Source organism: Somniosus microcephalus, unplaced genomic scaffold, assembly GCF_052327205.1.
Source record: "Somniosus microcephalus isolate GS21.2 unplaced genomic scaffold, FLI_Smic_1.0 unresolved_chr8, whole genome shotgun sequence".
NCBI classification, from domain to species: Eukaryota; Metazoa; Chordata; class Chondrichthyes; order Squaliformes; family Somniosidae; genus Somniosus; species Somniosus microcephalus.
In genome coordinates this window covers 47,752,420-47,817,725 of record NW_028225186.1, presented here as the reverse complement: position 1 = coordinate 47,817,725, position 65,306 = coordinate 47,752,420, and positions in this window count along the sequence as shown.

Here is a 65,306-nt window from a genome sequence, read left to right as displayed (position 1 = left end):
CTGGAGGGTGAAGCAGAAGAAACAGAAGAAGGAGAAGGAGAAGGTGAAGACTGGAGGGTGAATCTGAAGAAGTAGAAGAAGGAGAAGGAGAAGGTGAAGTCTGGAGGGTGAAGCAGAAGAAGTAGAAGAAGGAGAAGGAGAAGGTGAAGTCAGGAGGGTGAATCAGAAGAAGTAGAAGAAGGAGAAGGAGAAGGTGAAGTCAGGAGGGTGAATCAGAAGAAGCAGAAGAAGGAGAAGGAGAAGGTGAAGTCTGGAGGCTGAATCAGAAGAAGTAGAAGAAGGAGAAGGGGAAGGTGAAGTCTGGAGGGTGAATCAGAAGAAGCAGAAGAAGGAGAAGGAGAAGGTGAAGTCTGGAGGGTGAATCAGAAGAAGCAGAAGAAGGAGAAGGAGAAGGTGAAGTCTGGAGGGTGAAACAGAAGAAGCAGAATAAGGAGAAGGAGAAGGTGAAGTCAGGAGGGTGAATCAGAAGAAGCAGAAGAAGGAGAAGGAGAAGGTGAAGTAAGGAGGGTGAATCAGAAGAAGCAGAAGAAGGAGAAGGAGAAGGTGAAGTCTGGAGTGTGAAGCAGAAGAAGCAAAAGAAGGAGAAGGAGAAGGTGAAGTCTGGAGGGTGAATCAGAAGAAGTAGAAGAAGGAGAAGGAGAAGGTGAAGTCTGGAGGGTGAAGCAGAAGAAGTAGAAGAAGGAGAAGGAGAAGGTGAAGTCAGGAGGGTGAATCAGAAGAAGTAGAAGAAGGAGAAGGAGAAGGTGAAGTCAGGAGGGTGAATCAGAAGAAGCAGAAGAAGGAGAAGGAGAAGGTGAAGTCTGGAGGCTGAATCAGAAGAATCAGAAGAAGGAGAAGGAGAAGGTGAAGTCTGGAGGGTGAATCAGAAGAAGCAGAAGAAAGAGAAGGAGAAGGTGAAGTCTGGAGGGTGAAGCAGAAGAAACAGAAGAAGGAGAAGGAGAAGGTGAAGACTGGAGGGTGAATCTGAAGAAGTAGAAGAAGGAGAAGGAGAAGGTGAAGTCTGGAGGGTGAATCAGAAGAAGTAGAAGAAGGAGAAGGAGAAGGTGTAGTCTGGAGGGTGAATCAGAAGAAGCAGAAGAAGGAGAAGGAGAAGGTGAAGTCTGGAGGGTGAATCAGAAGAAGCAGAAGAAGGAGAAGGAGAAGATGAAGTCTGGAGGGTCAATCAGAAGAAGCAGAAGAAGCAGAAGGAGAAGGTGAAGTCTGGAGGGTGAATCAGAAGAAGCAGAAGAAGGAGAAGGAGAAGGTGAAGTTTGGAGGTTGAATCAGAAGAATCAGAAGAAGGAGAAGGAGAAGTTGAAGTCTGGAGGGTGAATCAGAAGAAGCAGAAGAAAGAGAAGGAGAAGGTGAAGTCTGGAGGGTGAAGCAGAAGAAACAGAAGAAGGAGAAGGAGAAGGTGAAGACTGGAGGGTGAATCTGAAGAAGTAGAAGAAGGAGAAGGAGAAGGTGAAGTCTGGAGGGAGAATCAGAAGAAGTAGAAGAAGGAGAAGGAAAAGGTGAAGTCTGGAGTGTGAATCAGAAGAAGCAGAAGAAGGAGAAGGAGAAGGTGAAGTCTGGAGGGTGAATCAGAAGAAGCAGAAGAAGGAGAAGGAGAAGATGAAGTCTGGAGGGTGAATCAGAAGAAGCAGAAGAAGGAGAAGGAGAAGGTGAAGTCTGGAGGGTGAAACAGAAGAAGCAGAAGAAGGAGAAGGAGAAGGTGAAGTCTGGTGGGTGAATCAGAAGAAGCAGAAGAAGGAGAAGGAGAAGGTGAAGTCAGGAGGGTGAATCAGAAGAAGCAGAAGAAGGAGAAGGAGAAGGTGAAGTTCGGAGGGTGAATCAGAAGAAGCAGAAGAAGGAGAAGGAGCAGGTGAAGTCAGGGGGTGAAGCAGAAGAAGTAGAAGAAGGAGAAGGAGAAGGTGAAGTCAGGACGGTGAAGCAGAAGAAGCAGAAGAAGGATAAGGAGAAGGTGAAGTCTGGAGGGCGCAGCAGAAGAAGCAGAAGAAGGAGAAGGAGAAGCTGAAGTCTGGAGGGTGAAGCAGAAGAAGCAGAAGAAGGAGAAGGAGAAGGTGAAGTCTGGAGGGTGAATCAGAAGAAGTAGAAGAAGGAGAAGGAGAAGGTGAAGTCAGGAGAGTGAAGCAGATGAAGCAGAAGATGGAGAAGGAGAAGGTGAAGTCTGGAGGGCGAAGCAGAAGAGGCAGAAGAAGGAGAAGGAGAAGGTGAAGTCTGGAGGGTGAAGCAGAAGAAGCAGAAGAAGGAGAAGGAGAAGGTGAAGTCTGGAGGGAGAAGCAGAAGAAGTAGAAGAAGGAGAAGGAGAAGGTGAAGTCAGGAGGGTGAAGCAGAAGAAGCAGAAGAAGGAGAAGGAGAAGGTGAAGTCTGGAGGGTGAATCAGAAGAAGCAGAAGAAGGAGAAGGAGAAGATGAAGTCTGGAGGGTGAATCAGAAGAAGTAGAAGAAGGAGAAGGAGAAGGTGAGGTCTGGAGGGTCAATCAGAAGAAGCAGAAGAAGGAGAAGGAGAAGGTGAAGTCTGGAGGGTGAATCAGAAGAAGCAGAAGAAGGACAAGGAGAAGGTGAAGTCTGGAGGGTGAATTAGAAGAAGCAGAAGAAGGAGAAGGAGAAGCTAAAGTCAGGAGGGTGAATCAGAAGAAGGAGAAGGAGAAGGTAAAGTTAGGAGGGTGAATCAGAAGAAGCAGAAGAAGGAGAAGGAGCAGGTGAAGTCAGGGGGGTGAAGCAGAAGAAGTAGAAGAAGGAGAAGGAGAAGGTGAAGTCAGGAGGGTGAAGCAGAAGAAGCAGAAGAAGGAGAAGCAGAAGGTGAAGTCTGGAGGGCGCAGCAGAAGAAGCAGAAGAAGGAGAAGGAGAAGGTGAAGTCTGGAGGGTGAAGCAGAAGAAGCAGAAGAAGGAGAAGGAGAAGGTGAAGTCTGGAGGGTGAATCAGAAGAAGTAGAAGAAGGAGAAGGAGAAGGTGAGGTCTGGAGGGTCAATCAGAAGAAGCAGAAGAAGGAGAAGGAGAAGGTGAAGTCTGGAGGGTGAATCAGAAGAAGCAGAAGAAGGACAAGGAGAAGGTGAAGTCTGGAGGGTGAATTAGAAGAAGCAGAAGAAGGAGAAGGAGAAGGTGAAGTCAGGAGGGTGAATCAGAAGAAGGAGAAGGAGAAGGTAAAGTTAGGAGGGTGAATCAGAAGAAGCAGAAGAAGGAGAAGGAGCAGGTGAAGTCAGGGGGGTGAAGCAGAAGAAGTAGAAGAAGGAGAAGGAGAAGGTGAAGTCAGGAGGGTGAAGCAGAAGAAGCAGAAGAAGAAGAAGCAGAAGGTGAAGTCTGGAGGGCGCAGCAGAAGAAGCAGAAGAAGGAGAAGGAGAAGGTGAAGTCTGGAGGGTGAAGCAGAAGAAGCAGAAGAAGGAGAAGGAGAAGGTGAAGTCTGGAGGGTGAATCAGAAGAAGTAGAAGAAGGTGAAGGAGAAGGTGAAGTCAGGAGAGTGAAGCAGAAGAAGCAGAAGAAGGAGAAGGAGAAGGTGAAGTCTGGAGGGTGAAGCAGAAGAAGCAGAAGAAGGAGAAGGAGAAGGTGATGTCTGGAGGGCGAAGCAGAAGAAGCAGAAGAAGGAGAAGGAGAAGGTGAAGTCTGGAGGGTGAATCAGAAGAAGTAGAAGAAGGAGAAGGAGAAGGTGAAGTCTGGAGGGTGAAGCAGAAGAAGTAGAAGAAGGAGAAGGAGAAGGTGAAGTCAGGAGGGTGAATCAGAAGAAGTAGAAGAAGGAGAAGGAGAAGGTGAAGTCAGGAGGGTGAATCAGAAGAAGCAGAAGAAGGAGAAGGAGAAGGTGAAGTCTGGAGGCTGAATCAGAAGATGTAGAAGAAGGAGAAGGGGAAGATGAAGTCTGGAGGGTGAATCAGAAGAAGCAGAAGAAGGAGAAGGAGAAGGTGAAGTCTGGAGGGTGAATCAGAAGAAGCAGAAGAAGGAGAAGGAGAAGGTGAAGTCTGGAGGGTGAAACAGAAGAAGTAGAATAAGGAGAAGGAGAAGGTGAAGTCAGGAGGGTGAATCAGAAGAAGCAGAAGAAGGAGAAGGAGAAGGTGAAGTAAGGAGGGTGAATCAGAAGAAGCAGAAGAAGGAGAAGGAGAAGGTGAAGTCTGGAGTGTGAAGCAGAAGAAGCAAAAGAAGGAGAAGGAGAAGGTGAAGTCTGGAGGGTGAATCAGAAGAAGTAGAAGAAGGAGAAGGAGAAGGTGAAGTCTGGAGGGTGAAGCAGAAGAAGTAGAAGAAGGAGAAGGAGAAGGTGAAGTCAGGAGGGTTAATCAGAAGAAGTAGAAGAAGGAGAAGGATAAGGTGAAGTCAGGAGGGTGAATCAGAAGAAGCAGAAGAAGGAGAAGGAGAAGGTGAAGTCTGGAGGCTGAATCAGAAGAATCAGAAGAAGGAGAAGGAGAAGGTGAAGTCTGGAGGGTGAATCAGAAGAAGCAGAAGAAAGAGAAGGAGAAGGTGAAGTCTGGAGGGTGAAGCAGAAGAAACAGAAGAAGGAGAAGGAGAAGGTGAAGACTGGAGGGTGAATCTGAAGAAGTAGAAGAAGGAGAAGGAGAAGGTGAAGTCTGGAGGGTGAATCAGAAGAAGTAGAAGAAGGAGAAGGAGAAGGTGTAGTCTGGAGGGTGAATCAGAAGAAGCAGAAGAAGGAGAAGGAGAAGGTGAAGTCTGGAGGGTGAATCAGAAGAAGCAGAAGAAGGAGAAGGAGAAGATGAAGTCTGGAGGGTCAATCAGAAGAAGCAGAAGAAGCAGAAGGAGAAGGTGAAGTCTGGAGGGTGAATCAGAAGAAGCAGAAGAAGGAGAAGGAGAAGGTGAAGTTTGGAGGGTGAATCAGAAGAATCAGAAGAAGGAGAAGGAGAAGTTGAAGTCTGGAGGGTGAATCAGAAGAAGCAGAAGAAAGAGAAGGAGAAGGTGAAGTCTGGAGGGTGAAGCAGAAGAAACAGAAGAAGGAGAAGGAGAAGGTGAAGACTGGAGGGTGAATCTGAAGAAGTAGAAGAAGGAGAAGGAGAAGGTGAAGTCTGGAGGGAGAATCAGAAGAAGTAGAAGAAGGAGAAGGAAAAGGTGAAGTCTGGAGTGTGAATCAGAAGAAGCAGAAGAAGGAGAAGGAGAAGGTGAAGTCTGGAGGGTGAATCAGAAGAAGCAGAAGAAGGAGAAGGAGAAGATGAAGTCTGGAGGGTGAATCAGAAGAAGCAGAAGAAGGAGAAGGAGAAGGTGAAGTCTGGAGGGTGAAACAGAAGAAGCAGAAGAAGGAGAAGGAGAAGGTGAAGTCTGGTGGGTGAATCAGAAGAAGCAGAAGAAGGAGAAGGAGAAGGTGAAGTTCGGAGGGTGAATCAGAAGAAGCAGAAGAAGGAGAAGGAGCAGGTGAAGTCAGGGGGTGAAGCAGAAGAAGTAGAAGAAGGAGAAGGAGAAGGTGAAGTCAGGACGGTGAAGCAGAAGAAGCAGAAGAAGGATAAGGAGAAGGTGAAGTCTGGAGGGCGCAGCAGAAGAAGCAGAAGAAGGAGAAGGAGAAGCTGAAGTCTGGAGGGTGAAGCAGAAGAAGCAGAAGAAGGAGAAGGAGAAGGTGAAGTCTGGAGGGTGAATCAGAAGAAGTAGAAGAAGGAGAAGGAGAAGGTGAAGTCAGGAGAGTGAAGCAGATGAAGCAGAAGATGGAGAAGGAGAAGGTGAAGTCTGGAGGGCGAAGCAGAAGAGGCAGAAGAAGGAGAAGGAGAAGGTGAAGTCTGGAGGGTGAAGCAGAAGAAGCAGAAGAAGGAGAAGGAGAAGGTGAAGTCTGGAGGGAGAAGCAGAAGAAGTAGAAGAAGGAGAAGGAGAAGGTGAAGTCAGGAGGGTGAAGCAGAAGAAGCAGAAGAAGGAGAAGGAGAAGGTGAAGTCTGGAGGGTGAATCAGAAGAAGCAGAAGAAGGAGAAGGAGAAGATGAAGTCTGGAGGGTGAATCAGAAGAAGTAGAAGAAGGAGAAGGAGAAGGTGAGGTCTGGAGGGTCAATCAGAAGAAGCAGAAGAAGGAGAAGGAGAAGGTGAAGTCTGGAGGGTGAATCAGAAGAAGCAGAAGAAGGACAAGGAGAAGGTGAAGTCTGGAGGGTGAATTAGAAGAAGCAGAAGAAGGAGAAGGAGAAGGTGAAGTCAGGAGGGTGAATCAGAAGAAGGAGAAGGAGAAGGTAAAGTTAGGAGGGTGAATCAGAAGAAGCAGAAGAAGGAGAAGGAGCAGGTGAAGTCAGGGGGGTGAAGCAGAAGAAGTAGAAGAAGGAGAAGGAGAAGGTGAAGTCAGGAGGGTGAAGCAGAAGAAGCAGAAGAAGGAGAAGCAGAAGGTGAAGTCTGGAGGGCGCAGCAGAAGAAGCAGAAGAAGGAGAAGGAGAAGGTGAAGTCTGGAGGGTGAAGCAGAAGAAGCAGAAGAAGGAGAAGGAGAAGGTGAAGTCTGGAGGGTGAATCAGAAGAAGTAGAAGAAGGTGAAGGAGAAGGTGAAGTCAGGAGAGTGAAGCAGAAGAAGCAGAAGAAGGAGAAGGAGAAGGTGAACTCTGGAGGGTGAAGCAGAAGAAGCAGAAGAAGGAGAAGGAGAAGGTGATGTCTGGAGGGCGAAGCAGAAGAAGCAGAAGAAGGAGAAGGAGAAGGTGAAGTCTGGAGGGTGAATCAGAAGAAGTAGAAGAAGGAGAAGGAGAAGGTGAAGTCTGGAGGGTGAAGCAGAAGAAGTAGAAGAAGGAGAAGGAGAAGGTGAAGTCAGGAGGGTGAATCAGAAGAAGTAGAAGAAGGAGAAGGAGAAGGTGAAGTCAGGAGGGTGAATCAGAAGAAGCAGAAGAAGGAGAAGGAGAAGGTGAAGTCTGGAGGCTGAATCAGAAGAAGTAGAAGAAGGAGAAGGGGAAGGTGAAGTCTGGAGGGTGAATCAGAAGAAGCAGAAGAAGGAGAAGGAGAAGGTGAAGTCTGGAGGGTGAATCAGAAGAAGCAGAAGAAGGAGAAGGAGAAGGTGAAGTCTGGAGGGTGAAACAGAAGAAGCAGAATAAGGAGAAGGAGAAGGTGAAGTCAGGAGGGTGAATCAGAAGAAGCAGAAGAAGGAGAAGGAGAAGGTGAAGTAAGGAGGGTGAATCAGAAGAAGCAGAAGAAGGAGAAGGAGAAGGTGAAGTCTGGAGTGTGAAGCAGAAGAAGCAAAAGAAGGAGAAGGAGAAGGTGAAGTCTGGAGGGTGAATCAGAAGAAGTAGAAGAAGGAGAAGGAGAAGGTGAAGTCTGGAGGGTGAAGCAGAAGAAGTAGAAGAAGGAGAAGGAGAAGGTGAAGTCGGGAGGGTGAATCAGAAGAAGTAGAAGAAGGAGAAGGAGAAGGTGAAGTCAGGAGGGTGAATCAGAAGAAGCAGAAGAAGGAGAAGGAGAAGGTGAAGTCTGGAGGCTGAATCAGAAGAATCAGAAGAAGGAGAAGGAGAAGGTGAAGTCTGGAGGGTGAATCAGAAGAAGCAGAAGAAAGAGAAGGAGAAGGTGAAGTCTGGAGGGTGAAGCAGAAGAAACAGAAGAAGGAGAAGGAGAAGGTGAAGACTGGAGGGTGAATCTGAAGAAGTAGAAGAAGGAGAAGGAGAAGGTGAAGTCTGGAGGGTGAATCAGAAGAAGTAGAAGAAGGAGAAGGAGAAGGTGTAGTCTGGAGGGTGAATCAGAAGAAGCAGAAGAAGGAGAAGGAGAAGGTGAAGTCTGGAGGGTGAATCAGAAGAAGCAGAAGAAGGAGAAGGAGAAGATGAAGTCTGGAGGGTCAATCAGAAGAAGCAGAAGAAGCAGAAGGAGAAGGTGAAGTCTGGAGGGTGAATCAGAAGAAGCAGAAGAAGGAGAAGGAGAAGGTGAAGTTTGGAGGGTGAATCAGAAGAATCAGAAGAAGGAGAAGGAGAAGTTGAAGTCTGGAGGGTGAATCAGAAGAAGCAGAAGAAAGAGAAGGAGAAGGTGAAGTCTGGAGGGTGAAGCAGAAGAAACAGAAGAAGGAGAAGGAGAAGGTGAAGACTGGAGGGTGAATCTGAAGAAGTAGAAGAAGGAGAAGGAGAAGGTGAAGTCTGGAGGGAGAATCAGAAGAAGTAGAAGAAGGAGAAGGAAAAGGTGAAGTCTGGAGTGTGAATCAGAAGAAGCAGAAGAAGGAGAAGGAGAAGGTGAAGTCTGGAGGGTGAATCAGAAGAAGCAGAAGAAGGAGAAGGAGAAGATGAAGTCTGGAGGGTGAATCAGAAGAAGCAGAAGAAGGAGAAGGAGAAGGTGAAGTCTGGAGGGTGAAACAGAAGAAGCAGAAGAAGGAGAAGGAGAAGGTGAAGTCTGGTGGGTGAATCAGAAGAAGCAGAAGAAGGAGAAGGAGAAGGTGAAGTCAGGAGGGTGAATCAGAAGAAGCAGAAGAAGGAGAAGGAGAAGGTGAAGTTCGGAGGGTGAATCAGAAGAAGCAGAAGAAGGAGAAGGAGCAGGTGAAGTCAGGGGGTGAAGCAGAAGAAGTAGAAGAAGGAGAAGGAGAAGGTGAAGTCAGGACGGTGAAGCAGAAGAAGCAGAAGAAGGATAAGGAGAAGGTGAAGTCTGGAGGGCGCAGCAGAAGAAGCAGAAGAAGGAGAAGGAGAAGCTGAAGTCTGGAGGGTGAAGCAGAAGAAGCAGAAGAAGGAGAAGGTGAAGTCTGGAGGGTGAATCAGAAGAAGTAGAAGAAGGAGAAGGAGAAGGTGAAGTCAGGAGAGTGAATCAGAAGAAGCAGAAGATGGAGAAGGAGAAGGTGAAGTCTGGAGGGTGAATCAGAAGAAGCAGAAGATGGAGAAGGAGAAGGTGAAGTCTGCAGGGTGAATCAGAAGAAGCAGAATAAGGAGAAGGAGAAGGTGAAGTCTGGAGGGTGAAACAGAAGAAGCAGAAGAAGGAGAAGGAGAAGGTGAAGTCTGGAGGGTGAATCAGAGGAAGTAGAAGAAGGAGAAGGAGAAGGTGAAGTCTGGAGGGTGAATCAGAAGAAGCAGAAGAAGGAGAAGGAGAAGGTGAAGTCTGGAGGGTGATTCAGAAGAAGCAGAATAAGGAGAAGGAGAAGGTGAAGTCTGGAGGGTGAAGCAGAAGAAGTAGAAGAAGGAGAAGGAGAAGGTGAAGTCAGGAGGGTGAATCAGAAGATGTAGAAGAAGGAGAAGGAGAAGGTGAAGTCAGGAGGGTGAATCTGAAGAAGCAGAAGAAGGAGAAGGAGAAGGTGAAGTCTGGAGGGTGAATCAGAAGAAGTAGAAGAAGGAGAAGGAGAAGGTGAAGTCTGGAGGGTGAATCAGAAGAAGCAGAAGAAGGAGAAGGAGAAGGTGAAGTCTGGAGGGTGAATCAGAAGAAGCAGAAGAAGGAGAAGGAGAAGGTGAAGTCTGGAGGGTGAATCAGAAGAAGCAGAATAAGGAGAAGGAGAAGGTGAAGTCTGGAGGGTGAATCAGAAGAAGCAGAAGAAGGAGAAGGAGAAGGTGAAGTCTGGAGGGTGAATCAGAAGAAGTAGAAGAAGGAGAAGGAGAAGGTGTAGTCTGGAGGGTGAAGCAGAAGAAGTAGAAGAAGGAGAAGGAGAAGGTGAAGTCTGGAGGGTGAATCAGAAGAAGCAGAAGAAGGAGAAGGAGAAGGTGAAGTCTGGAGGGTGAATCAGAAGAAGTAGAAGAAGGAGAAGGAGAAGGTGAAGTCTGGAGGGTGAATCAGAAGAAGCAGAAGAAGGAGAAGGAGAAGGTGAAGTCTGGAGGGTGAATCAGAAGAAGCAGAAGAAGGAGAAGGAGAAGGTGAAGTCTGCAGGGTGAATCAGAAGAAGCAGAAGAAGGAGAAGGAGAAGGTGAAGTCTGGAGGGTGAATCAGAAGAAGCAGAATAAGGAGAAGGAGAAGGTGAAGTCTGGAGGGTGAATCAGAAGAAGCAGAAGAAGGAGAAGGAGAAGGTGAAGTCGGGAGGGTGAATCAGAAGGAGTAGAAGAAAGAGAAGGAGAAGTTGAAGTCTGGAGGGTGAATCAGAAGAAGCAGAAGAAGGAGAAGGAGAAGGTGAAGTCTGGAGGGTGAATCAGAAGAAGCAGAAGAAGGAGAAGGAGAAGGTGAAGTCTGGAGGGTGAATCATAAGAAGCAGAAGAAGGAGAAGGAGAAGGTGAAGTCTGGAGGGTGAATCAGAAGAAGCAGAATAAGGAGAAGGAGAAGGTGAAGTCTGGAGGGTGAATCAGAAGAAGCAGAAGAAGGAGAAGGAGAAGGTGAAGTCTGGAGGGTGAATCAGAAGAAGTAGAAGAAGGAGAAGGACAAGGTGAAGTCTGGAGGGTGAAGCAGAAGAAGTAGAAGAAGGAGAAGGAGAAGGTGAAGTCACGAGGGTGAATCAGAAGAAGTAGAAGAAGGAGAAGGAGAAGGTGAAGTCAGGAGGGTGAATCAGAAGAAGCAGAAGAAGGAGAAGGAGAAGGTGAAGTCTGGAGGGTGAATCAGAAGAATCAGAAGAAGGAGAAGGAGAAGGTGAAGTCTGGAGGGTGAATCAGAAGAAGCAGAAGAAAGAGAAGAAGAAGGTGAAGTCTGGAGGGTGAAGCAGAAGAAACAAAAGAAGGAGAAGGAGAAGGTGAAGACTGGAGGGTGAATCTGAAGAAGTATAAGAAGGAGAAGGAGAAGGTGAAGTCTGGAGGGTGAATCAGAAGAAGTAGAAGAAGGAGAAGGAGAAGGTGAAGTCTGGAGGGTGAATCAGAAGAAGCAGAAGAAGGAGAAGGAGAAGGTGAAGTCTGGAGGGTGAATCAGAAGAAGCAGAAGAAGGAGAAGGAGAAGATGAAGTCTGGAGGGTGAATCAGAAGAAGCAGAAGAAGGAGAAGGAGAAGGTGAAGTCTGGAGGGTGAATCAGAAGAAGCAGAAGAAGGAGAAGGAGAAGGTGAAGTCTGGAGGGTGAATCAGAAGAAGCAGAAGAAGGAGAAGGAGAAGGTGAAGTCAGGAGGGTGAATCAGAAGAAGCAGAAGAAGGAGAAGGAGAAGGTGTAGTTAGGAGGGTGAATCAGAAGAAGCAGAAGAAGGAGAAGGAGCAGGTGAAGTCAGGGGGGTGAAGCAGAAGAAGTAGAAGAAGGAGAAGGAGAAGGTGAAGTCAGGACGGCGAAGCAGAAGAAGCAGAAGAAGGAGAAGGAGAAGGTGAAGTCTGGAGGGCGCAGCAGAAGAAGCAGAAGAAGGAGAAGGAGAAGCTGAAGTCTGGAGGGTGAAGCAGAAGAAGCAGAAGAAGGAGAAGGAGAAGGTGAAGTCTGGAGGGTGAATCAGAAGAAGTAGAAGAAGGAGAAGGAGAAGGTGAAGTCAGGAGAGTGAAGCAGATGAAGCAGAAGATGGAGAAGGAGAAGGTGAAGTCTGGAGGGCGAAGCAGAAGAGGCAGAAGAAGGAGAAGGAGAAGGTGAAGTCTGGAGGGTGAAGCAGAAGAAGCAGAAGAAGGAGAAGGAGAAGGTGAAGTCTGGAGGGAGAAGCAGAAGAAGTAGAAGAAGGAGAAGGAGAAGGTGAAGTCAGGAGGGTGAAGCAGAAGAAGCAGAAGAAGGAGAAGGAGAAGGTGAAGTCTGGAGGGTGAATCAGAAGAAGCAGAAGAAGGAGAAGGAGAAGATGAAGTCTGGAGGGTGAATCAGAAGAAGTAGAAGAAGGAGAAGGAGAAGGTGAGGTCTGGAGGGTCAATCAGAAGAAGCAGAAGAAGGAGAAGGAGAAGGTGAAGTCTGGAGGGTGAATCAGAAGAAGCAGAAGAAGGACAAGGAGAAGGTGAAGTCTGGAGGGTGAATTAGAAGAAGCAGAAGAAGGAGAAGGAGAAGGTGAAGTCAGGAGGGTGAATCAGAAGAAGGAGAAGGAGAAGGTAAAGTTAGGAGGGTGAATCAGAAGAAGCAGAAGAAGGAGAAGGAGCAGGTGAAGTCAGGGGGGTGAAGCAGAAGAAGTAGAAGAAGGAGAAGGAGAAGGTGAAGTCAGGAGGGTGAAGCAGAAGAAGCAGAAGAAGGAGAAGCAGAAGGTGAAGTCTGGAGGGCGCAGCAGAAGAAGCAGAAGAAGGAGAAGGAGAAGGTGAAGTCTGGAGGGTGAAGCAGAAGAAGCAGAAGAAGGAGAAGGAGAAGGTGAAGTCTGGAGGGTGAATCAGAAGAAGTAGAAGAAGGTGAAGGAGAAGGTGAAGTCAGGAGAGTGAAGCAGAAGAAGCAGAAGAAGGAGAAGGAGAAGGTGAAGTCTGGAGGGTGAAGCAGAAGAATCAGAAGAAGGAGAAGGAGAAGGTGATGTCTGGAGGGCGAAGCAGAAGAAGCAGAAGAAGGAGAAGGAGAAGGTGAAGTCTGGAGGGTGAAGCAGAAGAAGTAGAAGAAGGAGAAGGAGAAGGTGAAGTCTGGAGGGTGAATCAGAAGAAGTAGAAGAAGGAGAATGAGAAGGTGAAGTCTGGAGGGTGAATCAGAAGAAGCAGAAGAAGGAGAAGGAGAAGGTGAAGTCTGGAGGGAGAAGCAGAAGAAGTAGAAGAAGGAGAAGGAGAAGGTGAAGTCTGGAGGGTGAATCAGAAGAAGTAGAAGAAGGAGAAGGAGAAGGTGAAGTCTGGAGGGTGAATCAGAAGAAGTAGAAGAAGGAGAAGGAGAAGGTGATGTCTGGAGGGTGAATCAGAAGAAACAGAAGAAGGAGAAGGAGAAGGTGTAGTCTGGAGGGTGAATCAGAAGAAGCAGAAGAAGGAGAAGGAGAAGGTGTAGTCTGGAGGGTGAATCAGAAGAAGTAGACGAAGGAGAAGGAGAAGGTGAAGTCTGGAGGGTGAATCAGAAGAAGCAGAAGAAGGAGAAGGAGAAGGTGAAGTCTGGAGGGTGAATCAGAAGAAGTAGAAGAAGGAGAAGGGGAAGGTGAAGTCTGGAGGGTGAATCAGAAGAAGCAGAAGAAGGAGAAGGAGAAGGTGAAGTCTGGAGGGTGAATCAGAAGAAGCAGAAGAAGGAGAAGGAGAAGGTGTAGTCTGGAGGGTGAAACAGAAGAAGCAGAATAAGGAGAAGGAGAAGGTGAAGTCAGGAGGGTGAATCAGAAGAAGCAGAAGAAGGAGAAGGAGAAGGTGAATTAAGGAGGGTGAATCAGAAGAAGCAGAAGAAGGAGAAGGAGAAGGTGAAGTCTGGAGTGTGAAGCAGAAGAAGCAAAAGAAGGAGAAGGAGAAGGTGAAGTCTGGAGGGTGAATCAGAAGAAGTAGAAGAAGGAGAAGGAGAAGGTGAAGTCTGGAGGGTGAAGCAGAAGAAGTAGAAGAAGGAGAAGGAGAAGGTGAAGTCAGAAGGGTGAATCAGAAGAAGTAGAAGAAGGAGAAGGAGAAGGTGAAGTCAGGAGGGTGAATCAGAAGAAGCAGAAGAAGGAGAAGGAGAAGGTGAAGTCTGGAGGCTGAATCAGAAGAATCAGAAGAATGAGAAGGAGAAGGTGAAGTCTGGAGGGTGAATCAGAAGAAGCAGAAGAAAGAGAAGGAGAAGGTGAAGTCTGGAGGGTGAAGCAGAAGAAACAGAAGAAGGAGAAGGAGAAGGTGAAGACTGGAGGGTGAATCTGAAGAAGTAGAAGAAGGAGAAGGAGAAGGTGAAGTCTGGAGGGTGAATCAGAAGAAGTAGAAGAAGGAGAAGGAGAAGGTGTAGTCTGGAGGGTGAATCAGAAGAAGCAGAAGAAGGAGAAGGAGAAGGTGAAGTCTGGAGGGTGAATCAGAAGAAGCAGAAGAAGGAGAAGGAGAAGATGAAGTCTGGAGGGTCAATCAGAAGAAGCAGAAGAAGGAGAAGGAGAAGGTGAAGTCTGGAGGGTGAATCAGAAGAAGCAGAAGAAGGAGAAGGAGAAGGTGAGGTTTGGAGGGTGAATCAGAAGAATCAGAAGAAGGAGAAGGAGAAGTTGAAGTCTGGAGGGTGAATCAGAAGAAGCAGAAGAAAGAGAAGGAGAAGGTGAAGTCTGGAGGGTGAAGCAGAAGAAACAGAAGAAGGAGAAGGAGAAGGTGAAGACTGGAGGGTGAATCTGAAGAAGTAGAAGAAGGAGAAGGAGAAGGTGAAGTCTGGAGGGAGAATCAGAAGAAGTAGAAGAAGGAGAAGGAGAAGGTGAAGTCTGGAGTGTGAATCAGAAGAAGCAGAAGAAGGAGAAGGAGAAGGTGAAGTCTGGAGGGTGAATCAGAAGAAGCAGAAGAAGGAGAAGGAGAAGATGAAGTCTGGAGGGTGAATCAGAAGAAGCAGAAGAAGGAGAAGGAGCAGGTGAAGTCAGGGGGGTGAAGCAGAAGAAGTAGAAGAAGGAGAAGGAGAAGGTGAAGTCAGGACGGTGAAGCAGAAGAAGCAGAAGAAGGAGAAGGAGAAGGTGAAGTCTGGAGGGCGCAGCAGAAGAAGCAGAAGAAGGAGAAGGAGAAGCTGAAGTCTGGAGGGTGAAGCAGAAGAAGCAGAAGAAGGAGAAGGAGAAGGTGAAGTCTGGAGGGTGAATCAGAAGAAGTAGAAGAAGGAGAAGGAGAAGCTGAAGTCAGGAGAGTGAAGCAGAAGAAGCAGAAGATGGAGAAGGAGAAGGTGAAGTCTGGAGGGCGAAGCAGAAGAAGCAGAAGAAGGAGAAGGAGAAGGTGAAGTCTGGAGGGTGAAGCAGAAGAAGCAGAAGAAGGAGAAGGAGAAGGTGAAGTCTGGAGGGTGAATCAGAAGAAGTAGAAGAAGGAGAAGGAGAAGGTGAAGTCAGGAGGGTGAAGCAGAAGAAGCAGAAGAAGGAGAAGGAGAAGGTGAGGTCAGGAGGGTGAATCGGAAGAAGTAGAAGAAGGAGAAGGAGAAGGTGAAGTCTGGAGGGTGAATCAGAAGAAGCAGAAGAAGGAGAAGGAGAAGGTGAAGTCTGGAGGGTGAATCAGAAGAAGCAGAAGAAGGAGAAGGAGAAGATGAAGTCTGGAGGGTGAATCAGAAGAAGTAGAAGGAGAAGGAGAAGGTGAGGTCTGGAGGGTCAATCAGAAGAAGCAGAAGAAGGAGAAGGAGAAGGTGAAGTCTGGAGGGTGAATCAGAAGAAGCAGAAGAAGGAGAAGGAGAAGGTGAAGTCAGGAGGGTGAATCAGAAGAAGCAGAAGAAGGAGAAGGAGAAGGTAAAGTTAGGAGGGTGAATCAGAAGAAGCAGAAGAAGGAGAAGGAGCAGGTGAAGTCAGGGGGGTGAAACAGAAGAAGTAGAAGAAGGAGAAGGAGAAGGTGAAGTCAGGAGGGTGAAGCAGAAGAAGCAGAAGAAGGAGAAGGAGAAGTTGAAGTCTGGAGGGCGCAGCAGAAGAAGCAGAAGAAGGAGAAGGAGAAGGTGAAGTCTGGAGGGTGAAGCAGAAGAAGCAGAAGAAGGAGAAGGAGAAGGTGAAGTCTGGAGGTTGAATCAGAAGAAGTAGAAGAAGGAGAAGGAGAAGGTGAAGTCAGGAGAGTGAAGCAGAAGAAGCAGAAGAAGGAGAAGGAGAAGCTAAAGTCTGGAGGGTGAAGCAGAAGAAGCAGAAGAAGGAGAAGGAGAAGGTGATGTCTGGAGGGCGAATCAGAAGAAGCAGAAGAAGGAGAAGGAGAAGGTGAAGTCTGGAGGGTGAAGCAGAAGAAGCAGAAGAAGGAGAAGGAGAAGGTGAAGTCTGGAGGGTGAATCAGAAGAAGTAGAAGAAGGAGAAGGAGAAGGTGAAGTCAGGAGGGTGAAGCAGAAGAAGCAGAAGAAGGAGAAGGAGAAGGTGAGGTCAGGAGGGTGAATCGGAAGAAGTAGAAGAAGGAGAAGGAGAAGGTGAAGTCTGGAGGGTGAATCAGAAGAAGTAGAAGAAGGAGAAGGAGAAGGTGAAGTCTGGAGGGTGAATCAGAAGAAGTAGAAGAAGGAGAAGGGGAAGGTGAAGTCTGGAGGGTGAATCAGAAGAAGCAGAAGAAGGAGAAGGAGAAGGTGAAGTCTGGAGGGAGAAGCAGAAGAAGTAGAAGAAGGAGAAGGAGAAGGTGAAGTCTGGAGGGTGAATCAGAAGAAGTAGAAGAAGGAGAAAGAGAAGGTGAAGTCTGGAGGGTGAATCAGAAGAAGTAGAAGAAGGAGAAGGAGAAGGTGAAGTCTGGAGGGTGAATCAGAAGAAACAGAAGAAGGAGAAGGAGAAGGTGAAGTCTGGAGGGTGAATCAGAAGAAGTAGAAGAAGGAGAAGGAGAAGGTGTAGTCTGGAGGGTGAATCAGAAGAAGTAGACGAAGGAGAAGGAGAAGGTGAAGTCTGGAGGGTGAATCAGAAGAAGCAGAAGAAGGAGAAGGAGAAGGTGAAGTCTGGAGGGTGAATCAGAAAAAGTTGAAGAAGGAGAAGGTGAAGTCTGGAGGGTGAATCAGACGAAACAGAAGAAGGAGAAGGAGAAGGTGAAGTCTGGAGGGTAAATCAGAAGAAGCAGAAGAAGGAGAAGGAGAAGGTGAAGTCTGGAGGGTGAAACAGAAGAAGCAGAATAAGGAGAAGGAGAAGGTGAAGTCAGGAGGGTGAATCAGAAGAAGCAGAAGAAGGAGAAGGAGAAGGTGAAGTAAGGAGGGTGAATCTAAAGAAGCAGAAGAAGGAGAAGGAGAAGGTGAAGTCTGGAGTGTGAAGCAGAAGAAGCAAAAGAAGGAGAAGGAGAATGTGAAGTCTGGAGGGTGAATCAGAAGAAGTAGAAGAAGGAGAAGGAGAAGGTGAAGTCTGGAGGGTGAAGCAGAAGAAGTAGAAGAAGGAGAAGGAGAAGGTGAAGTCAGGAGGGTGAATCAGAAGAAGTAGAAGAAGGAGAAGGAGAAGGTGAAGTCAGGAGGGTGAATCAGAAGAAGCAGAAGAAGGAGAAGGAGAAGGTGAAGTCTGGAGGGTGAATCAGAAGAATCAGAAGAAGGAGAAGGAGAAGTTGAAGTCTGGAGGGTGAATCAGAAGAAGCAGAAGAAAGAGAAGGAGAAGGTGAAGTCTGGAGGGTGAAGCAGAAGAAACAGAAGAAGGAGAAGGAGAAGGTGAAGACTGGAGGGTGAATCTGAAGAAGTAGAAGAAGGAGAAGGAGAAGGTGAAGTCTGGAGGGTGAATCAGAAGAAGTAGAAGAAGGAGAAGGAGAAGGTGAAGTCTGGAGGGTGAATCAGAAGAAGCAGAAGAAGGAGAAGGAGAAGGTGAAGTCTGGAGGGTGAATCAGAAGAAGCAGAAGAAGGAGAAGGAGAAGATGAAGTCTGGAGGGTGAATCAGAAGAAGCAGAAGAAGGAGAAGGAGAAGGTGAAGTCTGGAGGGTGAATCAGAAGAAGCAGAAGAAGGAGAAGGAGAAGGTGAAGTCTGGAGGGTGAATCAGAAGAATCAGAAGAAGGAGAAGGAGAGGGTGAAGCCTGGAGGGTGAATCAGAAGAAGCAGAAGAAAGAGAAGGAGAAGGTGAAGTCTGGAGGGTGAAGCAGAAGAAACAGAAGAAGGAGAAGGAGAAGGTGAAGACTGGAGGGTGAATCTGAAGAAGTAGAAGAAGGAGAAGGAGAAGGTGAAGTCTGGAGGGTGAATCAGAAGAAGTAGAAGAAGGAGAAGGAGAAGGTGAAGTCTGGAGGGTGAATCAGAAGAAGCAGAAGAAGGTGAAGGAGAAGGTGAAATCTGGAGGGTGAATCAGAAGAAGCAGAAGAAGGAGAAGGAGAAGATGAAGTCTGGAGGGTGAATCAGAAGAAGCAGAAGAAGGAGAAGGAGAAGGTGAAGTCTGGAGGGTGAAACAGAAGAAGCAGAAGAAGGAGAAGGAGAAGGTGAAGTCTGGAGGGTGAATCAGAAGAAGCAGAAGAAGGAGAAGGAGAAGGTGAAGTCAGGAGGGTGAATCAGAAGAAGCAGAAGAAGGAGAAGGAGAAGGTGAAGTTAGGAGGGTGAATCAGAAGAAGCAGAAGAAGGAGAAGGAGCAGGTGAAGTCAGGGGGGTGAAGCAGAAGAAGTAGAAGAAGGAGAAGGAGAAGGTGAAGTCAGGACGGTGAAGCAGAAGAAGCAGAAGAAGGAGAAGGAGAAGGTGAAGTCTGGAGGGCGCAGCAGAAGAAGCAGAAGAAGGAGAAGGAGAAGTTGAAGTCTAGAGGGTGAAGCAGAAGAAGCAGAAGAAGGAGAAGGAGAAGGTGAGGTCTGGAGGGTGAATCAGAAGAAGTAGAAGAAGGAGAAGGAGAAGGTGAAGTCAGGAGAGTGAAGCAGAAGAAGCAGAAGATGGAGAAGGAGAAGGTGAAGTCTGGAGGGCGAAGCAGAAGAAGCAGAAGAAGGAGAAGGAGAAGGTGAAGTCTGGAGGGTGAAGCAGAAGAAGCAGAAGAAGGAGAAGGAGAAGGTGAAGTCTGGAGGGTGAATCAGAAGAAGTAGAAGAAGGAGAAGGAGAAGGTGAAGTCAGGAGGGTGAAGCAGCAGAAGCAGAAGAAGGAGAAGGAGAAGGTGAAGTCTGGAGGGTGAAGCAGAAGAAGCAGAAGAAGGAGCAGGAGAAGGTGAAGTCTGGAGGGTGAAGCAGAAGAAGCAGAAGAAGGAGAAGGAGAAGGTGAAGTCAGGAGGGTGAATCAGAAGAAGTAGAAGAAGGAGAAGGAGAAGGTGTAGTCTGGAGGGTGAATCAGAAGAAGCAGAAGGAGGAGAAGGAGAAGGTGAAGTCTGGAGGGTGAATCAGAAGAAGCTGAAGAAGGAGAAGGAGAAGATGAAGTCTGGAGGGTGAATCAGAAGAAGTAGAAGAAGGAGAAGGAGAAGGTGAGGTCTGGAGGGTCAATCAGAAGAAGCAGAAGAAGGAGAAGGAGAAGGTGAAGTCTGGAGGGTGAATCAGAAGAAGCAGAAGAAGGAGAAGGGGTAGGTGAAGTCTGGAGGGTGAATTAGAAGAATCAGAAGAATGAGAAGGAGAAGGTGAAGTCTGGAGGGTGAATCAGAAGAAGCAGAAGAAAGAGAAGGAGAAGGTGAAGTCTGGAGGGTGAAGCAGAAGAAACAGAAGAAGGAGAAGGAGAAGGTGAAGACTGGAGGGTGAATCTGAAGAAGTAGAAGAAGGAGAAGGAGAAGGTGAAGTCTGGAGGGTGAATCAGAAGAAGTAGAAGAAGGAGAAGGAGAAGGTGTAGTCTGGAGGGTGAATCAGAAGAAGCAGAAGAAGGAGAAGGAGAAGGTGAAGTCTGGAGGGTGAATCAGAAGAAGCAGAAGAAGGAGAAGGAGAAGATGAAGTCTGGAGGGTCAATCAGAAGAGGCAGAAGAAGGAGAAGGAGAAGGTGAAGTCTGAAGGGTGAATCAGAAGAAGCAGAAGAAGGAGAAGGAGAAGGTGAAGTTTGGAGGGTGAATCAGAAGAATCAGAAGAAGGAGAAGGAGAAGTTGAAGTCTGGAGGGTGAATCAGAAGAAGCAGAAGAAAGAGAAGGAGAAGGTGAAGTCTGGAGGGTGAAGCAGAAGAAACAGAAGAAGGAGAAGGAGAAGGTGAAGACTGGAGGGTGAATCTGAAGAAGTAGAAGAAGGAGAAGGAGAAGGTGAAGTCTGGAGGGAGAATCAGAAGAAGTAGAAGAAGGAGAAGGAGAAGGTGAAGTCTGGAGTGTGAATCAGAAGAAGCAGAAGAAGGAGAAGGAGAAGGTGAAGTCTGGAGGGTGAATCAGAAGAAGCAGAAGAAGGAGAAGGAGAAGATGAAGTCTGGAGGGTGAATCAGAAGAAGCAGAAGAAGGAGAAGGAGCAGGTGAAGTCAGGGGGGTGAAGCAGAAGAAGTAGAAGAAGGAGAAGGAGAAGGTGAAGTCAGGACGGTGAAGCAGAAGAAGCAGAAGAAGGAGAAGGAGAAGGTGAAGTCTGGAGGGCGCAGCAGAAGAAGCAGAAGAAGGAGAAGGAGAAGCTGAAGTCTGGAGGGTGAAGCAGAAGAAGCAGAAGAAGGAGAAGGAGAAGGTGAAGTCTGGAGGGTGAATCAGAAGAAGTAGAAGAAGGAGAAGGAGAAGGTGAAGTCAGGAGAGTGAAGCAGAAGAAGCAGAAGATGGAGAAGGAGAAGGTGAAGTCTGGAGGGCGAAGCAGAAGAAGCAGAAGAAGGAGAAGGAGAAGGTGAAGTCTGGAGGGTGAAGCAGAAGAAGCAGAAGAAGGAGAAGGAGAAGGTGAAGTCTGGAGGGAGAATCAGATGAAGTAGAAGAAGGAGAAGGAGAAGGTGAAGTCAGGAGGGTGAAGCAGAAGAAGGAGAAGGAGAAGGTGAAGTCTGGAGGGTGAAGCAGAAGAAGCAGAAGAAGGAGCAGGAGAAGGTGAAGTCTGGAGGGTGAAGCAGAAGAAGCAGAAGAAGGAGAAGGAGAAGGTGAAGTCAGGAGGGTGAATCAGAAGAAGTAGAAGAAGGAGAAGGAGAAGGTGAAGTCTGGAGGGTGAATCAGAAGAAGCAGAAGAAGGAGAAGGAGAAGGTGAAGTCTGGAGGGTGAATCAGAAGAAGCAGAAGAAGGAGAAGGAGAAGATGAAGTCTGGAGGGTGAATCAGAAGAAGTAGAAGGAGAAGGAGAAGGTGAGGTCTGGAGGGTCAATCAGAAGAAGCAGAAGAAGGAGAAGGAGAAGGTGAAGTCTGGAGGGTGAATCAGAAGAAGCAGAAGAAGGAGAAGGAGAAGGTGAAGTCAGGAGGGTGAATCAGAAGAAGCAGAAGAAGGAGAAGGAGAAGGTAAAGTTAGGAGGGTGAATCAGAAGAAGCAGAAGAAGGAGAAGGAGCAGGTGAAGTCAGGGGGGTGAAACAGAAGAAGTAGAAGAAGGAGAAGGAGAAGGTGAAGTCAGGAGGGTGAAGCAGAAGAAGCAGAAGAAGGAGAAGGAGAAGTTGAAGTCTGGAGGGCGCAGCAGAAGAAGCAGAAGAAGGAGAAGGAGAAGGTGAAGTCTGGAGGGTGAAGCAGAAGAAGCAGAAGAAGGAGAAGGAGAAGGTGAAGTCTGGAGGTTGAATCAGAAGAAGTAGAAGAAGGAGAAGGAGAAGGTGAAGTCAGGAGAGTGAAGCAGAAGAAGCAGAAGAAGGAGAAGGAGAAGCTAAAGTCTGGAGGGTGAAGCAGAAGAAGCAGAAGAAGGAGAAGGAGAAGGTGATGTCTGGAGGGCGAATCAGAAGAAGCAGAAGAAGGAGAAGGAGAAGGTGAAGTCTGGAGGGTGAAGCAGAAGAAGCAGAAGAAGGAGAAGGAGAAGGTGAAGTCTGGAGGGTGAATCAGAAGAAGTAGAAGAAGGAGAAGGAGAAGGTGAAGTCAGGAGGGTGAAGCAGAAGAAGCAAAAGAAGGAGAAGGAGAAGGTGAAGTCAGGAGGGTGAATCGGAAGAAGTAGAAGAAGGAGAAGGAGAAGGTGAAGTCTGGAGGGTGAATCAGAAGAAGTAGAAGAAGGAGAAGGAGAAGGTGAAGTCTGGAGGGTGAATCAGAAGAAGTAGAAGAAGGAGAAGGGGAAGGTGAAGTCTGGAGGGTGAATCAGAAGAAGCAGAAGAAGGAGAAGGAGAAGGTGAAGTCTGGAGGGAGAAGCAGAAGAAGTAGAAGAAGGAGAAGGAGAAGGTGAAGTCTGGAGGGTGAATCAGAAGAAGTAGAAGAAGGAGAAAGAGAAGGTGAAGTCTGGAGGGTGAATCAGAAGAAGTAGAAGAAGGAGAAGGAGAAGGTGAAGTCTGGAGGGTGAATCAGAAGAAACAGAAGAAGGAGAAGGAGAAGGGGAAGTCTGGAGGGTGAATCAGAAGAAGTAGAAGAAGGAGAAGGAGAAGGTGTAGTCTGGAGGGTGAATCAGAAGAAGTAGAAGAAGGAGAAGGAGAAGGTGAAGTCTGGAGGGTGAATCAGAAGAAGTAGAAGAAGGAGAAGGAGAAGGTGAAGTCTGGAGGGTGAATCAGAAGAAACAGAAGAAGGAGAAGGAGAAGGGGAAGTCTGGAGGGTGAATCAGAAGAAGTAGAAGAAGGAGAAGGAGAAGGTGTAGTCTGGAGGGTGAATCAGAAGAAGTAGACGAAGGAGAAGGAGAAGGTGAAGTCTGGAGGGTGAATCAGAAGAAGCAGAAGAAGGAGAAGGAGAAGGTGAAGTCTGGAGGGTGAATCAGAAGAAGTTGAAGAAGGAGAAGGAGAAGGTGAAGTCTGGAGGGTGAATCAGAAGAAACAGAAGAAGGAGAAGGAGAAGGTGAAGTCTGGAGGGTAAATCAGAAGAAGCAGAAGAAGGAGAAGGAGAAGGTGAAGTCTGGAGGGTGAAACAGAAGAAGCAGAATAAGGAGAAGGAGAAGGTGAAGTCAGGAGGGTGAATCAGAAGAAGCAGAAGAAGGAGAAGGAGAAGGTGAAGTAAGGAGGGTGAATCTAAAGAAGCAGAAGAAGGAGAAGGAGAAGGTGAAGTCTGGAGTGTGAAGCAGAAGAAGCAAAAGAAGGAGAAGGAGAATGTGAAGTCTGGAGGGTGAATCAGAAGAAGTAGAAGAAGGAGAAGGAGAAGGTGAAGTCTGGAGGGTGAAGCAGAAGAAGTAGAAGAAGGAGAAGGAGAAGGTGAAGTCAGGAGGGTGAATCAGAAGAAGTAGAAGAAGGAGAAGAAGAAGGTGAAGTCAGGAGGGTGAATCAGAAGAAGCAGAAGAAGGAGAAGGAGAAGGTGAAGTCTGGAGGGTGAATCAGAAGAATCAGAAGAAGGAGAAGGAGAAGTTGAAGTCTGGAGGGTGAATCAGAAGAAGCAGAAGAAAGAGAAGGAGAAGGTGAAGTCTGGAGGGTGAAGCAGAAGAAACAGAAGAAGGAGAAGGAGAAGGTGAAGACTGGAGGGTGAATCTGAAGAAGTAGAAGAAGGAGAAGGAGAAGGTGAAGTCTGGAGGGTGAATCAGAAGAAGTAGAAGAAGGAGAAGGAGAAGGTGAAGTCTGGAGGGTGAATCAGAAGAAGCAGAAGAAGGAGAAGGAGAAGGTGAAGTCTGGAGGGTGAATCAGAAGAAGCAGAAGAAGGAGAAGGAGAAGATGAAGTCTGGAGGGTGAATCAGAAGAAGCAGAAGAAGGAGAAGGAGAAGGTGAAGTCTGGAGGGTGAATCAGAAGAAGCAGAAGAAGGAGAAGGAGAAGGTGAAGTCTGGAGGGTGAATCAGAAGAATCAGAAGAAGGAGAAGGAGAGGGTGAAGCCTGGAGGGTGAATCAGAAGAAGCAGAAGAAAGAGAAGGAGAAGGTGAAGTCTGGAGGGTGAAGCAGAAGAAACAGAAGAAGGAGAAGGAGAAGGTGAAGACTGGAGGGTGAATCTGAAGAAGTAGAAGAAGGAGAAGGAGAAGGTGAAGTCTGGAGGGTGAATCAGAAGAAGTAGAAGAAGGAGAAGGAGAAGGTGAAGTCTGGAGGGTGAATCAGAAGAAGCAGAAGAAGGTGAAGGAGAAGGTGAAGTCTGGAGGGTGAATCAGAAGAAGCAGAAGAAGGAGAAGGAGAAGATGAAGTCTGGAGGGTGAATCAGAAGAAGCAGAAGAAGGAGAAGGAGAAGGTGAAGTCTGGAGGGTGAAACAGAAGAAGCAGAAGAAGGAGAAGGAGAAGGTGAAGTCTGGAGGGTGAATCAGAAGAAGCAGAAGAAGGAGAAGGAGAAGGTGAAGTCAGGAGGGTGAATCAGAAGAAGCAGAAGAAGGAGAAGGAGAAGGTGAAGTTAGGAGGGTGAATCAGAAGAAGCAGAAGAAGGAGAAGGAGCAGGTGAAGTCAGGGGGGTGAAGCAGAAGAAGTAGAAGAAGGAGAAGGAGAAGGTGAAGTCAGGACGGTGAAGCAGAAGAAGCAGAAGAAGGAGAAGGAGAAGGTGAAGTCTGGAGGGCGCAGCAGAAGAAGCAGAAGAAGGAGAAGGAGAAGTTGAAGTCTAGAGGGTGAAGCAGAAGAAGCAGAAGAAGGAGAAGGAGAAGGTGAGGTCTGGAGGGTGAATCAGAAGAAGTAGAAGAAGGAGAAGGAGAAGGTGAAGTCAGGAGAGTGAAGCAGAAGAAGCAGAAGATGGAGAAGGAGAAGGTGAAGTCTGGAGGGCGAAGCAGAAGAAGCAGAAGAAGGAGAAGGAGAAGGTGAAGTCTGGAGGGTGAAGCAGAAGAAGCAGAAGAAGGAGAAGGAGAAGGTGAAGTCTGGAGGGTGAATCAGAAGAAGTAGAAGAAGGAGAAGGAGAAGGTGAAGTCAGGAGGGTGAAGCAGAAGAAGCAGAAGAAGGAGAAGGAGAAGGTGAAGTCTGGAGGGTGAAGCAGAAGAAGCAGAAGAAGGAGCAGGAGAAGGTGAAGTCTGGAGGGTGAAGCAGAAGAAGCAGAAGAAGGAGAAGGAGAAGGTGAAGTCAGGAGGGTGAATCAGAAGAAGTAGAAGAAGGAGAAGGAGAAGGTGAAGTCTGGAGGGTGAATCAGAAGAAGCAGAAGAAGGAGAAGGAGAAGGTGAAGTCTGGAGGGTGAATCAGAAGAAGCTGAAGAAGGAGAAGGAGAAGGTGAAGTCTGGAGGGTGAATCAGAAGAAGCTGAAGAAGGAGAAGGAGAAGATGAAGTCTGGAGGGTGAATCAGAAGAAGCAGAAGAAGGAGAAGGAGAAGTTGAAGTCAGGAGGGTGAATCAGAAGAAGCAGAAGAAGGAGCAGGAGAAGGTGAAGTCTGGAGGGTGAAGCAGAAGAAGCAGAAGAAGGAGAAGGAGAAGGTGAAGTCAGGAGGGTGAATCAGAAGAAGTAGAAGAAGGAGAAGGAGAAGGTGAAGTCTGGAGGGTGAATCAGAAGAAGCAGAAGAAGGAGAAGGAGAAGGTGAAGTCTGGAGGGTGAATCAGAAGAAGCAGAAGAAGGAGAAGGAGAAGGTGAAGTCTGGAGGGTGAATCAGAAGAAGCTGAAGAAGGAGAAGGAGAAGATGAAGTCTGGAGGGTGAATCAGAAGAAGTAGAAGAAGGAGAAGGAGAAGGTGAGGTCTGGAGGGTCAATCAGAAGAAGCAGAAGAAGGAGAAGGAGAAGGTGAAGTCTGGAGGGTGAATCAGAAGAAGCAGAAGAAGGAGAAGGGGTAGGTGAAGTCTGGAGGGTGAATTAGAAGAAGCAGAAGAAGGAGAAGGAGAAGGTGAAGTCAGGAGGGTGAATCAGAAGAAGCAGAAGAAGGAGAAGGAGAAGGTAAAGTTAGGAGGGTGAATCAGAAGAAGCAGAAGAAGGAGAAGGAGCAGGTGAAGTCAGGGGGGTGAAACAGAAGATGTAGAAGAAGGAGAAGGAGAAGGTGAAGTCAGGAGGGTGAAGCAGAAGAAGCAGAAGAAGGAGAAGGAGAAGGTGAAGTCTGGAGGGCGCAGGAGAAGAAGCAGAAGAAGGAGAAGGAGAAGGTGAAGTCTGGAGGGTGAAGCAGAAGAAGCAGAAGAAGGAGAAGGAGAAGGTGAAGTCTGGAGGGTGAATCAGAAGAAGTAGAAGAAGGAGAAGGAGAAGGTGAAGTCAGGAGGGTGAATCGGAAGAAGTAGAAGAAGGAGAAGGAGAAGGTGAAGTCTGGAGGGTGAATCAGAAGAAGTAGAAGAAGGAGAAGTAGAAGGTGAAGTCTGGAGGGTGAATCAGAAGAAGTAGAAGAAGGAGAAGGAGAAGATGAAGTCTGGAGGGTGAATCAGAAGAAGCAGAAGAAGGAGTAGGAGAAGGTGAAGTCTGGAGGGAGAAGCAGAAGAAGTAGAAGAAGGAGAAGGAGAAGGTGAAGTCTGGAGGGTGAATCAGAAGAAGTAGAAGAAGGAGAAGGAGAAGGTGAAGTCTGGAGGGTGAATCAGAAGAAGCAGAAGAAGGAGAAGGAGAAGGTGAAGTCTGGAGGGTGAATCAGAAGAAGTTGAAGAAGGAGAAGGAGAAGGTGAAGTCTGGAGGGTGAATCAGAAGAAACAGAAGAAGGAGAAGGAGAAGGTGAAGTCTGGAGGGTGAATCAGAAGAAGCAGAAGAAGGAGAAGGAGAAGGTGAAGTCTGGAGGGTGAAACAGAAGAAGCAGAATAAGGAGAAGGAGAAGGTGAAGTCAGGAGGGTGAATCAGAAGAAGCAGAAGAAGGAGAAGGAGAAGGTGAAGTAAGGAGGGTGAATCTAAAGAAGCAGAAGAAGGAGAAGGAGAAGGTGAAGTCTGGAGTGTGAAGCAGAAGAAGCAAAAGAAGGAGAAGGAGAATGTGAAGTCTGGAGGGTGAATCAGAAGAAGTAGAAGAAGGAGAAGGAGAAGGTGAAGTCTGGAGGGTGAAGCAGAAGAAGTAGAAGAAGGAGAAGGAGAAGGTGAAGTCAGGAGGGTGAATCAGAAGAAGCAGAAGAAGGAGAAGGAGAAGGTGAAGTCTGGAGGGTGAATCAGAAGAATCAGAAGAAGGAGAAGGAGAAGTTGAAGTCTGGAGGGTGAATCAGAAGAAGCAGAAGAAAGAGAAGGAGAAGGTGAAGTCTGGAGGGTGAAGCAGAAGAAACAGAAGAAGGAGAAGGAGAAGGTGAAGACTGGAGGGTGAATCTGAAGAAGTAGAAGAAGGAGAAGGAGAAGGTGAAGTCTGGAGGGTGAATCAGAAGAAGTAGAAGAAGGAGAAGGAGAAGGTGAAGTCTGGAGGGTGAATCAGAAGAAGCAGAAGAAGGAGAAGGAGAAGGTGAAGTCTGGAGGGTGAATCAGAAGAAGCAGAAGAAGGAGAAGGAGAAGATGAAGTCTGGAGGGTGAATCAGAAGAAGCAGAAGAAGGAGAAGGAGAAGGTGAAGTCTGGAGGGTGAATCAGAAGAAGCAGAAGAAGGAGAAGGAGAAGGTGAAGTCTGGAGGGTGAATCAGAAGAATCAGAAGAAGGAGAAGGAGAGGGTGAAGCCTGGAGGGTGAATCAGAAGAAGCAGAAGAAAGAGAAGGAGAAGGTGAAGTCTGGAGGGTGAAGCAGAAGAAACAGAAGAAGGAGAAGGAGAAGGTGAAGACTGGAGGGTGAATCTGAAGAAGTAGAAGAAGGAGAAGGAGAAGGTGAAGTCTGGAGGGTGAATCAGAAGAAGTAGAAGAAGGAGAAGGAGAAGGTGAAGTCTGGAGGGTGAATCAGAAGAAGCAGAAGAAGGTGAAGGAGAAGGTAAAGTCTGGAGGGTGAATCAGAAGAAGCAGAAGAAGGAGAAGGAGAAGATGAAGTCTGGAGGGTGAATCAGAAGAAGCAGAAGAAGGAGAAGGAGAAGGTGAAGTCTGGAGGGTGAAACAGAAGAAGCAGAAGAAGGAGAAGGAGAAGGTGAAGTCTGGAGGGTGAATCAGAAGAAGCAGAAGAAGGAGAAGGAGAAGGTGAAGTCAGGAGGGTGAATCAGAAGAAGCAGAAGAAGGAGAAGGAGAAGGTGAAGTTAGGAGGGTGAATCAGAAGAAGCAGAAGAAGGAGAAGGAGCAGGTGAAGTCAGGGGGGTGAAGCAGAAGAAGTAGAAGAAGGAGAAGGAGAAGGTGAAGTCAGGACGGTGAAGCAGAAGAAGCAGAAGAAGGAGAAGGAGAAGGTGAAGTCTGGAGGGCGCAGCAGAAGAAGCAGAAGAAGGAGAAGGAGAAGTTGAAGTCTAGAGGGTGAAGCAGAAGAAGCAGAAGAAAGAGAAGGAGAAGGTGAGGTCTGGAGGGTGAATCAGAAGAAGTAGAAGAAGGAGAAGGAGAAGGTGAAGTTAGGAGAGTGAAGCAGAAGAAGCAGAAGATGGAGAAGGAGAAGGTGAAGTCTGGAGGGCGAAGCAGAAGAAGCAGAAGAAGGAGAAGGAGAAGGTGAAGTCTGGAGGGTGAAGCAGAAGAAGCAGAAGAAGGAGAAGGAGAAGGTGAAGTCTGGAGGGTGAATCAGAAGAAGTAGAAGAAGGAGAAGGAGAAGGTGAAGTCAGGAGGGTGAAGCAGAAGAAGCAGAAGAAGGAGAAGGAGAAGGTGAAGTCTGGAGGGTGAAGCAGAAGAAGCAGAAGAAGGAGCAGGAGAAGGTGAAGTCTGGAGGGTGAAGCAGAAGAAGCAGAAGAAGGAGAAGGAGAAGGTGAAGTTAGGAGGGTGAATCAGAAGAAGTAGAAGAAGGAGAAGGAGAAGGTGAAGTCTGGAGGGTGAATCTGAAGAAGCAGAAGAAGGAGAAGGAGAAGGTGAAGTCTGGAGGGTGAATCAGAAGAAGCTGAAGAAGGAGAAGGAGAAGATGAAGTCTGGAGGGTGAATCAGAAGAAGTAGAAGAAGGAGAAGGAGAAGGTGAGGTCTGGAGGGTCAATCAGAAGAAGCAGAAGAAGGAGAAGGAGAAGGTGAAGTCTGGAGGGTGAATCAGAAGAAGCAGAAGAAGGAGAAGGAGTAGGTGAAGTCTGGAGGGTGAATCAGAAGAAGCAGAAGAAGGAGAAGGAGAAGGTAAAGTTAGGAGGGTGAATCAGAAGAAGCAGAAGAAGGAGAAGGAGCAGGTGAAGTCAGGGGGGTGAAACAGAAGATGTAGAAGAAGGAGAAGGAGAAGGTGAAGTCAGGAGGGTGAAGCAGAAGAAGCAGAAGAAGGAGAAGGAGAAGGTGAAGTCTGGAGGGCGCAGGAGAAGAAGCAGAAGAAGGAGAAGGAGAAGGTGAGGTCTGGAGGGTCAATCAGAAGAAGCAGAAGAAGGAGAAGGAGAAGGTGAAGTCTGGAGGGTGAATTAGAAGAAGCAGAAGAAGGAGAAGGAGAAGGTGAAGTCAGGAGGGTGAATCAGAAGAAGCAGAAGAAGGAGAAGGAGAAGGTAAAGTTAGGAGGGTGAATCAGAAGAAGCAGAAGAAGGAGAATGAGCAGGTGAAGTCAGGGGGGTGAAACAGAAGATGTAGAAGAAGGAGAAGGAGAAGGTGAAGTCAGGAGGGTGAAGCAGAAGAAGCAGAAGAAGGAGAAGGAGAAGGTGAAGTCTGGAGGGCGCAGGAGAAGAAGCAGAAGAAGGAGAAGGAGAAGGTGAAGTCTGGAGGGTGAAGCAGAAGAAGCAGAAGAAGGAGAAGGAGAAGGTGAAGTCTGGAGGGTGAATCAGAAGAAGTAGAAGAAGGAGAAGGAGAAGGTGAAGTCAGGAGAGTGAAGCAGAAGAAGCAGAAGAAGGAGAAGGAGAAGGTGAAGTCTGGAGGGTGAAGCAGAAGAAGCAGAAGAAGGAGAAGGAGAAGGTGATGTCTGGAGGGCGAAGCAGAAGAAGCAGAAGAAGGAGAAGGAGAAGGTGAAGTCTGGAGGGTGAAGCAGAGGAAGCAGAAGAAGGAGAAGGAGAAGGTGAAGTCTGGAGGGTGAAGCAGAAGAAGGAGAAGGAGAAGGTGAAGTCAGGAGGGTGAATCGGAAGAAGTAGAAGAAGGAGAAGGAGAAGGTGAAGTCTGGAGGGTGAATCAGAAGAAGTAGAAGAAGGAGAAGTAGAAGGTGAAGTCTGGAGGGTGAATCAGAAGAAGTAGAAGAAGGAGAAGGAGAAGATGAAGTCTGGAGGGTGAATCAGAAGAAGCAGAAGAAGGAGTAGGAGAAGGTGAAGTCTGGAGGGAGAAGCAGAAGAAGTAGAAGAAGGAGAAGGAGAAGGTGAAGTCTGGAGGGTGAATCAGAAGAAGTAGAAGAAGGAGAAGGAGAAGGTGAAGTCTGGAGGGTGAATCAGAAGAAGCAGAAAAGGAGAAGGAGAAGGTGAAGTCTGGAGGGTGAATCAGAAGAAGCAGAAGAAGGAGAAGGAGAAGGTGAAGTCTGGAGGGTGAAACAGAAGAAGCAGAATAAGGAGAAGGAGAAGGTGAAGTCAGGAGGGTGAATCAGAAGAAGCAGAAGAAGGAGAAGGAGAAGGTGAAGTAAGGAGGGTGAATCAGAAGAAGCAGAAGAAGGAGAAGGAGAAGGTGAGGTCTGGAGTGTGAAGCAGAAGAAGCAAAAGAAGGAGAAGGAGAAGGTGAAGTCTGGAGGGTGAATCAGAAGAAGTAGAAGAAGGAGAAGGAGAAGGTGAAGTCTGGAGGGTGAAGCAGAAGAAGTAGAAGAAGGAGAAGGAGAAGGTGAAGTCAGGAGGGTGAATCAGAAGAAGTAGAAGAAGGAGAAGGAGAAGGTGAAGTCAGGAGGGTGAATCAGAAGAAGCAGAAGAAGGAGAAGGAGAAGGTGAAGTCTGGAGGGTGAAACAGAAGAATCAGAAGAAGGAGAAGGAGAAGGTGAAGTCTGGAGGGTGAATCAGAAGAAGCAGAAGAAAGAGAAGGAGAAGGTGAAGTCTGGAGGGTGAATCAGAAGAAGCAGAAGAAGGAGAAGGAGAAGGTGAAGTCTGGAGGGAGAAGCAGAAGAAGTAGAAGAAGGAGAAGGAGAAGGTGAAGTCTGGAGGGTGAATCAGAAGAAGTAGAAGAAGGAGAAGGAGAAGGTGAAGTCTGGAGGGTGAATCAGAAGAAGTAGAAGAAGGAGAAGGAGAAGGTGAAGTCTGGAGGGTGAATCAGAAGAAACAGAAGAAGGAGAACGAGAAGGTGAAGTCTGGAGGGGGAATCAGAAGAAGTAGAAGAAGGAGAAGGAGAAGGTGTAGTCTGGAGGGTGAATCAGAAGAAGTAGACGAAGGAGAAGGAGAAGGTGAAGTCTGGAGGGTGAACCAGAAGAAGCAGAAGAAGGAGAAATAGAAGGTGAAGTCTGGAGGGTGAATCAGAAGAAGTAGAAGAAGGAGAAGGAGAAGGTGAAGTCTGGAGGGTGAATCAGAAGAAGCAGAAGAAGGAGAAGGAGAAGGTGAAGTCTGGAGGGTGAATCAGAAGAAGCAGAAGAAGGAGAAGGAGAAGGTGAAGTCTGGAGGGTGAAACAGAAGAAGCAGAATAAGGAGAAGGAGAAGGTGAAGTCAGGAGGGTGAATCAGAAGAAGCAGAAGAAGGAGAAGGAGAAGGTGAAGTAAGGAGGGTGAATCAGAAGAAGCAGAAGAAGGAGAAGGAGAAGGTGAAGTCTGGAGTGTGAAGCAGAAGAAGCAAAAGAAGGAGAAGGAGAAGGTGAAGTCTGGAGGGTGAATCAGAAGAAGTAGAAGAAGGAGAAGGAGAAGGTGAAGTCTGCAGGGGGAAGCAGAAGAAGTAGAAGAAGGAGAAGGAGAAGGTGAAGTCAGGAGGGTGAATCAGAAGAAGTAGAAGAAGGAGAAGGAGAAGGTGAAGTCAGGAGGGTGAATCAGAAGAAGCAGAAGAAGGAGAAGGAGAAGGTGAAGTCTGGACGGTGAATCAGAAGAATCAGAAGAAGGAGAAGGAGAAGGTGAAGTCTGGAGGGTGAATCAGAAGAAGCAGAAGAAAGAGAAGGAGAAGGTGAAGTCTGGAGGGTGAATCAGAAGAAGTAGAAGAAGGAGAAGGAGAAGGTGAAGTCTGGAGGGTGAATCAGAAAAAGCAGAAGAAGGAGAAGGAGAAGGTGAAGTCTGGAGGGTGAATCAGAAGAAGCAGAAGAAGGAGAAGGAGAAGGTGAAGTCTGGAGGGTGAATCAGAAGAAGCAGAAGAAGGAGAAGGAGATGGTGAAGTCTGGAGGGTGAATCAGAAGAAGCAGAATAAGGAGAAGGAGAAGGTGAAGTCTGGAGGGTGAATCAGAAGAAGCAGAAAAAGGAGAAGCAGAAGGTGAAGTCTGAAGGGTGAATCAGAAGAAGTAGAAGAAGGAGAAGGAGAAGGTGAAGTCTGCAGGGGGAAGCAGAAGAAGTAGAAGAAGGAGAAGGAGAAGGTGAAGTCAGGAGGGTGAATCAGAAGAAGTAGAAGAAGGAGAAGGAGAAGGTGAAGTCAGGAGGGTGAATCAGAAGAAGCAGAAGAAGGAGAAGGAGAAGGTGAAGTCTGGAGGGTGAATCAGAAGAATCAGAAGAAGGAGAAGGAGAAGGTGAAGTCTGGAGGGTGAATCAGAAGAAGCAGAAGAAAGAGAAGGAGAAGGTGAAGTCTGGAGGGTGAATCAGAAGAAGTAGAAGAAGGAGAAGGAGAAGGTGAAGTCTGGAGGGTGAATCAGAAAAAGCAGAAGAAGGAGAAGGAGAAGGTGAAGTCTGGAGGGTGAATCAGAAGAAGCAGAAGAAGGAGAAGGAGAAGGTGAAGTCTGGAGGGTGAATCAGAAGAAGCAGAAGAAGGAGAAGGAGAAGGTGAAGTCTGGAGGGTGAATCAGAAGAAGCAGAATAAGGAGAAGGAGAAGGTGAAGTCTGGAGGGTGAATCAGAAGAAGCAGAAAAAGGAGAAGCAGAAGGTGAAGTCTGAAGGGTGAATCAGAAGAAGTAGAAGAAGGAGAAGGAGAAGGTGAAGTCTGGAGGGTGAAGCAGAAGAAGTAGAAGAAGGAGAAGGAGAAGGTGAAGTCAGGAGGGTGAATCAGAAGAAGTAGAAGAAGGAGAAGGAGAAGGTGAAGTCAGGAGGGTGAATCAGAAGAAGCAGAAGAAGGAGAAGGAGAAGGTTAAGTCTGGAGGGTGAATCAGAAGAATCAGAAGAAGGAGAAGGAGAAGGTGAAGTCTGGAGGGTGAATCAGAAGAAGCAGAAGAAAGAGAAGGAGAAGGTGAAGTCTGGAGGGTGAAGCAGAAGAAACAGAAGAAGGAGAAGGAGAAGGTGAAGACTGGAGGGTGAATCAGAAGAAGTAGAAGAAGGAGAAGGAGAAGGTGAAGTCTGGAGGGTGAATCAGAAGAAGTAGAAGAAGGAGAAGGAGAAGGTGAAGTCTGGAGGGTGAATCAGAAGAAGCAGAAGAAGGAGAAGGAGAAGGTGAAGTCTGGAGGGTGAATCAGAAGAAGCAGAAGAAGGAGAAGGAGAAGATGAAGTCTGGAGGGTGAATCAGAAGAAGTAGAAGAAGGAGAAGGAGAAGGTGAGGTCTGGAGGGTGAATCAGAAGAAGCAGAAGAAGGAGAAGGAGAAGGTGAAGTCTGGAGGGTGAATCAGAAGAAGTAGAAGAAGGAGAAGGAGAAGGTGAAGTCAGGAGGGTGAATCAGAAGAAGTAGAAGAAGGAGAAGGAGAAGGTGAAGTCAGGAGGGTGAATCAGAAGAAGCAGAAGAAGGAGAAGGAGAAGGTGAAGTAAGGAGGGTGAATCAGAAGAAGCAGGAGAAGGAGAAGGAGAAGGTGAAGTCTGGAGTGTGAAGCAGAAGAAGCAAAAGAAGGAGAAGGAGAAGGTGAAGTCTGGAGGGTGAATCAGAAGAAGTAGAAGAAGGAGAAGGAGAAGGTGAAGTCTGCAGGGGGAAGCAGAAGAAGTAGAAGATGGAGAAGGAGAAGGTGAAGTCAGGAGGGTGAATCAGAAGAAGTAGAAGAAGGAGAAGGAGAAGGTGAAGTCAGGAGGGTGAATCAGAAGAAGCAGAAGAAGGAGTAGGAGAAGGTGAAGTCTGGATGGTGAATCAGAAGAATCAGAAGAAGGAGAAGGAGAAGGTGAAGTCTGGAGGGTGAATCAGAAGAAGCAGAAGAAAGCGAAGGAGAAGGTGAAGTCTGGAGGGTGAATCAGAAGAAGTAGAAGAAGGAGAAGGAGAAGGTGAAGTCTGGAGGGTGAATCAGAAAAAGCAGAAGAAGGAGAAGGAGAAGGTGAAGTCTGGAGGGTGAATCAGAAGAAGCAGAAGAAGGAGAAGGAGAAGGTGAAGTCTGGAGGGTGAATCAGAAGAAGCAGAAGAAGGAGAAGGAGAAGGTGAAGTCTGTAGGGTGAATCAGAAGAAGTAGAAGAAGGAGAAGGAGAAGGTGAAGTCAGGAGGGTGAAGCAGAAGAAGCAGAAGAAGGAGAAGGAGAAGGTGAAGTCTGGAGGGTGAAGCAGAAGAAGCAGAAGAAGGAGAAGGAGAAGGTGAAGTCTGGAGGGTGAAGCAGAAGAAGCAGAAGAAGGAGAAGGAGAAGGTGAAGTCAGGAGGGTGAATCAGAAGAAGTAGAAGAAGGAGAAGGAGAAGGTGAAGTCTGGAGGGTGAATCAGAAGAAGTAGAAGAAGGAGAATGAGAAGGTGAAGTCTGGAGGGTGAATCAGAAGAAGTAGAAGAAGGAGAAGGAGAAGGTGAAGTCTGGAGGGTGAATCAGAAGAAGCAGAAGAAGGAGAAGGAGAAGGTGAAGTCTGGAGGGAGAAGCAGAAGAAGTAGAAGAAGGAGAAGGAGAAGGTGAAGTCTGAAGGGTGAATCAGAAGAAGTAGAAGAAGGAGAAGGAGAAGGTGAAGTCTGGAGGGTGAATCAGAAGAAGTAGAAGAAGGAGAAGGAGAAGGTGAAGTCTGGAGGGTGAATCAGAAGAAACAGAAGAAGGAGAAGGAGAAGGTGATGTCTGGAGGGTGAATCAGAAGAAGCAGAAGAAGGAGAAGGAGAAGGTGAAGTCTGGAGGGTGAATCAGAAGAAGCAGAAGAAGGAGAAGGAGAAGGTGAAGTCAGGAGGGTGAATCAGAAGAAGCAGAAGAAGGAGAAGGAGAAGGTGAAGTCAGGGGGTGAAGCAGAAGAATAGAAGTAGGAGAAGGAGAAGGTGAAGTCAGGAGGGTGAAGCAGAAGAAGCAGAAGAAGGAGAAGGAGAAGGTGAAGTCTGGAGGGCGCAGCAGAAGAAGCAGAAGAAGGAGAACGAGAAGGTGAAGTCAGGAGGGTGAAGCAGAAGAAGCAGAAGAAGGAGAAGGAGAAGGTGAAGTCTGGAGGGTGAATCAGAAGAAGTAGAGAAGGAGAAGGAGAAGGTGAAGTCAGGAGGGTAAAGCAGAAGAAGCAGAAGAAGGAGAAGGAGATGGTGAAGTCTGGAAGGTGAAGCAGAAGAAGCAGAAGAAGGAGAAGGAGAAGGTGAAGTCTGGAGGGCGAAGCAGAAGAAGCAGAAGAAGGAGAAGGAGAAGGTGAAGACTGGAGGGTGAATCAGAAGAAGTCGAAGAAGGAGAAGGAGAAGGTGAACTCAGGAGGATGAATCAGAAGAAGCAGAAGGAGGAGAAGGAGAAGGTGAAGTCTGGAGGGTGAATCAGAAGAATCAGAAGAAGGAGAAGGAGAAGGTGAAGTCTGGAGGGTGAATCAGAAGAAGCAGAAGAAAGAGAAGGAGAAGGTGAAGTCTGGAGGGTGAAGCAGAAGAAGCAGAAGAAGGAGAAGGAGAAGGTGAAGACTGGAGGGTGAATCAGAAGAAGTAGAAGAAGGAGAAGGAGAAGGTGAAGTCTGGAGGATGAATCAGAAGAAGTAGAAGAAGGAGAAGGAGCAGGTGAAGTCTGGAGGGTGAATCAGAAGAAGCAGAAGAAGGAGAAGGAGAAGGTGAAGTCTGGAGGGTGAATCAGATGAAGCAGAAGAAGGAGAAGGAGAAGGTGAAGTCTGGAGGGCGCAGCAGAAGAAGCAGAAGAAGGAGAAGGAGAAGGTGAAGTCTGGAGGGTGAAGCAGAAGATGCAGAAGAAGGAGAAAGAGAAGGTGAAGTCTGGAGGGTGAATCAGAAGAAGTAGAAGAAGGAGAAGGAGAAGGTGAAGTCAGGAGAGTGAATCAGAAGAAGCAGAAGAAGGAGAAGGAGAAGATGAAGTCAGGGGGGTGAAGCAGAAGAAGTAGAAGAAGGAGAAGGAGAAGGTAAAGTCAGGAGGGTGAAGCAGAAGAAGCAGAAGAAGGAGAAGGAAAAGGTGAAGTCTGGAGGGTGCAGCAGAAGAAGCAGAAGAAGGAGAAGGAGAAGGTGAAGTCTGGAGGGTGAAGCAGAAGAAGCAGAAGAAGGAGAAGGAGAAGGTGAAGTCTGGAGGGTGAATCAGAAGAAGTAGAAGAAGGAGAAGGAGAAGGTGAAGTCAGGAGGGTGAAGCAGAAGAAGCAGAAGAAGGAGAAGGTGAAGTCTGGAGGGTGAATCAGAAGAAGCAGAAGAAAGAGAAGGAGAAGGTGAAGTCTGGAGGGTGAAGCAGAAGAAGCAGAAGAAGGAGAAGGAGAAGGTGAAGACTGGAGGGTGAATCAGAAGAAGTAGAAGAAGGAGAAGGAGAAGGTGAAGTCTGGAGGATGAATCAGAAGAAGTAGAAGAAGGAGAAGGAGCAGGTGAAGTCTGGAGGGTGAATCAGAAGAAGCAGAAGAAGGAGAAGGAGAAGGTGAAGTCTGGAGGGTGAATCAGATGAAGCAGAAGAAGGAGAAGGAGAAGGTGAAGTCTGGAGGGCGCAGCAGAAGAAGGAGAAGGAGAAGGTGAAGTCTGGAGGGTGAAGCAGAAGATGCAGAAGAAGGAGAAAGAGAAGGTGAAGTCTGGAGGGTGAATCAGAAGAAGTAGAAGAAGGAGAAGGAGAAGGTGAAGTCAGGAGAGTGAATCAGAAGAAGCAGAAGAAGGAGAAGGAGAAGATGAAGTCAGGGGGGTGAAGCAGAAGAAGTAGAAGAAGGAGAAGGAGAAGGTAAAGTCAGGAGGGTGAAGCAGAAGAAGCAGAAGAAGGAGAAGGAGAAGGTGAAGTCTGGAGGGTGCAGCAGAAGAAGCAGAAGAAGGAGAAGGAGAAGGTGAAGTCTGGAGGGTGAAGCAGAAGAAGCAGAAGAAGGAGAAGGAGAAGGTGAAGTCTGGAGGGTGAATCAGAAGAAGTAGAAGAAGGAGAAGGAGAAGGTGAAGTCAGGAGGGTGAAGCAGAAGAAGCAGAAGAAGGAGAAGGAGAAGGTGAAGTCTGGAGGGTGAAGCAGAAGAAGCAGAAGAAGGAGAATGAGAAGGTGAAGTCTGGAGGGCGAAGCAGAAGAAGCAGAAGAAGGAGAAGGAGAAGGTGAAGTCTGGAGGGTGAAGCAGAAGAAGCAGAAGAAGGAGAAGGAGAAGGTGAAGTCTGGAGGGTGAATCAGAAGAAGTAGATAAGGAGAAGGAGAAGGTAAAGTCAGGAGGGTGAAGCAGAAGAAGCAGAAGAAGGAGAAGGAGAAGGTGAAGTCTGGAGGGTGAAGCAGAAGAAGCAGAAGAAGGAGAAGGCGAAGGTGAAGTCTGGAGGGTGAAGCAGAAGAAGCAGAAGAAGGAGAAGGAGAAGGTGAAGTCAGGAGGGTGAATCAGAAGAAGTAGAAGAAGGAGAAGGAGAAGGTGAAGTCAGGAGGGTGAAGCAGAAGAAGCAGAAGAAGGAGAAGGAGATGGTGAAGTTAGGAGGGTGAATCAGAAGAAGCAGAAGAAGGAGAAGGAGAAGGTGAAGTCAGGGGGGTGAAGCAGAAGAAGTAGAAGAAGGAGAAGGAGAAGGTGAAGTCAGGAGGGTGAAGCAGAAGAAGCAGAAGAAGGAAAAGGAGAAGGTGAAGTCTGCAGGGCGCAGCAGAAGAAGCAGAAGAAGGAGAAGGAGAAGGTGAAGTCTGGAGGGTGAAGCAGAAGATGCAGAAGAAGGAGAAGGAGAAGGTGAAGTCTGTAGGGTGAATCAGAAGAAGTAGAAGAAGGAGAAGGAGAAGGTGAAGTCAGGAGGGTGAAGCAGAAGAAGCAGAAGAAGGAGAAGGAGAAGGTGAAGTCTGGAGGGTGAAGCAGAAGAAGCAGAAGAAGGAGAAGGAGAAGGTGAAGTCTGGAGGGTGAAGCAGAAGAAGCAGAAGAAGGAGAAGGAGAAGGTGAAGTCAGGAGGGTGAATCAGAAGAAGTAGAAGAAGGAGAAGGAGAAGGTGAAGTCTGGAGGGTGAATCAGAAGAAGTAGAAGAAGGAGAATGAGAAGGTGAAGTCTGGAGGGTGAATCAGAAGAAGTAGAAGAAGGAGAAGGAGAAGGTGAAGTCTGGAGGGTGAATCAGAAGAAGCAGAAGAAGGAGAAGGAGAAGGTGAAGTCTGGAGGGAGAAGCAGAAGAAGTAGAAGAAGGAGAAGGAGAAGGTGAAGTCTGAAGGGTGAATCAGAAGAAGTAGAAGAAGGAGAAGGAGAAGGTGAAGTCTGGAGGGTGAATCAGAAGAAGTAGAAGAAGGAGAAGGAGAAGGTGAAGTCTGGAGGGTGAATCAGAAGAAACAGAAGAAGGAGAAGGAGAAGGTGATGTCTGGAGGGTGAATCAGAAGAAGCAGAAGAAGGAGAAGGAGAAGGTGAAGTCTGGAGGGTGAATCAGAAGAAGCAGAAGAAGGAGAAGGAGAAGGTGAAGTCAGGGGGTGAAGCAGAAGAATAGAAGTAGGAGAAGGAGAAGGTGAAGTCAGGAGGGTGAATCAGAAGAAGCAGAAGAAGGAGAAGGAGAAGGTGAAGTCTGGAGGGTGAATCAGATGAAGCAGAAGAAGGAGAAGGAGAAGGTGAAGTCTGGAGGGCGCAGCAGAAGAAGCAGAAGAAGGAGAAGGAGAAGGTGAAGTCTGGAGGGTGAAGCAGAAGATGCAGAAGAAGGAGAAAGAGAAGGTGAAGTCTGGAGGGTGAATCAGAAGAAGTAGAAGAAGGAGAAGGAGAAGGTGAAGTCAGGAGAGTGAATCAGAAGAAGCAGAAGAAGGAGAAGGAGAAGATGAAGTCAGGGGGGTGAAGCAGAAGAAGTAGAAGAAGGAGAAGGAGAAGGTAAAGTCAGGAGGGTGAAGCAGAAGAAGCAGAAGAAGGAGAAGGAAAAGGTGAAGTCTGGAGGGTGCAGCAGAAGAAGCAGAAGAAGGAGAAGGAGAAGGTGAAGTCTGGAGGGTGAAGCAGAAGAAGCAGAAGAAGGAGAAGGAGAAGGTGAAGTCTGGAGGGTGAATCAGAAGAAGTAGAAGAAGGAGAAGGAGAAGGTGAAGTCAGGAGGGTGAAGCAGAAGAAGCAGAAGAAGGAGAAGGTGAAGTCTGGAGGGTGAAGCAGAAGAAGCAGAAGAAGGAGAATGAGAAGGTGAAGTCTGGAGGGCGAAGCAGAAGAAGCAGAAGAAGGAGAAGGAGAAGGTGAAGTCTGGAGGATGAAGCAGAAGAAGCAGAAGAAGGAGAAGGAGAAGGTGAAGTCTGGAGGGTGAATCAGAAGAAGTAGATAGGGAGAAGGAGAAGGTAAAGTCAGGAGGGTGAAGCAGAAGAAGCAGAAGAAGGAGAAGGAGAAGGTGAAGTCTGGAGGGTGAAGCAGAAGAAGCAGAAGAAGGAGAAGGCGAAGGTGAAGTCTGGAGGGTGAAGCAGAAGAAGCAGAAGAAGGAGAAGGAGAAGGTGAAGTCAGGAGGGTGAATCAGAAGAAGTAGAAGAAGGAGAAGGAGAAGGTGAAGTCTGGAGGGTGAATCAGAAGGAGTAGAAGAGGGAGAAGGAGAAGGTGAAGTCTGGAGGGTGAATCAGAAGAAGTAGAACAAGGAGAAGGTGAAGGTGAAGTCTGGAGGGTGAATCAGAAGAAGCAGAAGAAGGAGAAGGAGAAGGTGAAGTCTGGAGGGAGAAGCAGAAGAAGTAGAAGAAGGAGAAGGAGAAGGTGAAGTCTGGAGGGTGAATCAGGAGAAGTAGAAGAAGGAGAAGGAGAAGGTGAAGTCTGGAGGGTGAATCAGAAGAAGTAGAAGAAGGAGAAGGAGAAGGTGAAGTCTGGAGGGTGAATCAGAAGAAGCAGAAGAAGGAGTAGGAGAAGGTGAAGTCTGGAGGTTGAATCAGAAGAAGTAGAAGAAGGAGAAGGAGAAGGTGTAGTCTGGAGGGTGAATCAGAAGAAGTAGACGAAGGAGAAGGAGAAGGTGAAGTCTGGAGGGTGAATCAGAAGAAGCAGATGAAGGAGAAGGAGAAGGTGAAGTCTGGAGGGTGAATCAGAAGAATTAGAAGGAGAAGGAGAAGGTGAAGTCTGGAGGGTGAATCAGAAGAAGCAGAAGAAGGAGAAGGAGAAGGTGAAGTCTGGAGGGTGAATCAGAAGAAGCAGAAGGAGAAGGAGAAGGTGACGACTGGAGGGTGAATCAGAAGAAGCAGATGAAGGAGAAGGAGAAGGTGAAGTCTGGAGGGTGAATCAGAAGAAGCAGAAGAAGTAGAAGGAGAAGGTGAAGTCTGGAGGGTGAATCAGAAGAAGCAGAAGAAGGAGAAGGAGAAGGTGAAGTCTGGAGGGTGAATCAGAAGAAGCAGAAGAAGGAGAAGGAGAAGGTGAAGTCAGGAGGGTGAATCAGAAGAAGCAGAAGAAGGAGAAGGAGAAGGTGAAGTCTGGAGTGTGAATCAGAAGAAGTAGAAGAAGGAGAAGGAGAAGGCAAAGACTGGAGTGTGAATCAGAAGAAGCAGAAGAAGGAGAAGGAGAAGGTGAAGTCTGGAGGGTGAATCAGAAGAAGCAGAAGAAGGAGAAGGAGAAGATGAAGTCTGGAGGGTGAATCAGAAATAGAAGAAGGAGAAGGAGAAGGTGAGGTCTGGAGGGTGAATCAGATGAAGCAGAAGAAGGAGAAGGAGAAGGTGAAGTCTGAAGGGTGAATCAGAAGAAGCAGAAGAAGGAGAAGGAGAAGGTGAAGTCTGGAGGGTGAATCAGAAGAAGCAGAAGAAGGAGAAGGAGAAGGTGAAGTCTGGAGGGTGAATCAGAAGAAGCAGAAGAAGGAGAAGGAGAAGGTGAAGTCTGGAGGGTGAATCGGAAGAAGGAGAAGAAGGAGAAGGAGAAGGTGAAGTCTGGAGGGTGAATCAGAAGAAGTAGAAGAAGGAGAAGGAGAAGATGAAGTCTGGAGGGTGAATCAGAAGAAGCAGAAGAAGGAGAAGGAGAAGGTGAAGTCTGGAGGGTGAATCAGAAGAAGCAGAAGAAGGAGAAGGAGAAGATGAAGTCTGGAGGGTGAATCAGAAGAAGTAGAAGAAGGGGAAGGAGAAGGTGAAGTCTGGAGGGTGAATCAGAAGAAGCAGAAGAAGGAGAAGGAGAAGGGGAAGTCTGGAGGGTGAATCAGAAGGAGCAGAAGAAGGAGAAGGAGAAGGAGAAGTCTGGAGGGTGAATCAGAAGACGTAGAAGAAGGAGAAGGAGAAGGTGAAGTCTGGAGGGTGAATCAGAAGAAGTAGAAGAAGGAGAAGGAGAAGGTGAAGTCTGGAGGGTGAATCAGAAGAAGCAGAAGAAGAAGAAGGAGAAGGTGAAGTCTGGAGGGTGAATCAGAAGAAGCAGAAGAAGGAGAAGGAGAAGATGAAGTCTGGAGGGTGAATCAGAAGAAGTAGAATAAGAAGAAGGAGAAGGTGAGGTCTGGAGGGTGAATCAGAAGAAGCAGAAGAAGGAGAAGGAGAAAGTGAAGTCTGGAGGGTGAATCAGAAGAAGTAGAAGAAGGAGAAGGAGAAGGTGAAGTCTGGAGGGTGAATCAGAAGAAGTAGAAGAAGGAGAAGGAGAAGGTGAAGTCTGGAGGGTGAAGCAGAAGAAGTAGAAGAAGGAGAAGGAGAAGGTGAAGTCAGGAGGGTGAATCAGAAGAAGTAGAAGAAGGAGAAGGAGAAGGTGAAGTCAGGAGGGTGAATCAGAAGAAGCAGAAGAAGGAGAAGGAGAAGGTGAAGTCTGGAGGGTGAATCAGAAGAATCAGAAGAAGGAGAAGGAGAAGGTGAAGTCTGGAGGGTGAATCAGAAGAAGCAGAATAAAGAGAAGGAGAAGGTGAAGTCTCGAGGGTGAAGCAGAAGAAGCAGAAGAAGGAGAAGGAGAAGGTGAAGACTGGAGGGTGAATCAGAAGAAGTAGAAGAAGGAGAAGGAGAAGGTGAAGTGTGGAGGGTTAATCAGAAGAAGTAGAAGAAGGAGAAGGAGAAGGTGAAGTCTGGAGGGTGAATCAGAAGAAGCAGAAGAAGAAGAAGGAGAAGGTGAAGTCTGGAGGGTGAATCAGAAGAAGCAGAAGAAGGAGAAGGAGAAGATGAAGTCTGGAGGGTGAATCAGAAGAAGTAGAATAAGAAGAAGGAGAAGGTGAGGTCTGGAGGGTGAATCAGAAGAAGCAGAAGAAGGAGAAGTAGAAAGTGAAGTCTGGAGGGTGAATCAGAAGAAGCAGAAGAAGGAGAAGGAGAAGGTGAAGTCTGGAGGGTGAATCAGAAGAAGCAGAAGAAGGAGAAGGAGAAGGTGAAGTTAGGAGGGTGAATCAGAAGAAGCAGAAGAAGGAGAAGGAGAAGGTGAAGTTAGGAGGGTGAATCAGAAGAAGCAGAAGAAGGAGAAGGAGAAGGTGAAGTCAGGGGGGTGAAGCAGAAGAAGTAGAAGAAGGAGAAGGAGAAGGTGAAGTCAGGAGGGTGAAGCAGAAGAAGCAGAAGAAGGAGAAGGAGAAGGTGAAGTCTGGAGGGCGCAGCAGAAGAAGCAGAAGAAGGAGAAGGAGAAGGTGAAGTCTGGAGGGTGAAGCAGAAGAAGCAGAAGAAGGAGAAGGAGAAGGTGAAGTCTGGAGGGTGAATCAGAAGAAGTAGAAGAAGGAGAAGGAGAAGGTGAAGTCAGGAGGGTGAAGCAGAAGAAGCAGAAGAAGGAGAAGGAGAAGGTGAAGTCTGGAGGGCGAAGCAGAAGAAGCAGAAGAAGGAGAAGGAGAAGGTGAAGTCTGGAGGGTGAAGCAGAAGAAGCAGAAGAAGGAGAAGGAGAAGGTGAAGTCTGGAGGGTGAATCAGAAGAAGTAGAAGAAGGAGAAGGAGAAGGTGAAGTCAGGAGGGTGAAGCAGAAGAAGCAGAAGGAGGAGAAGGAGAAGGTGAAGTCTGCAGGGAGAAGCAGAAGAAGCAGAAGAAGGAGAAGGAGAAGGTGAAGTCTGGAGGGTGAAGCAGAAGAAGCAGAAGAAGGAGAAGTAGAAGGTGAAGTCAGGAGGGTGAATCAGAAGAAGTAGAAGAAGGAGAAGGAGAAGGTGAAGTCTGGAGGTTGAATCAGAAGAAGTTGAAGAAGGAGAAGGAGAAGGTGAAGTCTGGAGGGTGAAGCAGAAGAAGCAGAAGAAGGAGAAGGAGAAGGTGAAGTCTGGAGGGTGAATCAGAAGAAGTAGAAGAAGGAGAAGGAGAAGGTGAAGTCAGGAGGGTGAAGCAGAAGAAGCAGAAGAAGGAGAAGGAGAAGGTGAAGTCTGGAGGGTGAAGCAGAAGAAGCAGAAGAAGGAGAATGAGAAGGTGAAGTCTGGAGGGCGAAGCAGAAGAAGCAGAAGAAGGAGAAGGAGAAGGTGAAGTCTGGAGGGTGAAGCAGAAGAAGCAGAAGAAGGAGAAGGAGAAGGTGAAGTCTGGAGGGTGAATCAGAAGAAGTAGATAGGGAGAAGGAGAAGGTAAAGTCAGGAGGGTGAAGCAGAAGAAGCAGAAGAAGGAGAAGGAGAAGGTGAAGTCTGGAGGGTGAAGCAGAAGAAGCAGAAGAAGGAGAAGGCGAAGGTGAAGTCTGGAGGGTGAAGCAGAAGAAGCAGAAGAAGGAGAAGGAGAAGGTGAAGTCAGGAGGGTGAATCAGAAGAAGTAGAAGAAGGAGAAGGAGAAGGTGAAGTCTGGAGGGTGAATCAGAAGGAGTAGAAGAGGGAGAAGGAGAAGGTGAAGTCTGGAGGGTGAATCAGAAGAAGTAGAACAAGGAGAAGGTGAAGGTGAAGTCTGGAGGGTGAATCAGAAGAAGCAGAAGAAGGAGAAGGAGAAGGTGAAGTCTGGAGGGAGAAGCAGAAGAAGTAGAAGAAGGAGAAGGAGAAGGTGAAGTCTGGAGGGTGAATCAGGAGAAGTAGAAGAAGGAGAAGGAGAAGGTGAAGTCTGGAGGGTGAATCAGAAGATGTAGAAGAAGGAGAAGGAGAAGGTGAAGTCTGGAGGGTGAATCAGAAGAAGCAGAAGAAGGAGAAGGAGAAGGTGAAGTCTGGAGGTTGAATCAGAAGAAGTAGAAGAAGGAGAAGGAGAAGGTGTAGTCTGGAGGGTGAATCAGAAGAAGTAGACGAAGGAGAAGGAGAAGGTGAAGTCTGGAGGGTGAATCAGAAGAAGCAGATGAAGGAGAAGGAGAAGGTGAAGTCTGGAGGGTGAATCAGAAGAATTAGAAGGAGAAGGAGAAGGTGAAGTCTGGAGGGTGAATCAGAAGAAGCAGAAGAAGGAGAAGGAGAAGGTGAAGTCTGGAGGGTGAATCAGAAGAAGCAGAAGGAGAAGGAGAAGGTGACGACTGGAGGGTGAATCAGAAGAAGCAGATGAAGGAGAAGGAGAAGGTGAAGTCTGGAGGGTGAATCAGAAGAAGCAGAAGAAGTAGAAGGAGAAGGTGAAGTCTGGAGGGTGAATCAGAAGAAGCAGAAGAAGGAGAAGGAGAAGGTGAAGTGTGGAGGGTGAATCAGAAGAAGCAGAAGAAGGAGAAGGAGAAGGTGAAGTCAGGAGGGTGAATCAGAAGAAGCAGAAGAAGGAGAAGGAGAAGGTGAAGTCTGGAGTGTGAATCAGAAGAAGTAGAAGAAGGAGAAGGAGAAGGCAAAGACTGGAGGGTGAATCAGAAGAAGCAGAAGAAGGAGAAGGAGAAGGTGAAGTCTGGAGGGTGAATCAGAAGAAGCAGAAGAAGGAGAAGGAGAAGATGAAGTCTGGAGGGTGAATCAGAAATAGAAGAAGGAGAAGGAGAAGGTGAGGTCTGGAGGGTGAATCAGATGAAGCAGAAGAAGGAGAAGGAGAAGGAGAAGTCTGAAGGGTGAATCAGAAGAAGCAGAAGAAGGAGAAGGAGAAGGTGAAGTCTGGAGGGTGAATCAGAAGAAGCAGAAGAAGGAGAAGGAGAAGGTGAAGTCTGGAGGGTGAATCAGAAGAAGCAGAAGAAGGAGAAGGAGAAGGTGAAGTCTGGAGGGTGAATCGGAAGAAGGAGAAGAAGGAGAAGGAGAAGGTGAAGTCTGGAGGGTGAATCAGAAGAAGTAGAAGAAGGAGAAGGAGAAGATGAAGTCTGGAGGGTGAATCAGAAGAAGCAGAAGAAGGAGAAGGAGAAGGTGAAGTCTGGAGGGTGAATCAGAAGAAGCAGAAGAAGGAGAAGGAGAAGATGAAGTCTGGAGGCTGAATCAGAAGAAGCAGAAGAAGGGGAAGGAGAAGGTGAAGTCTGGAGGGTGAATCAGAAGAAGCAGAAGAAGGAGAAGGAGAAGGGGAAGTCTGGAGGGTGAATCAGAAGGAGCAGAAGAAGGAGAAGGAGAAGGAGAAGTCTGGAGGGTGAATCAGAAGAAGCAGAATAAGGAGAAGGAGAAGGTGAAGTCTGGAGGGTGAATCAGAAGAAGCAGAAGAAGGAGAAGGAGAAGGTGAAGTCTGGACGGTGAATCAGAAGAAGTAGAAGAAGGAGAAGGAGAAGGTGAAGTCTGGAGGGTGAAGCAGAAGAAGTAGAAGAAGGAGAAGGAGAAGGTGAAGTCAGGAGGGTGAATCAGAAGAAGTAGAAGAAGGAGAAGGACAAGGTGAAGTCAGGAGGGTGAATCAGAAGAAGCAGAAGAAGGAGAAGGAGAAGGTAAAGACTGGAGGGTGAATCAGAAGAAGTAGAAGAAGGAGAAGGAGAAGGTGAAGTCTGGAGGGTGAATCAGAAGAAGTAGAAGAAGGAGAAGGAGAAGGTGAAGTCTGGAGGGTGAATCAGAAGAAGCAGAAGAAGAAGAAGGAGAAGGTGAAGTCTGGAGGGTGAATCAGAAGAAGCAGAAGAAGGAGAAGGAGAAGGTGAAGTCTGGAGGGTGAATCAGAAGAAGCAGAATAAAGAGAAGGAGAAGGTGAAGTCTCGAGGGTGAAGCAGAAGAAGCAGAAGAAGGAGAAGGAGAAGGTGAAGACTGGAGGGTGAATCAGAAGAAGTAGAAGAAGGAGAAGGAGAAGGTGAAGTGTGGAGGGTTAATCAGAAGAAGTAGAAGAAGGAGAAGGAGAAGGTGAAGTCTGGAGGGTGAATCAGAAGAAGCAGAAGAAGAAGAAGGAGAAGGTGAAGTCTGGAGGGTGAATCAGAAGAAGCAGAAGAAGGAGAAGGAGAAGATGAAGTCTGGAGGGTGAATCAGAAGAAGTAGAATAAGAAGAAGGAGAAGGTGAGGTCTGGAGGGTGAATCAGAAGAAGCAGAAGAAGGAGAAGTAGAAAGTGAAGTCTGGAGGGTGAATCAGAAGAAGCAGAAGAAGGAGAAGGAGAAGGTGAAGTCTGGAGGGTGAATCAGAAGAAGCAGAAGAAGGAGAAGGAGAAGGTGAAGTTAGGAGGGTGAATCAGAAGAAGCAGAAGAAGGAGAAGGAGAAGGTGAAGTTAGGAGGGTGAATCAGAAGAAGCAGAAGAAGGAGAAGGAGAAGGTGAAGTCAGGGGGGTGAAGCAGAAGAAGTAGAAGAAGGAGAAGGAGAAGGTGAAGTCAGGAGGGTGAAGCAGAAGAAGCAGAAGAAGGAGAAGGAGAAGGTGAAGTCTGGAGGGCGCAGCAGAAGAAGCAGAAGAAGGAGAAGGAGAAGGTGAAGTCTGGAGGGTGAAGCAGAAGAAGCAGAAGAAGGAGAAGGAGAAGGTGAAGTCTGGAGGGTGAATCAGAAGAAGTAGAAGAAGGAGAAGGAGAAGGTGAAGTCAGGAGGGTGAAGCAGAAGAAGCAGAAGAAGGAGAAGGAGAAGGTGAAGTCTGGAGGGCGAAGCAGAAGAAGCAGAAGAAGGAGAAGGAGAAGGTGAAGTCTGGAGGGTGAAGCAGAAGAAGCAGAAGAAGGAGAAGGAGAAGGTGAAGTCTGGAGGGTGAATCAGAAGAAGTAGAAGAAGGAGAAGGAGAAGGTGAAGTCAGGAGGGTGAAGCAGAAGAAGCAGAAGGAGGAGAAGGAGAAGGTGAAGTCTGCAGGGAGAAGCAGAAGAAGCAGAAGAAGGAGAAGGAGAAGGTGAAGTCTGGAGGGTGAAGCAGAAGAAGCAGAAGAAGGAGAAGTAGAAGGTGAAGTCAGGAGGGTGAATCAGAAGAAGTAGAAGAAGGAGAAGGAGAAGGTGAAGTCTGGAGGTTGAATCAGAAGAAGTTGAAGAAGGAGAAGGAGAAGGTGAAGTCTGGAGGGTGAAGCAGAAGAAGCAGAAGAAGGAGAAGGAGAAGGTGAAGTCTGGAGGGTGAATCAGAAGAAGTAGAAGAAGGAGAAGGAGAAGGTGAAGTCAGGAGGGTGAAGCAGAAGAAGCAGAAGAAGGAGAAGGAGAAGGTGAAGTCTGGAGGGTGAAGCAGAAGAAGCAGAAGAAGGAGAATGAGAAGGTGAAGTCTGGAGGGCGAAGCAGAAGAAGCAGAAGAAGGAGAAGGAGAAGGTGAAGTCTGGAGGGTGAAGCAGAAGAAGCAGAAGAAGGAGAAGGAGAAGGTGAAGTCTGGAGGGTGAATCAGAAGAAGTAGATAGGGAGAAGGAGAAGGTAAAGTCAGGAGGGTGAAGCAGAAGAAGCAGAAGAAGGAGAAGGAGAAGGTGAAGTCTGGAGGGTGAAGCAGAAGAAGCAGAAGAAGGAGAAGGCGAAGGTGAAGTCTGGAGGGTGAAGCAGAAGAAGCAGAAGAAGGAGAAGGAGAAGGTGAAGTCAGGAGGGTGAATCAGAAGAAGTAGAAGAAGGAGAAGGAGAAGGTGAAGTCTGGAGGGTGAATCAGAAGGAGTAGAAGAGGGAGAAGGAGAAGGTGAAGTCTGGAGGGTGAATCAGAAGAAGTAGAACAAGGAGAAGGTGAAGGTGAAGTCTGGAGGGTGAATCAGAAGAAGCAGAAGAAGGAGAAGGAGAAGGTGAAGTCTGGAGGGAGAAGCAGAAGAAGTAGAAGAAGGAGAAGGAGAAGGTGAAGTCTGGAGGGTGAATCAGGAGAAGTAGAAGAAGGAGAAGGAGAAGGTGAAGTCTGGAGGGTGAATCAGAAGATGTAGAAGAAGGAGAAGGAGAAGGTGAAGTCTGGAGGGTGAATCAGAAGAAGCAGAAGAAGGAGAAGGAGAAGGTGAAGTCTGGAGGTTGAATCAGAAGAAGTAGAAGAAGGAGAAGGAGAAGGTGTAGTCTGGAGGGTGAATCAGAAGAAGTAGACGAAGGAGAAGGAGAAGGTGAAGTCTGGAGGGTGAATCAGAAGAAGCAGATGAAGGAGAAGGAGAAGGTGAAGTCTGGAGGGTGAATCAGAAGAATTAGAAGGAGAAGGAGAAGGTGAAGTCTGGAGGGTGAATCAGAAGAAGCAGAAGAAGGAGAAGGAGAAGGTGAAGTCTGGAGGGTGAATCAGAAGAAGCAGAAGGAGAAGGAGAAGGTGACGACTGGAGGGTGAATCAGAAGAAGCAGATGAAGGAGAAGGAGAAGGTGAAGTCTGGAGGGTGAATCAGAAGAAGCAGAAGAAGTAGAAGGAGAAGGTGAAGTCTGGAGGGTGAATCAGAAGAAGCAGAAGAAGGAGAAGGAGAAGGTGAAGTGTGGAGGGTGAATCAGAAGAAGCAGAAGAAGGAGAAGGAGAAGGTGAAGTCAGGAGGGTGAATCAGAAGAAGCAGAAGAAGGAGAAGGAGAAGGTGAAGTCTGGAGTGTGAATCAGAAGAAGTAGAAGAAGGAGAAGGAGAAGGCAAAGACTGGAGGGTGAATCAGAAGAAGCAGAAGAAGGAGAAGGAGAAGGTGAAGTCTGGAGGGTGAATCAGAAGAAGCAGAAGAAGGAGAAGGAGAAGATGAAGTCTGGAGGGTGAATCAGAAATAGAAGAAGGAGAAGGAGAAGGTGAGGTCTGGAGGGTGAATCAGATGAAGCAGAAGAAGGAGAAGGAGAAGGAGAAGTCTGAAGGGTGAATCAGAAGAAGCAGAAGAAGGAGAAGGAGAAGGTGAAGTCTGGAGGGTGAATCAGAAGAAGCAGAAGAAGGAGAAGGAGAAGGTGAAGTCTGGAGGGTGAATCAGAAGAAGCAGAAGAAGGAGAAGGAGAAGGTGAAGTCTGGAGGGTGAATCGGAAGAAGGAGAAGAAGGAGAAGGAGAAGGTGAAGTCTGGAGGGTGAATCAGAAGAAGTAGAAGAAGGAGAAGGAGAAGATGAAGTCTGGAGGGTGAATCAGAAGAAGCAGAAGAAGGAGAAGGAGAAGGTGAAGTCTGGAGGGTGAATCAGAAGAAGCAGAAGAAGGAGAAGGAGAAGATGAAGTCTGGAGGCTGAATCAGAAGAAGTAGAAGAAGGGGAAGGAGAAGGTGAAGTCTGGAGGGTGAATCAGAAGAAGCAGAAGAAGGAGAAGGAGAAGGGGAAGTCTGGAGGGTGAATCAGAAGGAGCAGAAGAAGGAGAAGGAGAAGGAGAAGTCTGGAGGGTGAATCAGAAGAAGCAGAATAAGGAGAAGGAGAAGGTGAAGTCTGGAGGGTGAATCAGAAGAAGCAGAAGAAGGAGAAGGAGAAGGTGAAGTCTGGACGGTGAATCAGAAGAAGTAGAAGAAGGAGAAGGAGAAGGTGAAGTCTGGAGGGTGAAGCAGAAGAAGTAGAAGAAGGAGAAGGAGAAGGTGAAGTCAGGAGGGTGAATCAGAAGAAGTAGAAGAAGGAGAAGGACAAGGTGAAGTCAGGAGGGTGAATCAGAAGAAGCAGAAGAAGGAGAAGGAGAAGGTAAAGACTGGAGGGTGAATCAGAAGAAGTAGAAGAAGGAGAAGGAGAAGGTGAAGTCTGGAGGGTGAATCAGAAGAAGTAGAAGAAGGAGAAGGAGAAGGTGAAGTCTGGAGGGTGAATCAGAAGAAGCAGAAGAAGAAGAAGGAGAAGGTGAAGTCTGGAGGGTGAATCAGAAGAAGCAGAAGAAGGAGAAGGAGAAGATGAAGTCTGGAGGGTGAATCAGAAGAAGTAGAATAAGGAGAAGGAGAAGGTGAGGTCTGGAGGGTGAATCAGAAGAAGCAGAAGAAGGAGAAGGAGAAAGTGAAGTCTGGAGGGTGAATCAGAAGAAGTAGAAGAAGGAGAAGGAGAAGGTGAAGTCTGGAGGGTGAATCAGAAGAAGTAGAAGAAGGAGAAGGAGAAGGTGAAGTCTGGAGGGTGAAGCAGAAGAAGTAGAAGAAGGAGAAGGAGAAGGTGAAGTCAGGAGGGTGAATCAGAAGAAGTAGAAGAAGGAGAAGGAGAAGGTGAAGTCAGGAGGGTGAATCAGAAGAAGCAGAAGAAGGAGAAGGAGAAGGTGAAGTCTGGAGGGTGAATCAGAAGAATCAGAAGAAGGAGAAGGAGAAGTTGAAGTCTGGAGGGTGAATCAGAAGAAGCAGAATAAAGAGAAGGAGAAGGTGAAGTATCGAGGGTGAAGCAGAAGAAGCAGAAGAAGGAGAAGGAGAAGGTGAAGACTGGAGGGTGAATCAGAAGAAGTAGAAGAAGGAGAAGGAGAAGGTGAAGTGTGGAGGGTTAATCAGAAGAAGTAGAAGAAGGAGAAGGAGAAGGTGAAGTCTGGAGGGTGAATCAGAAGAAGCAGAAGAAGAAGAAGGAGAAGGTGAAGTCTGGAGGGTGAATCAGAAGAAGCAGAAGAAGGAGAAGGAGAAGATGAAGTCTGGAGGGTGAATCAGAAGAAGTAGAATAAGAAGAAGGAGAAGGTGAGGTCTGGAGGGTGAATCAGAAGAAGCAGAAGAAGGAGAAGTAGAAAGTGAAGTCTGGAGGGTGAATCAGAAGAAGCAGAAGAAGGAGAAGGAGAAGGTGAAGTCTGGAGGGTGAATCAGAAGAAGCAGAAGAAGGAGAAGGAGAAGGTGAAGTTAGGAGGGTGAATCAGAAGAAGCAGAAGAAGGAGAAGGAGAAGGTGAAGTTAGGAGGGTGAATCAGAAGAAGCAGAAGAAGGAGAAGGAGAAGGTGAAGTCAGGGGGGTGAAGCAGAAGAAGCAGAAGAAGGAGAAGGTGAAGTCTGGAGGGCGCAGCAGAAGAAGCAGAAGAAGGAGAAGGAGAAGGTGAAGTCTGGAGGGTGAAGCAGAAGAAGCAGAAGAAGGAGAAGGAGAAGGTGAAGTCTGGAGGGTGAATCAGAAGAAGTAGAAGAAGGAGAAGGAGAAGGTGAAGTCAGGAGGGTGAAGCAGAAGAAGCAGAAGAAGGAGAAGGAGAAGGTGAAGTCTGGAGGGCGAAGCAGAAGAAGCAGAAGAAGGAGAAGGAGAAGGTGAAGTCTGGAGGGTGAAGCAGAAGAAGCAGAAGAAGGAGAAGTAGAAGGTGAAGTCAGGAGGGTGAATCAGAAGAAGTAGAAGAAGGAGAAGGAGAAGGTGAAGTCTGGAGGTTGAATCAGAAGAAGTTGAAGAAGGAGAAGGAGAAGGTGAAGTCTGGAGGGTGAATCAGAAGAAGTAGAAGAAGGAGAAGGAGAAGGTGAAGTCTGGAGGGTGAATCAGAAGAAGCAGAAGAAGGAGAAGGAGAAGGTGAAGTCTGGAGGGAGAAGCAGAAGAAGTAGATGAAGGAGAAGGAGAAGGTGAAGTCTGGAGGGTGAATCAGAAGAAGTAGAAGAAGGAGAAGGAGAAGGTGAAGTCTGGAGGGTGAATCAGAAGAAGTAGAAGAAGGAGAAGGAGAAGGTGAAGTCTGGGGGGTGAATCAGAAGAAGCAGAAGAAGGAGAAGGAGAAGGTGAAGTCTGGAGGGTGAATCAGAAGACGTAGAAGAAGGAGAAGGAGAAGGTGTAGTCTGGAGGGTGAATCAGAAAAAGTAGACGAAGGAGAAGGAGAAGGTGAAGTCAGGAGGGTGAATCAGAAGAAGCAAAAGAAGGAGAAGGAGAAGGTGAAGTCAGGAGGGTGAATCAGAAGAAGCAGAAGAAGGAGAAGGAGAAGGTGAAGTCTGGAGGGTGAATCAGAAGAAGCAGAAGAAGGAGAAGGAGAAGGTGAAGTCTGGAGGGTGAATCAGAAGAAGTAGAAGAAGGAGAAGGAGAAGGTGAAGTCTGGAGTGTGAAGCAGAAGAAGTAGAAGAAGGAGAAGGAGAAGGTGAAGTCAGGAGGGTGAATCAGAAGAAATAGAAGAAGGAGAAGGAGAAGGTGAAGTCAGGAGGGTGAATCAGAAGAAGCAAAAGAAGGAGAAGGAGAAGGTGAAGTCTGGAGGGTGAATCAGAAGAATCAGAAGAAGGAGAAGGAGAAGGTGAAGTCTGGAGGGTGAATCAGAAGAAGTAGAAGAAAGAGAAGGAGAAGGTGAAGTCTGGAGGGTGAATCAGAAGAACCAGAAGAAGGAGAAGGAGAAGGTGAAGTCTGGAGGGTGAAGCGGAAGAAGCAGAAGAAGGAGAAGGAGAAGGTGAGGTCTGGAGGGTGAAGCAGAAGAAGCAGAAGAAGGAGAAGGAGAAGGTGAAGTCTGGAGGGTGAAGCAGAAGAAGCAGAAGAAGGAGAAGGAGAAGGTGAAGTCCGGAGGGTGAATCAGAAGAAGTAGAAGAAGGAGAAGGAGAAGGTGAAGTCAGGAGGGTGAAGCAGAAGATGCAGAAGAAGGAGAAGGAGAAGGTGAAGTCTGGAGGGTGAAGCAGAAGAAGCAGAAGAAGGAGAAGGAGAAGGTGAAGTCTGGTGGGCGAAGCAGAAGAAGCAGAAGAAGGAGAAGGAGAAGGTGAAGTCTGGAGGGTGATTCAGAAGAAGCAGAAGAAGGAGAAGGAGAAGGTGACGTCTGGAGGGTGAATCAGAAGAAGTTGAAGAAGGAGAAGGAGAAGGTGAAGTCTGGAAGGTGAATCAGAGGAAGTAGAAGAAGGAGAAGGAGAAGGTGAAGTCTGGAGGGTGAATCAGAAGAAGCAGAAGAAGGAGAAGGAGAAGGTGAGGTCTGGAGGGAGAAGCAGAAGAAGTAAAAGAAGGAGAAGGAGAAGGTGAAGTCTGGAGGGTGAATCAGAAGAAGTAGAAGAAGGAGAAGGAGAAGGTGAAGTCTGGAGGGTGAATCAGAAGAAGTAGAAGAAGGAGAAGGAGAAGGTGAAGTCTGGGGGGTGAATCAGAAGAAGCAGAAGAAGGAGAAGGAGAAGGTGAAGTCTGGAGGGTGAATCAGAAGAAGTAGAAGAAGGAGAAGGAGAAGGTGTAGTCTGGAGGGTGAATCAGAAAAAGTAGACGAAGGAGAAGGAGAAGGTGAAGTCTGGAGGGTGAATCAGAAGAAGCAGAAGAAGGAGAAGGAGAAGGTGAAGTCTGGAGGGTGAATCAGAAGAAGTAGAAGAAGGAGAAGGAGAAGGTGAAGTCTGGAGGGTGAATCAGAAGAAGCAGAAGAAGGAGAAGGAGAAGGTGAAGTCTGGAGGGTGAATCAGAAGAAGCAGAAGAAGGAGAAGGAGAAGGTGAAGTCTGGAGGGTGAATCAGAAGAAGTAGAAGAAGGAGAAGGAGAAGGTGAAGTCTGGAGGGTGAATCAGAAGAAGCAGAAGAAGGAGAAGGAGAAGGTGAAGTCAGGAGGGTGAATCAGAAGAAGCAGAAGAAGGAGAAGGAGAAGGTGAAGTCTGGAGGGTGAATCAGAAGAAGCAGAAGAAGGAGAAGGAGAAGGTGAAGTCTGGAGGGTGAATCAGAAGAAGGAGAAGAAGGAGAAGGAGAAGGTGAAGTCTGGAGGGTGAAGCAGAAGAAGGAGAAGAAGGAGAAGGAGAAGGTGAAGTCAGGAGGGTGAATCAGAAGAAGTAGAAGAAGGAGAAGGAGAAGGTGAAGTCAGGAGGGTGAATCAGAAGAAGCAGAAGAAGGAGAAGGAGAAGGTGAAGTCTGGAGGGTGAATCAGAAGAAGCAGAAGAAGGAGAAGGAGAAGGTGAAGTCTGGAGGGTGAATCAGAAGAAGCAGAAGAAAGAGAAGGAGAAGGTGAAGTCTGGAGGGTGAAGCAGAAGAAGTAGAAGAAGGAGAAGGTGAAGTCTGGAGGGTGAATCAGAAGAGGCAGAGGAAGGAGAAGGAGAAGGTGAAATCTGGAGGGTGAATCAGAAGAAGCAGAAGAAGGAGAAGGAGAAGATGAAGTCGGGAGGGTGAATCAGAAGAAGTTGAAGAAGGAGAAGGAGAAGGTGAGGTCTGGATGGTGAATCAGAAGAAGCAGAAGAAGGAGAAGGAGAAGGTGAAGTCTGGAGGGTGAATCAGAAGAAGCAGAAGAAGGAGAAGGAGAAGGTGAAGTCAGGAGTGTGAATCAGAAGAAGCAGAAGAAGGAGAAGGAGAAGGTGAAGTTAGGAGGGTGAATCAGAAGAAGCAGAAGAAGGAGAAGGAGAAGGTGAAGTCAGGGGGGTGAAGCAGTAGAAGTAGAAGAAGGAGAAGGAGAAGGTGAAGTCAGGAGGGTGAAGCAGAAGAAGCAGAAGAAGGAGAAGGAGAAGGTGAAGTCTGCAGGGCGCAGCAGAAGAAGCAGAAGAAGGAGAAGGAGAAGGTGAAGTCTGGAGGGTGAAGCAGAAGAAGCAGAAGAAGGAGAAGGGGAAGGTGAAGTCTGGAGGGTGAATCAGAAGAAGTAGAAGAAGGAGAAGGAGAAGGTGAAGTCAGGAGGGTGAAGCGGAAGAAGCAGAAGAAGGAGAAGGAGAAGGTGAAGTCTGGAGGGTGAAGCAGAAGAAGCAGAAGACGGAGAAGGAGAAGGTGAAGTCTGGAGGGCGAAGCAGAAGAAGAAGAAGAAGGAGAAGGAGAAGGTGAAGTCTGCAGGGTGAAGCAGAAGAAGCAGAAGAAGGAGAAGGAGAAGGTGAAGTCTGGAGGGCGCAGCAGAAGAAGCAGAAGAAGGAGAAGGAGAAGGTGAAGTCTGGAGGGTGAAGCAGAAGAAGCAGAAGAAGGAGAAGGGGAAGGTGAAGTCTGGAGGGTGAATCAGAAGAAGTAGAAGAAGGAGAAGGAGAAGGTGAAGTCAGGAGGGTGAAGCGGAAGAAGCAGAAGAAGGAGAAGGAGAAGGTGAAGTCCGGAGGGTGAAGCAGAAGAAGCAGAAGAAGGAGAAGGAGAAGGTGAAGTCTGGAGGGCGAAGCAGAAGAAGAAGAAGAAGGAGAAGGAGAAGGTGAAGTCTGGAGTGTGAAGCAGAAGAAGCAGAAGAAGGAGAAGGAGAAGGTGAAGTCTGGAGGGTGAATCAGAAGAAGTAGAAGAAGGAGAAGGAGAAGGTGAAGTCAGGAGGGTGAAGCAGAAGAAGCAGAAGAAGGAGAAGGAGAAGGTGAAGTCTGGAGGGTGAAGCAGAAGAAGCAGAAGAAGGAGAAGGAGAAGGTGAAGTCTGGAGGGTGAAGCAGAAGAAGCAGAAGAAGGAGAAGGAGAAGATGAAGTCAGGAGGGTGAATCAGAAGAAGTAGAAGAAGGAGAAGTAGAAGGTGAAGTCTGGAGGGTGAATCAGAAGAAGTAGAAGAAGGAGAAGGAGAAGGTGAAGTCTGGAGGGTGAATCAGAAGAAGTAGAAGAAGGAGAAGGAGAAGGTGAAGTCTGGAGGGTGAATCAGAAGAACCAGAAGAAGGAGAAGGAGAAGGTGAAGTCTGGAGGGAGAAGCAGAAGAAGTAGAAGAAGGAGAAGGAGAAGGTGAAGTCTGGAGGGTGAATCAGAAGAACCAGGAGAAGGAGAAGGAGAAGGTGAAGTCTGGAGGGAGAAGCAGAAGAAGTAGAAGAAGGAGAAGGAGAAGGTGAAGTCTGGAGGGTGAATCAGAAGAAGTAGAAGAAGTAGAAGGAGAAGGTGAAGTCTGGAGGGTGAATTTAAGTAGTAGAAGAAGGAGAAGGAGAAGGTGAAGTCTGGAGGGTGAATCAGAAGAAGTAGAAGAAGGAGAAGGAGAAGGTATAGTCTGGAGGGTGAATCAGAAGAAGTAGACGAAGGAGAAGGAGGTGAAGTCTGGAGGGTGAATCAGAAGAAGCAGAAGAAGGAGAAGGAGAAGGTGAAGTTAGGAGGGTGAATCAGAAGAAGCAGAAGAAGGAGAAGGAGAAGGTGAAGTCAGGAGGGTGAATCAGAAGAAGCAGAAGAAGGAGAAGGAGAAGGTGAAGTTAGGAGGGTGAATCAGAAGAAGCAGAAGAAGGAGAAGGAGAAGGTGAAGTCAGGGGGGTGAAGCAGTAGAAGTAGAAGAAGGAGAAGGAGAAGGTGAAGTCAGGAGGGTGAAGCAGAAGAAGCAGAAGAAGGAGAAGGAGAAGGTGAAGTCTGCAGGGCGCAGCAGAAGAAGCAGAAGAAGGAGAAGGGGAAGGTGAAGTCTGGAGGGTGAATCAGAAGAAGTAGAAGAAGGAGAAGGAGAAGGTGAAGTCAGGAGGGTGAAGCGGAAGAAGCAGAAGAAGGAGAAGGAGAAGGTGAAGTCTGGAGGGTGAAGCAGAAGAAGCAGAAGAAGGAGAAGGAGAATGTGAAGTCTGGAGGGCGAAGCAGAAGAAGAAGAAGAAGGAGAAGGAGAAGGTGAAGTCTGCAGGGTGAAGCAGAAGAAGCAGAAGAAGGAGAAGGAGAAGGTGAAGCCTGGAGGGCGCAGCAGAAGAAGCAGAAGAAGGAGAAGGAGAAGGTGAAGTCTGGAGGGTGAAGCAGAAGAAGCAGAAGAAGGAGAAGGGGAAGGTGAAGTCTGGAGGGTGAATCAGAAGAAGTAGAAGAAGGAGAAGGAGAAGGTGAAGTCAGGAGGGTGAAGCGGAAGAAGCAGAAGAAGGAGAAGGAGAAGGTGAAGTCTGGAGGGTGAAGCAGAAGAAGCAGAAGAAGGAGAAGGAGAAGGTGAAGTCTGGAGGGCGAAGCAGAAGAAGAAGAAGAAGGAGAAGGAGAAGGTGAAGTCTGGAGGGTGAAGCAGAAGAAGCAGAAGAAGGAGAAGGAGAAGGTGAAGTCTGGAGGGTGAATCAGAAGAAGTAGAAGAAGGAGAAGGAGAAGGTGAAGTCAGGAGGGTGAAGCAGAAGAAGCAGAAGAAGGAGAAGGAGAAGGTGAAGTCTGGAGGGTGAAGCAGAAGAAGCAGAAGAAGGAGAAGGAGAAGGTGAAGTCTGGAGGGTGAAGCAGAAGAAGCAGAAGAAGGAGAAGGAGAAGATGAAGTCTTGAGGGTGAATCAGAAGAAGTAGAAGAAGGAGAAGGAGGAGGTGAAGTCTGGAGGGTGAATCAGAAGAAGTAGAAGAAGGAGAAGGAGAAGGTGAAGTCTGGAGGGTGAATCAGAAGAACCAGAAGAAGGAGAAGGAGAAGGTGAAGTCTGGAGGGAGAAGCAGAAGAAGTAGAAGAAGGAGAAGGAGAAGGTGAAGTCTGGAGGGTGAATCAGAAGAACCAGAAGAAGGAGAAGGAGAAGGTGAAGTCTGGAGGGAGAAGCAGAAGAAGTAGAAGAAGGAGAAGGAGAAGGTGAAGTCTGGAGGGTGAATCAGAAGAAGTATAAGAAGGAGAAGGAGAAGGTGAAGTCTGGAGGGTGAATCAGAAGAAGTAGAAGAAGTAGAAGGAGAAGGTGAAGTCTGGAGGGTGAATTTAAGTAGTAGAAGAAGGAAAAGGAGAAGGTGAAGTCTGGAGGGTGAATCAGAAGAAGTAGAAGAAGGAGAAGGAGAAGGTACAGTCTGGAGGGTGAATCAGAAGAAGTAGACGAAGGAGAAGGAGAAGGTGAAGTCTGGAGGGTGAATCAGAAGAAGCAGAAGAAGGAGAAGGAGAAGGTGAAGTCTGGAGGGAGAAGCAGAAGAAGTAGAAGAAGGAGAAGGAGAAGGTGAAGTCTGGAGGGTGAATCAGAAGAAGTAGAAGAAGGAAAAGGAGAAGGTGAAGTCTGGAGGGTGAATCAGAAGAAGTAGAAGAAGTAGAAGGAGAAGGTGAAGTCTGGAGGGTGAATTTAAGTAGTAGAAGAAGGAGAAGGAGAAGGTGAAGTCTGGAGGGTGAATCAGAAGAAGTAGAAGAAGGAGAAGGAGAAGGTATAGTCTGGAGGGTGAATCAGAAGAAGTAGACGAAGGAGAAGGAGGTGAAGTCTGGAGAGTGAATCAGAAGAAGCAGAAGAAGGAGAAGGTGAAGTTAGGAGGGTGAATCAGAAGAAGCAGAAGAAGGAGAAGGAGAAGGTGAAGTTAGGAGGGTGAATCAGAAGAAGCAGAAGAAGGAGAAGGAGAAGGTGAAGTCAGGGGGGTGAAGCAGTAGAAGTAGAAGAAGGAGAGGGAGAAGGTGAAGTCAGGAGGGTGAAGCAGAAGAAGCAGAAGAAGGAGAAGGAGAAGGTGAAGTCTGCAGGGCGCAGCAGAAGAAGCAGAAGAAGGAGAAGGAGAAGGTGAAGTCTGGAGGGTGAAGCAGAAGAAGCAGAAGAAGGAGAAGGGGAAGGTGAAGTCTGGAGGGTGAATCAGAAGAAGTAGAAGAAGGAGAAGGAGAAGGTGAAGTCAGGAGGGTGAAGCGGAAGAAGCAGAAGAAGGAGAAGGAGAAGGTGAAGTCTGGAGGGTGAAGCAGAAGAAGCAGAAGAAGGAGAAGGAGAAGGTGAAGTCTGGAGGGCGAAGCAGAAGAAGAAGAAGAAGGAGAAGGAGAAGGTGAAGTCTGCAGGGTGAAGCAGAAGAAGCAGAAGAAGGAGAAGGAGAAGGTGAAGCCTGGAGGGCGCAGCAGAAGAAGCAGAAGAAGGAGAAGGAGAAGGTGAAGTCTGGAGGGTGAAGCAGAAGCAGCAGAAGAAGGAGAAGGGGAAGGTGAAGTCTGGAGGGTGAATCAGAAGAAGTAGAAGAAGGAGAAGGAGAAGGTGAAGTCAGGAGGGTGAAGCGGAAGAAGCAGAAGAAGGAGAAGGAGAAGGTGAAGTCTGGAGGGTGAAGCAGAAGAAGCAGAAGAAGGAGAAGGAGAAGGTGAAGTCTGGAGGGCGAAGCAGAAGAAGAAGAAGAAGGAGAAGGAGAAGGTGAAGTCTGGAGGGTGAAGCAGAAGAAGCAGAAGAAGGAGAAGGAGAAGGTGAAGTCTGGAGGGTGAATCAGAAGAAGTAGAAGAAGGAGAAGGAGAAGGTGAAGTCAGGAGGGTGAAGCAGAAGAAGCAGAAGAAGGAGAAGGAGAAGGTGAAGTCTGGAGGGTGAAGCAGAAGAAGCAGAAGAAGGAGAAGGAGAAGGTGAAGTCTGGAGGGTGAAGCAGAAGAAGCAGAAGAAGGAGAAGGAGAAGATGAAGTCTTGAGGGTGAATCAGAAGAAGTAGAAGAAGGAGAAGGAGAAGGTGAAGTCTGGAGGGTGAATCAGAAGAAGTAGAAGAAGGAGAAGGAGAAGGTGAAGTCTGGAGGGTGATTCAGAAGAACCAGAAGAAGGAGAAGGAGAAGGTGAAGTCTGGAGGGAGAAGCAGAAGAAGTAGAAGAAGGAGAAGGAGAAGGTGAAGTCTGGAGGGTGAATCAGAAGAACCAGAAGAAGGAGAAGGAGAAGGTGAAGTCTGGAGGGAGAAGCAGAAGAAGTAGAAGAAGGAGAAGGAGAAGGTGAAGTCTGGAGGGTGAATCAGAAGAAGTATAAGAAGGAGAAGGAGAAGGTGAATTCTGGAGGGTGAATCAGAAGAAGTAGAAGAAGTAGAAGGAGAAGGTGAAGTCTGGAGGGTGAATTTAAGTAGTAGAAGAAGGAAAAGGAGAAGGTGAAGTCTGGAGGGTGAATCAGAAGAAGTAGAAGAAGGAGAAGGAGAAGGTACAGTCTGGAGGGTGAATCAGAAGAAGTAGACGAAGGAGAAGGAGAAGGTGAAGTCTGGAGGGTGAATCAGAAGAAGCAGAAGAAGGAGAAGGAGAAGGTGAAGTCTGGAGGGTGAATCAGAAGAAGTAGAAGAAGGAGAAGGAGAAGGTGAAGTCTCGAGGGTGAATCAGAAGAAGCAGAAGAAGGAGAAGGAGAAGGTGATGTCTGGAGGGTGAATCAGAAGAAGCAGAAGAAGGAGAAGGAGAAGGTGAAGTCTGGAGGGTGAATCAGAAGAAGCAGAAGAAGGAGAAGGAGAAGGTGAAATCTGGAGGGTGAATCAGAAGAAGCAGAATAAGGAGAAGGAGAAGGTGAAGTCTGGAGGTTGAATCAGAAGAAGCAGAAGAAGTAGAAGGAGAAGGTGAAGTCTGGAGGGTGAATCAGAAGAAGTAGGAGAAGGGGAAGGAGAAGGTGAAGTCTGGAGGGTGAATCAGAAGAAGCAGAAGAAGGAGAAGGAGAAGGTGAAGTCAGGAGGGTGAATCAGGAGAAGCAGAAGAAGGAGAAGGAGAAGATGAAGTCTGGAGGGTGAATCAGAAGAAGCAGAAGAAGGAGAAGGAGAAGGTGAAGACTGGAGGGTGAATCAGAAGAAGTAGAAGAAGGAGAAGGAGAAGGTGAAGTCTGGAGGGTGAATCAGAAGAAGTAGAAGAAGGAGAAGGAGAAGGCGAAGTCTGGAGGGTGAATCAGAAGAAGCAGAAGAAGGAGAAGGAGAAGTTGAAGTCTGGAGGGTGAATCAGAAGAAGCAGAAGAAGGAGAAGGAGAAGATGAAGTCTGGAGGTTGAATCAGTAGAAGTAGAAGAAGGAGAAGGAGAAGGTGAGGTCTGGAGGGTGAATCAGAAGAAGCAGAAGAAGGAGAAGGAGAAGGTGAAGTCTGAAGGGTGAATCAGAAGAAGCAGAAGAAGGAGAAGGAGAAGGTGAAGTCTGGAGGGTGAATCAGAAGAAGTAGAAGAAGGAGAAGGAGAAGGTGTAGTCTGGAGGGTGAATCAGAAGAAGTAGACGAAGGAGAAGGAGAAGGTGAAGTCTGGAGGGTGAATCAGAAGAAGCAGATGAAGGAGAAGGAGAAGGTGAAGTCTGGAGGGTGAATCAGAAGAAGTAGAAGGAGAAGGAGAAGGTGAAGTCTGGAGGGTGAATCAGAAGAAGCAGAAGAAGGAGAAGGAGAAGGTGAAGTCTGGAGGGTGAATCAGAAGAAGCAGAAGGAGAAGGAGAAGGTGACGACTGGAGGGTGAATCAGAAGAAGCAGATGAAGGAGAAGGAGAAGGTGAAGTCTGGAGGGTGAATCAGAAGAAGCAGAAGAAGTAGAAGGAGAAGGTGAAGTCTGGAGGGTGAATCAGAAGAAGCAGAAGAAGGAGAAGGAGAAGGTGAAGTCTGGAGGGTGAATCAGAAGAAGCAGAAGAAGGAGAAGGAGAAGGTGAAGTCAGGAGGGTGAATCAGAAGAAGCAGAAGAAGGAGAAGGAGAAGGTGAAGTCTGGAGTGTGAATCAGAAGAAGGAGAAGAAGGAGAAGGAGAAGGCAAAGACTGGAGGGTGAATCAGAAGAAGCAGAAGAAGGAGAAGGAGAAGGTGAAGTCTGGAGGGTGAATCAGAAGAAGCAGAAGAAGGAGAAGGAGAAGATGAAGTCTGGAGGGTGAATCAGGAGTAGAAGAAGGAGAAGGAGAAGGTGAGGTCTGGAGGGTGAATCAGATGAAGCAGAAGAAGGAGAAGGAGAAGGTGAAGTCTGAAGGGTGAATCAGAAGAAGCAGAAGAAGGAGAAGGAGAAGGTGAAGTCTGGAGGGTGAATCAGAAGAAGCAGAAGAAGGAGAAGGAGAATGTGAAGTCTGGAGGGTGAATCGGAAGAAGTAGAAGAAGGAGAAGGAGAAGGTGAAGTCTGGAGGGTGAATCAGAAGATGTAGAAGAAGGAGAAGGAGAAGATGAAGTCTGGAGGGTGAATCAGAAGAAGCAGAAGAAGAAGACGGAGAAGGTGAAGTCTGGAGTGTGAATCAGAAGAAGCAGAAGAAGGAGAAGGAGAAGATGAAGTCTGGAGGGTGAATCAGAAGAAGTAGAAGAAGGGGAAGGAGAAGGTGAAGTCTGGAGGGTGAATCAGAAGAAGCAGAAGAAGGAGAAGGAGAAGGTGAAGTCTGGAGGGTGAATCAGAAGGAGCAGAAGAAGGAGAAGGAGAAGGAGAAGTCTGGAGGGTGAATCAGAAGAAGCAGAATAAGGAGAAGGAGAAGGTGAAGTCTGGAGGGTGAATCAGAAGAAGCAGAAGAAGGAGAAGGAGAAGGTGAAGTCTGGACGGTGAATCAGAAGAAGTAGAAGAAGGAGAAGGAGAAGGTGAAGTCTGGAGGGTGAAGCAGAAGAAGTAGAAGAAGGAGAAGGAGAAGGTGAAGTCAGGAGGGTGAATCAGAAGAAGTAGAAGAAGGAGAAGGAGAAGGTGAAGTCAGGAGGGTGAATCAGAAGAAGCAGAAGAAGGAGAAGGAGAAGGTGAAGTCTGGAGGGTGAATCAGAAGAATCAGAAGAAGGAGAAGGAGAAGGTGAAGTCTGGAGGGTGAATCAGAAGAAGCAGAAGAAAGAGAAGGAGAAGGTGAAGTCTGGAGGGTGAAGCAGAAGAAGCAGAAGAAGGAGAAGGAGAAGGTGAAGACTGGAGGGTGAATCAGAAGAAGTAGAAGAAGGAGAAGGAGAAGGTGAAGTCTGGAGGGTGAATCAGAAGAAGTAGAAGAAGGAGAAGGAGATGGTGAAGTCTGGAGGGTGAATCAGAAGAAGCAGAAGAAGAAGAAGGAGAAGGTGAAGTCTGGAGGGTGAATCAGAAGAAGCAGAAGAAGGAGAAGGAGAAGATGAAGTCTGGAGGGTGAATCAGCAGAAGTAGAATAAGGAGAAGGAGAAGGTGAGGTCTGGAGGGTGAATCAGAAGAAGCAGAAGAAGGAGAAGGAGAAAGTGAAGTCTGGAGGGTGAATCAGAAGAAGCAGAAGAAGGAGAAGGAGAAGGTGAAGTCTGGAGGGTGAATCAGAAGAAGCAGAAGAAGGAGAAGGAGAAGGTGAAGTCAGGAGGGTGAATCAGAAGAAGCAGAAGAAGGAGAAGGAGAAGGTGAAGTTAGGAGGGTGAATCAGAAGAAGCAGAAGAAGGAGAAGGAGAAGGTGAAGTCAGGGGGGTGAAGCAGAAGAAGTAGAAGAAGGAGAAGGAGAAGGTGAAGTCAGGAGGGTGAAGCAGAAGAAGCAGAAGAAGGAGAAGGAGAAGGTGAAGTCAGGAGGGCGCAGCAGAAGAAGCAGAAGAAGGAGAAGGAGAAGGCGAAGTCTGGAGGGTGAAGCAGAAGAAGCAGAAGAAGGAGAAGGAGAAGGTGAAGTCTGGAGGGTGAATCAGAAGAAGTAGAAGAAGGAGAAGGAGAAGGTGAGGTCAGGAGGGTGAAGCAGAAGAAGCAGAAGAAGGAGAAGGAGAAGGTGAAGTCTGGAGGGTGAAGCAGAAGAAGCAGAAGAAGGAGAAGGAGAAGGTGAAGTCTGGAGGGCGAAGCAGAAGAAGCAGAAGAAGGAGAAGGAGAAGGTGAAGTCTGGAGGGTGAAGCAGAAGAAGCAGAAGAAGGAGAAGGAGAAGGTGAAGTCTGGAGGGTGAATCAGAAGAAGTAGAAGAAGGAGAAGGAGAAGGTGAAGTCAGGAGGGTGAAGCAGAAGAAGCAGAAGGAGGAGAAGGAGAAGGTGAAGTATGGAGGGAGAAGCAGAAGAAGCAGAAGAAGGAGAAGGTGAAGTCTGGAGGGTGAAGCAGAAGAAGCAGAAGAAGGAGAAGTAGAAGGTGAAGTCAGGAGGGTGAATCAGAAGAAGTAGAAGAAGGAGAAGGAGAATGTGAAGTCTGGAGGGTGAATCAGAAGAAGTTGAAGAAGGAGAAGTAGAAGGTGAAGTCTGGAGGGTGAATCAGAAGAAGTAGAAGAAGGAGAAGGAGAAGGTGAAGTCTGGAGGGTGAATCAGAAGAAGCAGAAGAAGGAGAAGGAGAAGGTGAAGTCTGGAGGGAGAAGCAGAAGAAGTAGAAGAATGAGAAGGAGAAGGTGAAGTCTGGAGGGTGAATCAGAAGAAGTAGAAGAAGGAGAAGGAGAAGGTGAAGTCTGGAGGGTGAATCAGAAGAAGTAGAAGAAGGAGAAGGAGAAGGTGAAGTCTGGGGGGTGAATCAGAAGAAGCAGAATAAGGAGAAGGAGAAGGTGAAGTCTGGAGGGTGAATCAGAAGACGTAGAAGAAGGAGAAGGAGAAGGTGTAGTCTGGAGGGTGAATCAGAAAAAGTAGACGAAGGAGAAGGAGAAGGTGAATTCTGGAGGGTGAATCAGAAGAAGTAGAAGAAGGAGAAGGAGAAGGTGAAGTCTGGAGGGTGAATCAGAAGAAGCAGAAGAAGGAGAGGGAGAAGGTGAAGTCTGGAGCGTGAATCAGAAGAAGTAGAAGAAGGAGAAGGAGAAGATGAAGTCTGGAGGGTGAATCAGAAGAAGCAGAAGAAGGAGAAGGAGAAGGTGAAGTCTGGAGGGTGAATCAGAAGAAGCAGAAGAAGGAGAAGGAGAAGATGAAGTCTGGAGGGTGAATCAGAAGAAGTAGAAGAAGGGGAAGGAGAAGGTGAAGTCTGGAGGGTGAATCAGAAGAAGCAGAAGAAGGAGAAGGAGAAGGTGAAGTCTGGAGGGTGAATCAGAAGGAGCAGAAGAAGGAGAAGGAGAAGGAGAAGTCTGGAGGGTGTATCAGAAGAAGCAGAATAAGGAGAAGGAGAAGGTGAAGTCTGGAGGGTGAATCAGAAGAAGCAGAAGAAGGAGAAGGAGAAGGTGAAGTCTGGACGGTGAATCAGAAGAAGTAGAAGAAGGAGAAGGAGAAAGTGAAGTCTGGAGGGTGAAGCAGAAGAAGTAGAAGAAGGAGAAGGAGAAGGTGAAGTCAGGAGGGTGAATCAGAAGAAGTAGAAGAAGGAGAAGGAGAAGGTGAAGTCAGGAGGGTGAATCAGAAGAAGCAGAAGAAGGAGAAGGAGAAGGTGAAGTCTGGAGGGTGAATCAGAAGAATCAGAAGAAGGAGAAGGAGAAGGTGAAGTCTGGAGGGTGAAGCAGAAGAAGCAGAAGAAGGAGAAGGAGTAGGTGAAGTCTGGAGGGTGAATCAGAAGAAGTAGAAGAAGGAGAAGGAGAAGGTGAAGTCCGGAGGGTGAATCAGAAGAAGCAGAAGAAGGAGAAGGAGAAGGTGAAGTCTGGAGGGTGAATCAGAAGAATCAGAAGAAGAAGAAGGAGAAGGTGAAGTCTGGAGGGTGAATCAGAAGAAGCAGAATAAGGAGAAGGAGAAGGTGAAGTCTGGAGGGTGAATCAGAAGAAGCAGAAGAAGGAGAAGGAGAAGGTGAAGTCTGGAGGGTGAATCAGAAGAAGTAGAAGAAGGAGAAGGAGAAGATGAAGTCTGGAGGGTGAATCAGAAGAAGTAGAAGAAGGAGAAGGAGAAGGTGAAGTCTGGAGGGTGAATCAGAAGAAGTAGAAGAAGGAGAAGGAGAAGATGAAGTCTGGAGGGTGAATCAGAAGAAACAGAAGAAGGAGAAGGAGAAGGTGAAGTCTGGAGGGTGAATCAGAAGAAGTAGAAGAAGGAGAAGGAGAAGGTGTAGTCTGGAGGGTGAATCAGAAGAAGTAGACGAAGGAGAAGGAGAAGGTGAAGTCTGGAGGGTGAATCAGAAGAAGCAGAAGAAGGAGAAGGAGAAGGTGAAGTCTGGAGGGTGAATCAGAAGAAGTAGAAGAAGGAGAAGGAGAAGGTGAAGTCTGGAGGGTGAATCAGAAGAAGCAGAAGAAGGAGAAGGAGAAGGTGAAGTCTGGAGGGGGAATCAGAAGAAGCAGAAGAAGGAGAAGGAGAAGGTGAAGTCTGGAGGGTGAATCAGAAGAAGTAGAAGAAGGAGAAGGAGAATTTGAAGTCTGGAGGGTGAAGCAGAAGAAGTAGAAGATGGAGAAGGAGAAGGTGAAGTCAGGAGGGTGAATCAGAAGAAGTAGAAGAAGGAGAAGGAGAAGGTGATGTCAGGAGGGTGAATCAGAAGAAGCAGAAGATGGAGAAGGAGAAGGTGAAGTCTGGAGGGTGAATCAGAAGAATCAGAAGAAGGAGAAGGAGAAGGTGAAGTCTGGAGGGTGAATCAGAAGAAGCAAAGGAAGGAGAAGGAGAAGGTGAAGTCTGGAGGGTGAATCAGAAGAAGCAGAATAAGGAGAAGGAGAAGGTGAAGTCTGGAGGGTGAAGCAGAAGAAGCAGAATAAGGAGAAGGAGAAGGTGAAGTCTGGAGGGTGAATCAGAAGAAGCAGAAGAAGGAGAAGGAGAAGGTGAAGTCTGGAGGGTGAATCAGAAGAAGTAGAAGAAGGAGAAGGAGAAGGTGAAGTCTGGAGGGTGAAGCAGAAGAAGTAGAAGAAGGAGAAGGAGAAGGTGAAGTCAGGAGGGTGAATCAGAAGAAGTAGAAGAAGGAGAAGGAGAAGGTGAAGTCAGGAGGGTGAATCAGAAGAAGCAGAAGAAGGAGAAGGAGAAGGTGAAGTCTAGAGGGTGAATCAGAAGAATCAGAAGAAGCAGAAGGAGAAGGTGAAGTCTGGAGGGTGAAACAGAAGAAGCAGAAGAAAGAGAAGGAGAAGGTGAAGTCTGGAGGGTGAAGCAGAAGAAACAGAAGAAGGAGAAGGAGAAGGTGAAGACTGGAGGGTGAATCAGAAGAAGTAGAAGAAGGAGAAGGAGAAGGTGAAGTCTGGAGGGTGAATCAGAAGAAGTAGAAGAAGCAGAAGGAGAAGGTGAAGTCTGGAGGGTGAATCAGAAGAAGCAGAAGAAGGAGAAGGAGAAGGTGAAGTCTGGAGTGTGAATCAGAAGAAGCAGAAGAAGGAGAAGGAGAAGATGAAGTCTGGAGGGTGAATCAGAAGAAGTAGAAGAAGGAGAAGGAGAAGGTGAAGTCTGGAGGGTGAATCAGAAGTAGTAGAAGAAGGAGAAGGAGAAGGTGAAGTCTGGAGGGTGAATCAGAAGAAACAGAAGGAGGAGAAGGAGAAGGTGAAGTCTGGAGGGTGAATCAGAAGAAGTAGAAGAAGGAGAAGGAGAAGGTGTTGTCTGGAGGGTGAATCAGAAGAAGTAGACGAAGGAGAAGGAGAAGGTGAAGTCTGGAGGGTGAATCAGAAGAAGCAGAAGAAGGAGAAGGAGAAGGTGAAGTCAGGAGGGTGAATCAGAAGAAGTAGAAGAAGGAGAAGGAGAAGGTGAAGTCAGGAGGGTGAATCAGAAGAAGCAGGAGAAGGAGATAGAGAAGGTGAAGTCTGGAGGGTGAATCAGAAGAATCAGAAGAAGG